General features: G+C 36.3%; 1 protein-coding gene across 1 annotated transcript; it reads right to left on the bottom strand.

The window, feature by feature from the left end:
• Positions 1-10,356: 10,356 nt before the first annotated feature.
• Positions 10,357-30,625, bottom strand: TYRP1 (tyrosinase related protein 1). Its single transcript, XM_066365694.1, has 8 exons — positions 30,463-30,625; positions 29,587-30,040; positions 28,165-28,487; positions 24,965-25,169; positions 20,850-21,017; positions 18,209-18,388; positions 12,154-12,300; positions 10,357-11,434 (listed from the first exon to the last, which is right to left on the bottom strand). Exons 2-8 carry the CDS (start codon positions 29,969-29,971, stop codon positions 11,229-11,231), a joined length of 1,614 nt encoding a protein of 537 aa, XP_066221791.1. The 5' UTR covers positions 29,972-30,040; positions 30,463-30,625; the 3' UTR covers positions 10,357-11,228.
• Positions 30,626-57,340: the final 26,715 nt, after the last annotated feature.

Raw genomic sequence — 57,340 nt, 5'->3', positions numbered from 1 at the left:
GTGTAAGGTAAGAAGCAAATGTGAAAAATATTGACAGCTGGTAAATTGTGCCTTGTATGTGGGAGTTCATTATATTCTTGCAGCTATTCTGTAAATTGGATTACTTTTAAAGTAAGGTAAATATGAGTTGTTACCTTTTTTAACCTTCTATTGGACCAGTTTTTCTTTGAAACTTTAGGTGTACATTCACAAAGTTAACCATGACTTTTATTATTTGTAGTCTCAATGGCACAATGGAACTGATTCGCACAGTTGGCTAGCCCCTTCACTGATGTCACAAGTTATCAGTGTCTCTGGTAAACTGGCATAATTATCTATTGTATGTGAAACCATTTGGGTGATAGGCTACTCATTCTTCATTTTGTAGTCCAGAGGGGCCTGATGATAACTGGTCATGATGACGAAGGATAGTGTATACAAGAGAGTTCTAGTTAATAAGAAGACACATTGTTTTTATTATTTGGTTGGGAATTTAAGAAGATTGCTAATCTCACAATCTATTTTTCCATGAAAATAAAAAATTGTATTTCTTCTGCTTTCAAAGATCACATGAACATTTTAAGACCAGCTGAGGGATAGCAGATGTCTTCACTGTTCATTTCAGGAGGTATTTGATGTTCATGATCAACATTTTGAAATATGTTTAAAGCTGCCATCTTGTGGTTGTATTCTATTCAATTCTTAGCAGATATATTGATAAAAGTCTGGCTGAATCTGAAGATTAGAAGGAAAGAATATTGCAGAAAAATACATCTTAGGACATGTCAAAAACCTGTATGTTGAAGCCTACATAAAAAGAATACAAGAGTGTATTTCCACATGTATTTTACTTAATCTAATTGATTAATAACTGGTCTTACTGTTTGAAAATCATACAGCTTTTTTTTTTCATTGTCCTTTATTTCCCTCATTCCAAAATTAAAAGCCTAAAGATTCTTATTTTACAGGTGAAAAAAGTAAGAATAAAATTTTGCTGCCTGACCAGTGGTGGCACAGTGGATAGAGTGTCGACCTGGGACACTAAGGTCCCAGGTTCAAAACTCAATGTCACCAGTTTGCTTGCGGACTCATCTGGCTTCAGTACAGGCTCACCAGCATAAGCACAGGGTCGCTGGCTTAAGCATGGAATCATTGACATAATTCCATGGTCACTGGCCATGTGACCCTGCTGGAGCCCCACCCCCACCCCAGTCAAGGCACATATGAGAAGCAATCAATAAACAATATAAAAAAAGTACCCAACTATAAGTTGATGTTTGTCTTCCCTCTTTCTTCCTGTCTACCTTTTTCTCTCTTGCAAATAATAAATAAATAAATAAATAAATAAAATTCTGCTTAGTTACCTAAATTTTGGTATCAATCATTTTATACTGAGATTTTCAGAAGTTACTTTTATCTTTAAAATTTCCTTTCAAAAAGTCAAAGTTCATGAAGAACAACAAAGGTGCTCTGCCCCGGTCCTCTCCTTATATTAAATACCACTTTCCAGCTACAAACATTTTCAGCTCTTTAAGTTGATTCTTCTGATTTGCCTCCTTATTTCTAAATTGTATATTTAAACATCTATTTCCTATCTTAAAAAATTAGAGGTAGTAGCATCCTTTAACATTCTGTGGTGGATAATGAGGACTTGGCTTTTATCATAGCCCTTTTTGGTTGATTATTCAGCTGTTTTCTCATCCTCTAACTTTCAGCTTAATTTCACATCTTCAGCTAATCTTCTGTAGTCACCGATCCAAATTAAATACTTTTCAAATATACATAGCACACTGTATTTCTTTCATATTGCTGTAATTAGTAAGTATCTTGATTGCATGGATAAGAAAACAGGACCTGTATATATGCTGTCTATAAGAAACTTACCTTAGACAAAAGATATACAGAGACTGAAAGTGAAGGAATGGAATAAGTATTTCATGCAAATGGAAATGAAAAAAAAAAGCTGGGGTAGCAATACTTGTATTTGGCAAAATAGCCTTTAAAACAAAGACTATAGTAAGGGACAAAGAAGAGCATTACATAATGATAAAGGGAGCAATCCAACAGGAGAATATAACCACTGTAAATATTTATGCACCTAACATAGTAGGACCTAAATACATAAAGCAGATTTTGATGGACATAAAAAGTGAGATTGACAGCAATACTATAATAATAGGGGATTTTAATACCCTCCTAACATCAATGGATAGATCCTCCAGACAGCATATTAACAAGAAAATAGCAGCTTAAATGACACACTGTTTCAACTGGATTTAATTGATATTTTCAGAATCTTTTACTACAAAGCAGAAAATAGATTCTTTTCAAGTGATCATGGTACATTTTCTAGGATAGACCACATGTTGTGATACAAAACAAGTCTCACAAAATTTAAGAAGACTGAAATCATATCAAGCATCTTCTCTGATCACAGTGGCATAAAACTAGAACTCAACTACAATAGGAAAACTTAAAAATATTCAAACACTTGAAGGTTAAATAGCATGTTATTAAATAACAAATGGGTTAACACTGAGATCATGGAAGAAATCAAAATTTTCCTTGAAACAAATGAAAATGAATATACAACAACCCCAAAACTATGAGACACAGCAAAAGCATTCCCGAGAGGGAAGTTCATAGCATGCAGGCATATCATAAGAAGCAAGAAAAAGCTCAAACAACCTAACCCTGCACCTAAGATAACTAGAAAAAGAACAAAAAATAAAGCCCAAAGGAAGTAGAAGAAAATAATAAACATCAGAGCAGAAATAAATGCCATAGAAGCTCAAAAATAATACAAACGATCAATAAAACCAAGAGCTGGTTCTTTGAAAAGGGAAACAAGATTGACAAAGCTTTGACCAGACTCATCAAGAAAATAAAAAAGAGGGAACCCAAATAAATAAAATCAGAAATGAAAGTGGAAAAGTAAAAATACACCACAGAAATACAGAGGATTGGTAAAAAAAAATCCTATGAAGATCTATACGCAAAAAAATTGGACAACCAAGGCAAAATGGATTCATTTCTAGAAATATACAATCTTCCAAAACTCAATCTGGAAGAATTGGAATACCTAAACAAATCATTGACATAATTCCATGGTCACTGGCCATGTGACCCTGCTGGAGCCCCACCCCCACCCCAGTCAAGGCACATATGAGAAGCAATCAATAAACAATATAAAAAAAGTACCCAACTATAAGTTGATATTTGTCTTCCCTCTTTCTTCCTGTCTACCTTTTTCTCTCTTGCAAATAATAAATAAATAAATAAATAAAATTCTGCTTAGTTACCTAAATTTTGGTATCAATCATTTTATACTGAGATTTTCAGAAGTTACTTTTATCTTTAAAATTTCCTTTCAAAAAGTCAAAGTTCATGAAGAACAACAAAGGTGCTCTGCCCCGGTCCTCTCCTTATATTAAATACCACTTTCCAGCTACAAACATTTTCAGCTCTTTAAGTTGATTCTTCTGATTTGCCTCCTTATTTCTAAATTGTATATTTAAACATCTATTTCCTATCTTAAAAAATTAGAGGTAGTAGCATCCTTTAACATTCTGTGGTGGATAATGAGGACTTGGCTTTTATCATAGCCCTTTTTGGTTGATTATTCAGCTGTTTTCTCATCCTCTAACTTTCAGCTTAATTTCACATCTTCAGCTAAACTTCTGTAGTCACCGATCCAAATTAAATACTTTTCAAATATACATAGCACACTGTATTTCTTTCATATTGCTGTAATTAGTAAGTATCTTGATTGCATGGATAAGAAAACAGGACCTGTATATATGCTGTCTATAAGAAACTTACCTTAGACAAAAGACAGGGAACATATCTCAACATAATAAAGGTCATATATGACAAACCGACAGCCAACATCATTCTCAATAGGCAAAAATTAAAAGCAGTCCCCTTAAGAACAAGATAGGGGTGCCTCCTTTACCACTCTTATTCAACATAGTTCTGGAAGTCCTAGCCACAGCAATCAGACAAGAAGAAGAAATAAAAGAAATCAAATTAGAAAAGAAACAGTAAAACTGTCATTATTTGCTGATGACATGATACTGTACATAGAAAACCCTAAAGTCTCAGCCAAAAAACTACTAGACCTGATAAATTATTTCATCAAGGTGGCAGAATAAAAAATTAAAATTCAGAAATCAGTAGCATTTTTATACACCAACAATAAATTGTCAGAAAAAGAAATTAAGGAAACAATTCACTTCAGTATTAACAACAACAACAACAAAATACCTAGGAATAAATTTAACCAAGGAGTTAAAAGACTTGTACTTGGAAAATTATAAGACATTGAAAAAAGAAATCAAGGAAGATACAAACAAGTGGAAGCACACAATGTGTTCATGGATAGAAAGAATTAACATTATTAAAATGTCCATACCATCCAAAGCAATCTATAGATTCACTGCAATTTCTATTAAAATAGCAATGGCATACTTCACCAATCTAGAACAAATATTCTAAAATTTTATATGGACCCCCCCAAAAAAAACCTCCCCAGAATAGCCTCAGCAATGTTGAAAAAGAAGAACTAAGTGGGAGGTATCACACTTCCTGATAATCAAGTTATAATATGAGGCCATTATAATCAAAACAGCTTGGTACTGGTATAAGAACAGGCATACAGATCAATGGAACAGAACAGAGAACCCAGAAATAAACCCATGCTTTTATGGTCAATTGATTTTTGACAAAGGAGGTCATAGAATACAATAAAGGCCATCTCTTTAATAAATGGTGTTGGGAAAATTGGACAGGTACATGTTAACACAATAAATTTAAAAAATTAAAAAGAAAGAATAAAAAGTATCTTGATTGCTTGTTTATGTGTTTTTGCAATCTCCAAGTTACCACAGCCCTAAATCCATTCTCTTATATTTCTTTTTATCCCTTTATTATTAATTTTAATGGGATGACATTGATAAATCAGGGTACATAGGTTCAGAGAAAACATCTCTAGGTTATTTTGACATTTGGTTATTTCCATACCCATCACCCAAAGTCAAATTGTCTTCCATCACCTTATATCTGGTTTTCTTTGTGCCCCCCCCCCAACCACCCAGTAACCACTATTATATTTCTTACTATTAGATTTTGGTTGTATTCAGGATAGTAACCAACAAACCAACCAACAAACAAGAAAACCTTTTCAATATTTTTTTATTCCCTTGCTGTGTACAAAGGCGATTTAACGGCAGTTGCACTGGGTGTGCACCCTGGGCCTGGACTTCTGAGGGCCCTGCAAAGCCCCAACTTTACACTTTTTTCTGATGACACCAAGTTTGGTTTTATATGTGCAATTTTAACATTAATAGTACATACTATTTTTTGTTTATTTAAAAATTTGGTTAACATGTATTTTTTTTTTTTTTTTTTTTTGGTATTTTTCTGAAGTTAGAGGTGGGGAAGCAGTCAGATAGACTCTTGCACGTGCCAGGCCAGGATCCACTAAGCATGCCCACCAGGGGGCGATGCTCTGCCAATCTGGGGCATCGCTCTGTTGTAAACAGAACCAGAGCCATTCTATCAATAGTGCCTGAGGCGGAGGCCATGGAGCCATCCTCAGCTCCTGGACCAGCTTTTCTCCAATGGAGCCTTGGCTATGGGAGAGGAAGAGAGAGATAGAGAGAAAAGAGAGGGGGAAGGGTGGAGAAGCAGATGGGTGCTTCTTCTGTATGCCCTGGCCAGGAATCGAACCCTGGACTTCCACACACCTGGCCGATGCTCTACCGCTGAGCCAATTGGCCAGGGCTAAAAATATGGTTAATATGTATTTTTATTTTCCCTATTTCTCTCTCTTTTTTTAAGGGGCCCAGTATTTTCTTCTGTGCCTGGGGCCTCAACCAGCCTTAATCTGCTTCTAGCCATGTGATACTCTTTTTTTTTTTTTTTTTTTTTTGGTACTTTTCTGAAGTTGGAAACGGGGAGGCAGTCAGACAGACTCTTGCATGTGTCCAGCCAGGATCCACTAAGCATGCCCACCAGGGGGCGATGCTCTGCCCATCTGGGGCATTGCTCTGTGCAACCAGAGTCATTCTAGAGCCTGAGGCAGAGGCCACAGAGCCATCCTCAGTGCCTGGGCCAACTTTGCTCCAATGGAGCCTTGGCTATGGGAGGGGAAGAGAGAGATAGAGAGAAAAGAGAGGGGGAAGGGTGGAGAAGCAGATGGGCGCTACTGCTGTGTGCCCTGGCCGGGAATCGAATCCAGGACTCCTGCACACGAGACCGACGTTCTACCACTGAGCCAACCGGCCAGGGCGTGATACTCTTTTAATAAGATATGGGTTGAATTCTTGGGAGAATATTTATTTCTGAATAAAAGGAAAATTTCTGCATGGCATAGATATAAATAGGGAGACGTAGCAGCTATTTTTATAGCCTTGAATGTATAAATAAAAAAGTAAACACATACTTCAGTGGTGGTAAGGAAAGGATGGAAAGAAACAGTCCTGAAGGCATCCTTGTGCTGTCTTACCTACCTTGGACTCTCTCCATTTCAAACTTTCTAGTTTGTGAGAAAATAATGCGTCTTTTATACAGTACATTGGTTTTTGTCATTCATCTCATTTGTTACTAACCTCTGTGAGGCCTTATGAAACTTGTTTATCCTTGTAGCATTATATCAGGTTTTCCTAAGCTCAGCATTATTGACATTTTTGATTGGATCACTTTTTGTTGGGGGTGGGCTATTTTGGTCCATTGTAAACTCTTTAGCAGCATCGCTGTTCTCTCCCCACTAGACGCCAATAGCAGCCCCACCATACTAATTCTCCTAGGGGTAGATTGTCCTTCAATTGAGAATCATTGCATTAAATAATTGGGTTTGGTGCTCAGATACGGTAATCAATATATATTGGTTATATTACAAAAATTATTTAGTTAGATATGAGGATTTAGAGAGATGGTAGGATTCAAAGGTGACTTCCAAGTTTCTCTCTTGGGCTGGTAATTGTATCATTGTATCACTTCAAAGATGAGGAGGTATGTTGCAATTTATCAACATTTCCCTTAAATTGTGGTCGTAAAGTTGAATAAATACTACACATATGACTCAAACACTATAGGTTTTGTTTCTGTATTAACAAAGCACAATATATTAGCATTTTCATAGTCCCCCCTTTTATAAAACATTGCATATCATTTCCCCCTATTATTGGTCTTGTTGCACTATCGGCTCATATTGAACTTGAAATAGATTAAAATCTCCTGATTGTTTTTTAAAAAGTTCTGCTGATTCTTGTATTCCTCTATCCTTTAATCTTGCAGTTGTGATTTTGAAGTGGCAGGTTTTACAATTTTTTTTCTTTGGAATTTCATCTCTTTTATATCAGGCTCTGTTATTTGTTAATATATTACAAAAAAACCTTTTTTTCTGTTTCACATTACCTCTCTGTTCAACCTGATGTTCCATTGAATGGTTGGTTGATGAAAATTTTGACTAGGAAATGACCAAGGACAAAATACATGACATTATTGAACATTCATGGAGTTAGTTCAGAACAAATGTCTCATAACCAACTCTTGGAACAGTTATTTTAATAGCCCAAATTTTCTTTTTCCCCACATTCAATTTTAAAGATTACATGCAACGATAAATGAGCACTATCTCTAAAATCTGCTTCTAGGAATGAAGACAGAATATAACTCCAGAGGGACCCAAAAGTAATAGCTTTTCATTCTTAATTGTGCAGGAAGGTGAATTCAGGCATTTTTACTCACTCTGTTTGGACTATTAAGCTTAGCTCCATTTGTGGCATTGGCAGGCAATGGGTGCTTATACAATAGAAAATAATGGATTTAAGTGGTATGGAATGTGCTTTCCAATGAGCGCTTAATAACTTCATTACTATATTTATAAGAGAACTGGAGCACTGAGAACAGTTGGAAGTATCCAAGATTGCAAATGAATATTATTTGCAATGACTAATGTAGTATATTATATAAAAAGTTATGGTCAACCTGATCAAGACAAGTCATAAGATCTAATAGAACTGTAAAATAAATAGAAAAATAAGGCCTTGAATAAAAGGAAAATAAAGCAACACATTTAGAAAGAAATTATCAAAGCTATATTTGTAAGATAATGGGTGTAGCTTTCTCTTGTAGTAAGGATTTCTTAGAATTAATGTTTATATTTTGAGACAAGGCCACCTTCTCTCATGAGCTATTTGATTTTAACTAGTCACTTAGCCTCTACTCTTACCATTAATCAACATTATTTACCAATATCACCACCACCATTCTCTTTATAAAACATACTTTAATTGTGACTTGCCCCTATTCCCTCTTGCCTATAAAATGAATTCTAAATTTCTTAGGATTGCATATAAGACACTGATTCTTTTCCTAATTTATTTTTCTACTCTCCTCTATGAAAAATGTACTCTAAGCTCACTGACCTACTTTATATTTTTAATGTTTCATGCTCTTTCAAACTTCTGTGACATTGCTGCCCTTTTCTGTTTTTTTTTTTTTTTTTTTTTTTTTCATTTTTCTGAAGCTGGAAACAGGGAGAGACAGTCAGACAGACTCCCGCATGCGCCCGACCGGGATCCACCCGGCACGCCCACCAGGGGCGACGCTCTGCCCACCAGGGGGCGATGCTCTGCCCATCCTGGGCGTCGCCATGTTGCGACGAGAGCCACTCTAGCGCCTGGGGCAGAGGCCACAGAGCCATCCCCAGCGCCCGGGCCATCTTTGCTCCAATGGAGCCTCGGCTGCGGGAGGGGAAGAGAGAGACAGAGAGGGAAAGCGCGGCGGAGGGGTGGAGAAGCAAATGGGCGCTTCTCCTGTGTGCCCTGGCCGGGAATCGAACCCAGGTCCTCCGCACGCTAGGCCGACGCTCTACCGCTGAGCCAACCGGCCAGGGCATCCCCTTTTCTAATCTTATATTTGGTAAACCCATTGGCATGCCTTGAGACCCAAGTCAGATGTGACCTTCTCAATTTTTTTTTTTTTTTTGTATTTTTCTGAAGCTGGAAACTGGGAGGCAGTCAGACAGACTCCTGCATGCACCCGACCGGGATCCACCCGGCACGCCCACCAGGGGGCGATGCTCTGCCTATCTGGGGTGCCGCTCTGCTGCAACCAGAGCCATTCTAGCACCTGAGGCACAGGCCACAGAGCCATCCTCAGTGCCCGGGCCAACTTTGCTCCAATGGAGCCTTGGCTGCGGGAGGGAAAGAGAGAGACAGAGAGGAATGAGAGGGGGAGGGGTGGAGAAGCAGATGGGCACTTCTCCTGTGTGCCCTGGCCAGGAATCGAACCTGGGACTCCTGCACACCAGGCCGACGCTCTACCACTGAGCCAACCGGCCAGGGCCTCAATTTTATATTTCTGACTTTCCCTTGCCCATATCAACATTACCTTGAACTATGTTTGAAATTGCTTAATAAATGTTTATGAAATGAAATTAGCCCTGGCCGATTGGCTCAGCAGTAGAGCGTCGACCTGGCATGCAGGAGTCCCGGCTTCGATTCCCGGCCAGGGCACACAGGAGAGGCGCCCATCTGCTTCTCCACCCCTCCCCCTCTCCTTCCTCTCTGTCTCTCTCTTCCCCTCTCGCAGGGAGGCTCCATTGGAGCAAAGATGGCCCGGGCGCTGGGGATGGCTCTGTGGCCTCTGCCTCAGGAGCTAGAATGGCTCTGGAAGCAACAGAGCGATGCCCCAGAGGGGCAAAGCATCGCCCCCTGGTGGGCATGCTGGGTGGATCCCAGTAGGGCTCATGCGGGAGTCTGACTGCCTCTCCGTTTCCAGCTTTGGAAAAATGAAAAAAAAATAAAAAATAAAAAATAAAAAAAATGGAATTAGTAAATTATTCCAAATCACTCCAAAAATATGAAGTGGGGAACTTAGTTTCATTGATGTTTATATATAAAAAAACCTTACACTATACAATAATTTATCTGAAAATCTATGAGGATGCAAATCAAAATGTATTCCAAGAGAATAAATTGAGTAATGCTATTTGAAAGATAAAAAAAAAACAAAAAACATGTTGCTATATGCACTCTATTTCATTAACACATTATGTCTATCTTATACACATAGCCTTAAGATTGCTTAATATAGGGTAACCAATCAAGTACACATAACTTTAATCTTGTTTTATTTATTGAGCTGGGAATATCAGTCTAGCCATTTTCTATAATGTATGATTACTATTGTTATTATTTCTTTTTTAAAATCAATTTCAATTAAAACATTTCTTCACTGTGACCAGCCTATAGAGTTCTTTATTGGGAATATTGTTTCAGTAGAAGATGAAAAAAAATTTATGATAGAAGATAGGAAGAAAAAGAATGACATTCTTGTAGAATTTCATAAAAAAGAGGACCAGTGAAATAACATTTTAATATTTTATTTGAAAGTACATGAAAGTCTGGTAAGTGATAAGGGAATGCTATTTGAATTAAACACAATTGACTAAAATATATTTGTAGAACACTGTGGTGCATGTTTTTCACCTGTATGCCTGTGCATCTCAGATATCAGAAGAGGAGTTGGGAGGTGAAAGGTATGGATCGGTAGCTCCTTTTTCAGTGTATTGAGAAGTAGGAGAAAACAGTAGAAAACAGGAAGTATCAATTCTCTTTAAACAAATGAAAGCTTTATCTCTTTAAAGTATGACAAAGATTGTGATTTTGTTGTGGTCTTGAACCTTAGACTAAATAATATATGCTTATCCCGATCCCCAAAGGAGAAGACCAGTTTGAAGAAGTTAATTGAGATTCCATTTATAATTCTATATAAAATTTTTAACTAATAAATGTGACTTTCTTTATATCTGTTGGTCAATGTCAATGAATAGAAATGTATTTACATTCTAACATTGTAGAAATGCCTGCTCATGGACTTTAATCATGGATTTTCTATTAAATATGATTTTTTTTCACACAGAAACAATGCAGAAGTAGCTTATTTATATTATCATACCACCTTTAAAACATGCCAAAAATCTTCACACTTTCTGCTTAAATACAATGGAGTTGGTGCAACCTGCCATTTTAAAAAGAGCTGAAAAATGAAGCGTGTTGAAAAGGTTGTGACTCTTCCCAATTCTGGAAAGTAACATTCAGAGCTTTAATTCCAACATGTGCATGCTCAAGGAAGAAAGTAACAGAGTAAAAGAAAATACAGTCAGTTAGTAACTCAATCTATTATTTTTTAACCAGGGATTTTATAATACTAATGTAGAGAGAATAAGTCTTTTATACTTAGACAACAGACTGATTAGGATTCTGGAATGTTTCATGTTCTTCATCGTAGTGTCGATACTGGTCAGTGAGGAGAGGCTGATTTGCTTCATCCATTTTGCTTCTGGCACGAATCAGACAAGAAGCACCCACGAAAATGACTGCAACCAGTAATAAAGCAGCAACTACTGCTATGGTAATTATCTCAGAAATACTAAAATCCCGACCTATTGAAAAATAAAAAGGGAGCAAAAAATTAATCATATAATAGTTGCCATCAAATATTGAATACCCTAAATTTACATAACGAGTAGACTTTACTGGGAAAGTTACTATTTTTATTCTAAACAGGAGGAAACGATGGTTCAGAGCCGAAAGTTATTTGGTTAGCAGGTAGTAGAGTTGGTTTTGGAGCTTAGGTCTTTCAGAATCCAAACCCTATGCTATTCCACTATATCTTGCTGCCCTTCTTGAGAAAGAGATTGAAAACTAAACAAGAAAGTTTTTAATTTCAAAATCTCAGCAAAAACAGCTCTGATTATATCAAGCCGTTTTAAATTATTTTTTAAAGGAACATTATAATGGAGAAAAATTAGGGGCCTAAGCTCACAACTCATTTTCTCTGCTTACTATAAATGTGATTTTTCATAGTCACCCTCTCTCAGCCTTGTCTTCCTTATTTGTAAAATCAGGATTGTAATACTTATACAGAGGGATGTAGGATTAAACGAGATAGTGTGCTATATGTTCAGCTCAATACCAGGTCAGAGTGGGCTCACAACAAATGTTAAATTCACTCTCTTTATGCCCAAATAGAAATCCAAAGGAAAGTTTCTAAACGCAAGTGGAAAAGGCAAGACTCAGAAATATGGTGATGATTTTACTTTGAAGGTTACAGATTTGCTTTTGGAAATTTCCACAGTAAAAATGTATTTTCAATACTCACTTGGCCATTGAACTTCATAAGTATATCCCAGGTTATCTGGAGCAGTAACAAACATTTCTGTGTTGGTGATGGGAGGCCAGAATGGCACCATGTTGTATTGTCTATTATGTCCAATAGGGGCATTTTCCAATGGAAATGTAGATATATCTAAAATATATCAAAACATTTTTTTAATATTAATATATTAGCATGTTCTGACATAAAAAGTTTTACTACTGCATGACAAGGAATTGCATAAAACAGATTTCAAGTGCTTTAAGTAAAGCACTCACATATTATTCAATAAAAAAAAGTTTCGAAGCAGAAATGTTTTCGTATTATATCATCTTAGATGATCATTAATTTTTTACTTTTAAATTACAGAAATTAATTTGAATAAAATTTGTTAAACTTATTTTTCAAAGCTAAAGGAAAGCTAAAACTGTAGTTTTCTATAGCATTATCTATCATTTAAATTTGAGAGACAATTTCTAATAAATGTCTCTTTTTGATTGGGAATGTTTCTCTTTGGTATTTTTCATTTTTTTCTGTTTACTTTTAGGGAAATAAATATCAACTTGTTTCTAAGGTTTTACTCTGTTGGCAAAAAATACTTAAAATTTTGAGTCAAAGTCCTGAATCCTATTTGCTTCCTGCAGTAGTCTCCCCAGATTCATGGTTTTGCTGTCGATGGTTTCAGTTACCTGTAGTTCTATGGTCTGAAATTATTAAATGAAAAATTCCAGAAATAAAAAAAAAAATTATAAGTTTTAAATTGTGCTCAGTGCTGAGTAGTGTGATGAAATCTTTTACCCTCCTGCTCTGTCTACCCTGGGAAGTGAATCATCCCTTGTCCAGCATATATACTACCTGCTCATTAGTCACTTAGTAGCCCTTTCAGTAATCAGATCAACGTTGTGATGTTGTAGTGCTTGTGTTTAAGTAATCCTTATTTTACTTAGTAATTGCCCCAAAGCCATTCATATAACTGTCATTAAAGTATATTGTTATAATTATTCTATATTACTAGTTATTTTTGTAAATCTATTAGTGAATGTAATTTATATATTAAACTTTACCAAAGGTATGTACCTACAGAAAAAAGCATAGTGCATAAAGTTACAGAATTGAGCACTATTTGCAGTTTCAAACATGCACTGGGGGGGTCTTAGAACATGTCTCCTTTGGAAAAGGGGAACTGTTTTATTTAAATACTAGTCAAAGGTATTCGTATTATTAGTGAGGTTTTTTTTTGTATGTGTGGCAGAGACAGAGAGAGAGAGAGTCAGAGAGAGGAACAGATAGACAGGAAGGGAGGGAGATGAGAAACATCAATTCCTGAATGTGGTTCCTTAGTTGTTAATTGACTGCTTTCTCATATGTGCCTTGACTGGAGGGGGTGGGGTACAGCAGATCGAGTGATCCCTTGCTCGAGCCAGCGACCTTGGGCTCAAACTGGTGAGCCTTGCTCAAACCAGATGAGCCTGTGCTCAAGCTGGCGACCTTGGGGTCTCGAACCTGGGTCCTCTACATCCCAGTCTGATGATCTATCCACTGTGCCACTGCCTGGTGAGGCATTAGTGAGTTTTTGTCATAAGGGATAAAAGTACTGAAATGTTTTTTTGTGGGAAGAATTTTTCTTTTTTGTTGTTATTCTGTATGTTGGTAGAATTAAGTACCAAATAGAACATTATAAAAACCAGAGCTGGAAGTGGTCTTGGGCACCACGTTAGTGGAAATAAATGTAGAAGAGCTGAAATATGTGAGAAAGCTAGTAAAATATTATATTTTGTTTTTAAGAAGTATATTACTTGGACAGTCACTGTGTTTCCATGAGCACAGAAGAATATTTTGGAATCTAGTTTAAACAACAATTGAGTATAAAAATGGCAGTTGTGTTTATATTTTTGTCACTTTAAATTTACTATGTATTAATGTTAATTAAGTATTTATCTGTTAACATTTATTGAGCTCCTTGTCTAGGCATCGGGCTGTAGCATTGAACAAAACAGACAAAATTCTTTTCACATTTTGGAACTCACATTTTGGAGTACTACTTTTTAATTACTTATTAAAGTTAATAACGTAGTTTTTTAAACTTCTCATTTCACCTTTACTGAATCCTGACTTGATGAGCCTTAACCCAGTTCAGCTTCAGTTGAGTGATAAAGTTATATCCATTAAAATAATGGAGGGATAATAGTAAAAATAGTTAACGTTTCTATGCAAGACCCTTTCAGGGGATCCCCCTCTCTCTTAGTGTTAAATGTAATGTGTTATCCCTCTGACTCGTTCTCTTTCTCCATTCTCTCTCCACTGTTCACTCAGCTTTAGCCACAGGGGCTTCTTTGTTCTTTTGTCCCTCCAGTCCTTTTTTATTTTATTTGTCTGCAGAGACTTTATTCCATGTAACATATTATGTATTTATTTATATTACTTGTCATTTCTACTAACAGATAGGAAAGTTCCAAGAAAACATTTATTTGTATGAGAAAGCAGTCAATGAACAACTAAGGAGCCACAGAGAAGACTTGATGCTTCTCATCTCTCTCCCTTCCTGTTGGTCTGTCCCTGTCTGTCCCTCTCTCTGTCTCTCCGTCTGTCACAAAAAACAAAAACAAAACACATATATTTGTGTGTTTTGTATACTACTGTATATATAATACCTAGAATACTGGCTAGAAAATATTAGATGCTCAAATAATATTTTTTAAAGATTTATTGAAGCATAATTGTCAAATAAAAGTCTATGTATTTAAGGTGGACATCATGATTGTGCACCTTAAATACATCAATTGGCCAACTGATATATGAAAAGGTGCTCAACACTACTAATCACTAGAAAATGCAGATCAGAACCACAATGAGCTGTCTCCTAAAAATGTTAGGAAAGCTGACATAAAAAAGACAAGAGATAAATGTTGGTGAGGTTAATGAGAAAAGGGAAGCATTTTACATTCTTGTTGGGAATGTAAACAGGCACAGCCATTATGGAAAACCATTTAGAGGTTCCTCAAAAAAATTAAAAATAAAACTGTCATATGATCCATCGCTTCTAGATATATTTTCACAGAAAATTAATCAGTCTTTTTCTGAGACAGTACACCCTCATGTTCATTGAAGTATTATTGAAGCATTATTCACAATAAACAAGATATGGAATAAAAATATTTGTTAAAGAATTTTAAGTGTGTGCATGATTACTTCATTTCTTTGGGGCTTATTAAGTAAAGTAGTAATTGGTCTAGGAAATGGACAAACTTCTTCTGAAAAATGCATTTAACTTCCAGGCTACTATATTTAAAACTTAATTTACATGATTCTTGAATGAAAATGGAATGAATTAAATGTATATATAAACACATAATTTAGTGATTATAAATGAACGTTAAATGAAATAGAGTTTGGATACTAGTCATCTCTTATGTCTAATGAGAGGATTCTTTAATATACATTACAACGCGAATGACTAATTTTCCTCACCAGTAAAATGTAATTCTTGTTCCATTCTGAAACAAATAATTCTATAATTCTATGATTTTTGAAGTGTATTCTATTTCTGTATAAACCTTTGGATACATTTTGAATCATAATACCATTTTCTAATTGTAGACTTGTTTTCCAAAAATATTTCTGCTATATGAATATTTTTAAAATTCTCCCAATCATTTTTTTCTTCCAAACATAGTTGTTCTGTGACTTTCTTCCTTTTTTCTTTTGAATTTAGCTTTAATGCAGCTTGTGTTTGTGTTGCTTTGTCCTCTAAATTTATGTTCACATTTTATTAAAATATGCTATAAGTCAGCTCTCCATTGTGTTTCTTTTTCTTTTTTTAAGCGAGGGGAGGAAGAGAGAGAGAGAGAGAAGAGAGGAGGAGCAGGAAGCATCAACTCTCAAACGTGCCTTCACCAGGCAAGCCTGGGGTTTTGAAGCAGCAACCTCAGCGTTCCAGGTCAACGCTTTAACCACTGCACCACCACAGGTCAGGCCAGCTCTCTGTTTTTAATTTACGGTACTTCTCCCTTCTTAAATATCAGGTCACTAGGAGATGTTATACTACAAGTTGTACAAACAGAGGAAGCAAAAGTAAAATAACTAAGGAACAGAAGTATTTTCTTGGTTCATCAATGACCCTTAGATTAAGATCCAGATAACTATTAACAAATTGATTTGAATGTGAAATAATGATGTTTTCATTCAAGATACATAAAGCAAAGGAATATATGTTTTCGTAGTTGAAAGAAAGCTCCACTCAAGAGACTTGCCAGTTCACCCAAGATTATTCATTTCTCCAGTAATGCTAGCATCCATTGCACTGTATGTGGTGGAATAGCTACAGCCTGTACACTGTTGTTTAGGTTCCAGAAGTGTATGAGTGTATGTTTAACAATTTTTTTTAATTTTTATTTTTTTACAGAGACAGAGAGAGAGTCAGAGAGAGGGATAGATAGACAGGAATAGAGAGATGAGAAGCATCAATCATTAGTTTTTTGTTGCGCATTGTGACACCTTAGTTGTTCATTGATTGCTTTCTCATATGTGCCTTGACCGTGGGCCTTCAGCAGACTGAGTAACCCCTTGCTCAAGCCAGCGACCTTGGGTCCAAGCTGGTGAGCTTTTGTTCAAACCAGATGAGCCTGCGCTCAAGCTGGCGACCTCGGGGTCTCGAACCTGGGTCCTTCCTCATCCCAGTCTGACGCTCTATCCACTGCGCCACCACCTGGTCAGGCAGTTTAACAAATTTTGTTTTGTTCATTCCTAAATGCATTCCAGCTTACTTGTTATTGTAATAAAAGTAATCTAGCTAAATATATATAAACATAAAGTGATGATTATGAATGAAAAAGAGAGAGATGTTGCTTTTATAATAAATAAAAGCTTTTGAAAGGTTTGTTAAAGATGAATGGCTAAAATTTTGCTATAAGATTAGGAGAGGGCAGTATGATTATAAAAGGTTAGGGGAGCATTGTGAAAATCTAGAATAATACTACACTGAGACTGCATCTGAAGGGTTGTTAATTTCATATTTTGCTTTAAGGAAACACTCTAAATTATAAGTAATTCATTATGGTTGTACGTATGTATGTAAATTCACGTGAAAAACAAGGTGGAACTCCAATTAATGAATTCATAGCAGATAGATAAGTGAACAAATTATATACATATACACATATTATATATATATACACACACACATATATACACATATATGTAAATTATTTGCTTGTTAAATAATTTTCTGACTGAACAAACTATTTTGACAAACTCATTAAATAATGGTCTTAATCAAGTTGAATTAAAGTCTACTGTATACACACAAAAATAAAAGGCTGAATTGGATAGATAGATGAATTGATAATCTCCAATATTATGTTTATGTATACATGATGAAATAAAGGCACAGAAGCTAATATTTAGAACCCTTTTAAAATATAAAAAATTCATGATGTTTTAACCAGAGGAACAACATTCTTTGTTTGAAAAGTAATGTGGAAAAATGAAAAAAATAAAAAGATAAAAGTAATGTGAGCTTCTCAGCTGAGTAGAAGGTAAAAGAAAGTAGCCTTGTAAATAATATTTTAAAGAATACATTAAAATAAACTTATTCTGTGGTGTGACATAAAATCAACATTAACTTTTCAAGTTGAGCAAAATATCCATTTGTTAGTTCATAAAGTAATAAAACTGTGGATTATGAATATAATACTTTTTATCTTTTGGGGTATCAATGAAGAGCTTTGTAAGGTTTTCCCATCCATATTAAAAAGCAATGAGGATGTTCATTGGAAGATATGAGGAAGAAGTTTGGGAAACTATAAAAACGAGAAGGGATTACTTGCTAAATCCTATTGAATGCTATAAATATCTTATAATAACAATTCTGAGAGAATTCTTCTCTGCATTTTCAAAGTGGTTCAGAATATTTGGAAATGGCTAGATATTATAGCTGTTTTATTCTTATTTCAAAATGTAGTCTATGTGTGTCATGTGCTTAGCCTTAAGCAAAAAGTATGCCATCCATCTGAACAATCTTTTTTTTTGCTGAGCCTGCAAAAAGCATGTAAAAGTGTCTCACCAGCATTGTATCTCCTCAGCCATTCATCAAAGACTGCATCAGTGAAAGTATGTAAGAGGATAAAAATAGGATCATTTGGAGATAAATGGGTTTGTCCCCCTGTTCCATTCAGGAATAGATGAGCCAAATTGTGAAGGCTTCGAACAGCAGGGTCATACCTTCCTGTGGGATCACTGTAACCTAGATATCAAAATAGAATGAGAAGAGGAAAAATCATTACACGTATATTACTTTTCAAGTCAACAGCAGTGATTATGCTGAGAAACAATTCTTTCCTAAGCTAGCTTGTCAGGACAATTTTTACCTCAGTATAATAGTACTGTTTCTGTCCTAATGGTTAGCAATATTTGCTATAACCAGAGCTAGGTTAGTTTTAAGCTTGTGGCATGGCATTCTAACTGTAGCCTCCAGGTTAAAAATAATGACCTGCAAAGGATACCAGTCAAAATATATAGAATACTCTATTTAGACAAGGCAAACATTGTGCTAAGTGATAGTGGAAACCTCCAGCTTCTACTAGAAACTGCTGATACTATTGAAAGACCACTCTGATGGTCCTGGAACTTAAATGGCCAGATGTTACTTCAGTTTCCTGTGTTATTCCCTTTGAATGACTGTCAGCATATTTATTTTTGGAAAGTTATTTTTGTGGAGAAGTTACAACTTCTCAGCGCTTTCTTAACACCTTTGTACTAGTTTTAAACATCTGGAAAGCCTGCTGTCATAATATTTATAGTACTTTTGATAATGATCTCTATTCCATATACATATTTTCATATTATATATGTAATTTCACATATCTATTTCCATATTATATATAATATACCTCATATAATATATTATATATTTTCCCACATATATTTCCATGCTATATATAAACACACACATATATATAATGTACATATATTAGAGAAAAGATGAGATTATATCACAAACAAAAATAAAGGGTCTATGATGTTGGATAAAGTTATATGTGTCTTTTGGCCTTGAAAGACAAGAAGTGGGAGATCTGGGAATGGTTATATTTTATAAAATCAAGTTATAATTTAAAATAAATAAACTTGTGTAATTATACTTATTCATTTTCATATATTTGTTTCATAGTTTTTTATTTAAAAAAGTTTGGAGATTGCTTGTAATGTATATGGCATGTATCTAGGTACCAGTCTTTTTATACAACTGTCCAAAAATCAATATATTTTGTCTTCCTTAAAAAAAATTTCCATTGATGTGGGAGAGAAAGAGAGAGAAAAGTATCAATTTTTTGTTTTACTTCATTGTTCCATTTAGTTGTGCACTCACTGAGTGCTTTTCGTATGTGTCCTGATTGTGGGTCAAACTGGTGACCTCTGGTGCTCTAGGTCAGTGCTTTATCCACTGAGACATTCGGCTAGGGCCGAATTTATTTTATATAATATACCTCATATCATATATTATATATTTTCCCTATTTATTTAGTCTTTCATTATTTTTATTTTTAAAAAATATTTTATTCATTAATTTTACAGAGAGGAGGGGGGAGGAATGAAAAGTATGAACTTATAGTTGCTTCACTTTTGTTGTTCATTGCTTGCTTATAATATGTGTCTTAACTGGGCAATCCCAGGGTTTTGAAACAGTGACCTCAGTGTTATAGGTTGATGCTCTACCCACTGTGCCACTACAGGCCAGGCAGGTTTTGTCTTTTAATTAAGTATTAATAAAACATGATCTGCATTCTTTTAGAAATCAGTACATATGACTTCACTTTATATATACAAGTTTAGTAAAAATACAGTGATTATTTATTGAATTATCTCCTAATAAGTGATTGACTTATAGTTATTAAAACGAACATAAAGAGACAGAACAGCATATAACTTTGATGATAAAAGGGGAAAGAATTGAAAATAATTATCAGATTTGTACATCAAACATCTCAGATCATGAGGACAAAGACAGCACTTCCCATCTGTGTGGGAGGTGCATGTCTAACATGCACAATGCCGTATTTAAGATAAATTTTGATAGTAACAAGTTTATAGTAAAGTTAAAAGTTTTCTATTCCTTTAACACTTTAAATATGTATCAAGCATGTTTTAGAGGTTTCAAAATTTATGTCTAAAGACACTGACTTAGAAAATTTGGATTTGAATCAATGCTGTTACTAAGTAGTTGAATAACTTAGGAACTTTCACTTATTTGGACCTCAGTTTCCTCAGCTTTAAAATACTTCGAATTAAATAAGAAAAACAAAACTAAATATCCAAGAGCTTCTCTACTGATTAAGAGATTGTTGTGGTCCTGGCTGGCTAGCTCGGTTGGTTAGAGCCTCGACCCGAAGCACAGAGGCTGCTGGTTCGATTTAGTCAGGGCACATACAGGAACAGATCTACGTTCCTGTCTCTCTCTTTCCCTTTCTCTTTCTTTGCTAAAATTAATAAGAAAAAAATTAAAAACAAAAGAGTTTTGTGGTTTGATACTTTTTCTTTAAGGAAGTTCTTTTCTGAGCAGAGAATTGAGACTACATCATCCTGGGAAGCACCCTTCAGATAAACGCTTTGGATCATTATGGCATTTTAAGATTTTTCAAAGCCATCAGGATTTAAGTGCTTTGCTCTGATAACTAGATCAAGTCAAAGCACCGATTCTGTTTACTTGCCTTCCACTGTGTTTCGGAAACTGTTTGTGGAATTGGAATAGAAGGGAGGCGTGTCAAATATACTGACTTCCAAGCACTGAGTGACGTCCTGTGGCTTGGGAAGACGTTGCACCATTGGTCTTGCCACATTTCCAGCTGGATTTCTCTTGATTGGCCCACCTTCTGTGCCTGGGAAAAAGATGGGGTAATCAAACATTATAGAATTTTAAAGATCTTATCATTGCTCTTTAAATATTCATGTATAGCATGGATACTCAGTGATAGGTTCTCCTTAATAAGAGAGAAATTAAAAAAAGATGCTTTTTAGTGTCATTGTAATGAAAAAAAATCTAAGTTACTGTGTCATCTTCTCTGAACAGAGTAGATAAGGGATACATAAAATCACCTGAAGGAAGAAGTGATCACAATAACAGAGAGCCTGGTACTTATTAAATCAACATATGCTGCTTTCATGAGAATGTATTAAAAAGAACATTCCATGGAAAATTGAATTTTGCCAAAATAATCTCAGAAACCTAAATTCTGCACTGACATCTATATTTCATATATATGTGGAGGTTTGTACTGAATGCTGTCTGTTTGCAGGCCTTCAGAGAAATAAAGAAAAACAATCTTCAGTTTTAATGAACACATTTTTCAGCGAGTAATTATTAGAAATAATCAAGTTTCTGAAGAGCACTAAGACTAACAGGTAAATCAAGAGCTGTGATACTAGGGATACTATGCTAGATGCTTCTTAAGGGAGGGAAGGAGATATCTTTCCCAGTTGGATGGATCCAGAAAGTGCCCTAAAGGACTGAGAAGAACTTCCATATATGAAATAGGTGATATTTTAGGCAGAAGTAGTAATAAGAGATGATAAGCTTTCTTCTACCTATAATATAAGCCACATCAAAGCAAGAACTTTCTCTGTGTGTGTGTGTGTGTTGTTTTTTTTTTTTTTTTTTACAGAGACAGAGAGAGAGTCGGACAGGGATAGACAGATAGGAACAGAGAGATGAGAAGCATCAATCATTAGTTTTTCGTTGCGCGTTGAGACACCTTAGTTCATTGATTACTTTCTCATATGTGCCTTGACCGCGGGCCTTCAGCAGACCGAGTAACCCCTTGCTCAAGCCAGTGACCTTGGGTCCAAGCTGGTGAGCTTTGCTCAAACCAGATGAGCCCACGCTCAAGCTGGCGACCTCAGGGTCTCGAACCTGGGTCCTCGGCATCCCAGTCCGACACTTTATCCACTGCACCAGTGTCAGGCACTTTCTCTGTTCTTGTTCACCAGTATATCCCCCAGTTTTGGTGCACTGCCTGGCATATAATAGTTACCAAGTAGTTGTTTGTACATGTTGTCATATGGGATAGATCGTGCTGGTTAAAGCAGAGGGCCTGTTTTGGGGATAGCTTGCTTGGGGTTTGTGGCCACGTAAGAGAGTATTACATAGTAGGTAAGATGGGATGCCAGACAAGAACCATAAAGTGAAGAAATATGAAAGCCAGATGAGAAAGTTATATTTAATTCAGGAAGTGGGAGAAGCCTTAGGCAGATGGGAGGAGAGGAGTTTGGTTAGGAGCGTTTGCATCAGTCTGTTTCTGGTCTCCAGAGTGCAGCATTTGTGCTTCAGAGGGGACACGCAGAGTAGAGGGGACATGCAGAGGAACTACTTCCTTGGGTGGGAGAGAATATTTCAGCATCTATCCATTTTCATTTTAACTTATTCATAAAAATCCTAATTGTATGTTTTATAATTAACATAATGATTAGTACCTGATGAATTAGCATAACTGACTTTAAATAATATAAAAATAAAACATATGCCTACATAGATACTGGAAAATGCAAGTGCATTATTAAAACTTACAGACTCTCATAGATAAACCATCAATTAAAGCTGATATTTTGGATAATGCTGTTCAGGGAGCTATCAATGTATCACCCCAAAAAAGTATTGACTACATTGGTTTTAAAAAGACTGTATCCTAATTTTCCCTCATGGAGTTTCATAGTGTAGAATTTTGATAGTAAAGAAGCTAGGTAAACCAATTTAATTTTAACCTAGTGATTTTAAAATTTGTTTGCACATGGATAACTTCTGTTATTGTACCTATTTTTTATTTTTAAACAAAAAATAAGAAATTACATTTGACAATCAATATTATCTTAGTTTCTAGTGGTTAGACATTTCTATAACTTACAAGGTGATCTTCCCGGTAAGTCTAGTACCTACCTGGTCCCATACATAGTTATTACAATATTTTAACTATGTTTTCTATGCTGTACTTTAAATCCCTTTCCATTACAACTATTAACATCTTATGGATTAGAGTCATGTAGAATTTCTGTGCATGAATGAATGAAAGGTTCAAAGTTCTGAAGGAGAAAGTAGATTTGAAAAGTATTGTGAAGAAATAACAATGTTTTTCATCTGTTAAATCAAAGGATATATGTTAGTGGCCGAAAGAGTATTAGGGGTCAGTAATTCATGCTTTCAATTTATATACTACGGTACATTAATGGGATATTTAAAAGATATTGTACAACAAGCATATGAAAACATAGGCATAGAAAGTCTAAAGACAATCCAATGTAAAGCTACGCATTACAGATGATTGCTGAAGTGACAGGAATGGACATTTCATTTAGGAGAAAAAACAGAAGGTGAAAAGAATTGCTATGAGGATTAAATAAGATATCATATTAAAGCATTTAACACAGTATCAGACACAGTATATTCAATTTTAGTTTTCTTTTTTGTCCACTGGCCTAATAAATTAATTGTTTGGTATTTATATCTTGAAAGAGTAATCTTAAAATTTATTTTACCTAATATACATTCAATTGGTGTGTGTCAGAATTATATGTTATTTTAAATGACAAGAAAAACTGTAATAAAAAAATCTCCTTCTATGTTATAATTTGATTTATCTATTTAAATTGTGCTGTATTTTGTTATTAAGTCAACAGGGTAATCAGAAAATGTCTTTAAAACTTCCAGACAAAATATAATAACTTGGTCAGAAAGAGATGAATGTTTTGGTACCTAAACAGATCTTGATTCTCAATTTTATTTTCCTAGCACAAGGTGTAACTGCTTATTAAACATGCCAAGCTAATAAAAATTTATTTTAATTATTAGCTTTTATGGAAGACATTTCATACATTTCACTCTTTTCTTGTTTGTTTTATTAATTTTTTTATACATATCACTCAGTTTTAAACACAGCTAAATAGTCTTTTGATGGCAAAAATTCACTTAATTCCTGTTTCATTTAGAATAGTCTCTCTTTACATTGAAGACAATAATTTAATATTATTGATGCTTTAAAGAATATATGCCAAATAAATGTTATGAATTTAATAATAGAATTTCCACAATTCTTGTTTTTGTATGGAAGAACAAATGTTCAAAATAGGCAGCCATGCCTAATGAGGAAAAATAAGATGGGATATGGAGACTTAAATGATTAAGACTTTGTGTTAGGAGGACAGGGCCAGATAATACTATCATCCAAGGAAGAGAAAAGGAAGCTCAGGAGCAGATCCATACGTAACAGAAATGACCTATGGCAGAAGTGGTGGTCAGAGCAATGGACAAGGGATGCTAGGACAACTAGGTAAGCATTCTGTCTATCACCTTTTGATTTTTAACTCTCTGACTAGGTTAATATCACAGTAACCTAATAATATAATTATTATAAATTTATTATTATTATTATCATCATCATTTTTTTTTTTTACTCCTAGGGCACTTCCAAGTCTTTCTGCATAGTTCAGATTTCCTAGGGAAGCCTTTTCTGTAAAATTCTAACACAAGACACATGATCATGTGCTGAGTGTACTTAGAGGATTGATTTATACCATTAGATGTTTCCAAAATAAGAAAATGAGCAATATACTTACCAAACTGCACTAGAAAAGCAACCTAAAAATGTATACGCACTTAGTACCCCCTGGCACACCTTATATAGTATCTTGAATATCTTAGTTCCATGAATATTTATACATTTATTATCTGTAATAACAATAGATTGTATTCTGAAATCCTTAGTAGAATGAAGGGCCTTTGGACAGCACGTTTACTCTAATAGGGAATACTGAATCCTAGATATCACTGGGAACTTACTGTTACAAAGGGTTCCTTGGGTATCATAATCTTCCAAGGATTCACAGACCACTCGCCATTGAGAAAAAACAGAGTTCGGGCTTATGAGACTGGAATCAAAGTTGCTTCTTGATCCCATCAAGTCATCAGTGCAGATGTCACAGACGTTTTTACCAGTCGCAAAATTCCAGTAAGGAAGAGAGAAAGAAGGATTCTGCAACATGTCCTAGGCGACAGAAAGTCTTGTTAGCATTCTCTGCTTTTGTTTAAAAGTCTCCCTCTTAGCTGGTTCACTCCCGGCAGTCAATTTCTATTAGTCCTTTTCAGCCACTTAGGAACCAGTTAGTGTGTCAGTGGTGTCTGAGGGGCGGGAGGACTTAAATACCTTATTAATAAAGCTGCTAATTTACTACAAGGAATTGCTTTAGGCACTAGATGGATTCAAAACTCCATTCATTATACAGAAGTTCTTGCAGATGATTTTTTTTAAAGGGGTGGGGGAAAGGGTCTTCTTTTTGTTTTTTAGACAGGTAATTATATTTCTATTAATTATAACAGGAATTATCAATAACTTCTACTCCCTGACATTTCCACTTCCTTCCATTTTCCTATCTCTATCTGAAGTACTGCTGGCTCTTGGTCTAGAGCCAGATAGAGCCTTTGACATATACATATATTTTGTGGAGCAATACCTTTTGTTTTGTTTGTTTGTTTAACTGGAATGTCTTTAGGTGTTTGGATACCAGTGTGGCCACAGGCTACACAGGCTCTTTCACAATTTATCTACCTGGCCCTTGACGATTTTATACTTAGAGACCTCTGCTTCAGATTCTGAACTATAAAACTCATATCTACAGGAAATGCTAAAAGGAAGCGAATATTTTTTTGTGTATACAGGTCTTTAGAGCAGAGACCTAGTTTCCACTTAGAGCTGATTGCAACACTTTTTAAAATGCTGGACTCTGGACTCAAGATCACATGCATCTTTTTATTGGGTTCCTTAAAACATATATTTATTGTACTTGTTATTTTTCATTCCTTTTGGTCCTTGGGGAGTTATATTTAAAGTATTGGATTAAATGGAATTGCCATTGTTTTATTCCACTTTGCATGCATTTGGTGCATTACTACTGTCTTACTTTAAATTCTTTTTAGGAAGCATTTCCTTGTCTTTGGAATGTTTTAGATGGCCAAAAGCTTTCCAAGGCATCTCTAGTTATTGATCTACAGGGATGTAGGGTCCTCATTTAGAAGCCATTGTTCTGATTCACAAATATTAGTGACAGTTCCCAGAGGATTATTAAGAGTCAGTTTGTGGTTCAGCAACTGACATTTGGGAGCTGGAGCATATTCATGGTGCATTACATATAGACTGTAATTTGTTGGATCCCTTGTGCTATTGGGTTTTAAAAATGTAAGTAGTCATAGATGTTGAAGTTTACACAAGCAAAATTGAAGCTTTTAGATACTTTCCATCTGCCCTTTCATTTTTGTGTGCTTGTGGGAAAATGACTTGAAGGCATAAAGATCTGGAGTCGATTACAAATGACAGATTTATCTACTCATAATCTACTAAATGTCTTAACTTGTAATCAGAGCTATAAACTAGGAAGTGCAGAGTATCAGATGAATTCATTTAATCACTCTCAAAGTGTATATGAATAGACTACTTTCATACAAATATTTTATTCTGTATTTTGGTGCATTAATTCTCTCTAACCGTTTATTTTCTTAGAATAATGCTAGACACCAGCATACTACAAATTGATAAGTGAACATCTTTTCGACCTTTAGATATTTTGGTTAATTTTTAGATTTTAACTTGGGAGGAGGAATTCATTGCTGTTATTTCCCATAAAACTGTCTTAATTTCTGAATTCTAATAAATTAATAAGATCTAATAATTTATTATTTATTTATTTATTTTAGGTAAGAGGAGGAGAGATAGTGAGGTAGACTCCTGTGTGTGCCCTGACCAGGATCCACTTGACAACCCCACCTTGGGCTCCAGTACTGAGTTATTTTTAGTGCCTGAGACTGACATGCTTGGATAAAATGACCAATCCTCAGCACCAGAGGCCACTCTCGAACCAATCAAGCCACTGGCTGCAAGAGAAGAGGGAGAGAAGGGGAAGAGGGAGAGGGAGAGAAGCAGATGGTTGCTTCTCCTGTGTCCCTGACCGGGAATTGAACAGAGGATGTCCATACACTGGGCTGATGCTCTATCCACTGAGCCACTGGCCAGGGCCTACAATTTCATTTTAAAATCACAATACTTTTTTAAAGAAACGGCAATTAGTAAAAGAAACAGTATATCTTTGTTAACAGATAATTTAATGTGCTTTGAGCTTATTTGTTTAAAAATATACAGGAAAGCCTGACCTGTGCTGAAGCAGTGGATAGATCATTGACCTGGAACATTGAAGTCACTAGTTCAAAACTCTGGGCTTGCCCGGTCAAGGCACATATGGGAGTTGATGCTCCCTGCTTCATCCCCTTCTTTCTCTCTCCCTTACTCTCCCCTCTCTAAAATAAATAAATAATGTTTTTTAAAAAGAAATAAACAGGAAATAACTGTGTTTGGGTTAAGGTTTACTTTATGCCAACGCCTTGTGAGTAAAAATGATATCTAACTGATTGGATGTTTTTAATAGATTTCTTTGTAAGCCTAAAAGTGGTAAGAGGCATTGGAAAAAAACAGTGTTTAATGAAACTATGACAATATAAATGCACAGGATCTATTTACATCATTTAAACTCTATACCACATTAGAATCACCCTCTGGTATGAGTTATCTACCTGGAACTTGGAAGACTGACAAATTCATACACACTTTGCTCATCCAAACCAATAAGGAGCATTGGCTTATGTTTGAGTAGAAAGACCTATCAAATGAGATTCTTTTGTTGCAAACTATATAAGTCTTTGTTTTAATTATGGAGCTGTAGAACATGTCCAATGCTTTCATTTATACCTACAAATGTCTTATTTGGCTTCTTCATCATTGAGATTACTTTCTGTTCACTTCACAAAAGACCAGGGTTAATTAATAAATAAACAATTAGTACAAGGAGAGACTTAGAATGCTTAAGACAGATTGACAACCTGAAATTGCTTTGTCATCGCACATTCTGTTCATTTGGAACACAGTGAATCAAATGACTTACAAACACGGCACCCTGTGTGTAAAGGATCTGAAAATCGAAATGTTTTATGCATACCTGCATGTCTCTCTCCAGCTGCAGAAGGTGGTACCTGTGCCATGTGAGAAAAGCTGGTCCTTCATGAGAGAAATCCACTTCACCAAAGCTTTCCTGTCCTGGTCCAAGGAAAGTCTTTTTGACTGAATAATAGTGTGTCCAAACAAAGTAGTTATATATGGAAGTATTCTCAAATTGTGGTGTGTTGCCATCTGGCCCCAATATTTCTTCTGATCTCCTGGTGGCTATGACAAACTGAGGGTGAGTTGTACGCTTTGCCATATTCAGGGCCTGGACAAAGTAGTTCTTTTCTTCTGTACTTAAGTCCAGAATGTTTCTCCTGACTTTAGAGATACAAAGTTATAACATGAAAACCTCTGCCTTGAAGGGAAGGGTAGAGAATCAGCATAATAATCTTCTAACACACCATGTCCCATTTGTCCATAATCATAGTATGCATAGATGCTTAAATAATTTTATACTTTTAAAAATACCCCTTGCTGTCTATCCCTCTCCCTACCTCCCTCCATACCTCTAAGCTATCCCTTTCCAACTTAATCTGGATTCCCAATAACTTTCTGTAGTCTTACCTGTGGACTTTACGACTGTATTCTATTTATTTCTGCTCAATACTGGCATGTTTCTTCAAATTTTATACATTTTAAATATCATGACTCTTGCAAAAACAGGGAGTGTGATACAGCACAGAGGTTAGGACCAGAGACTCATTCTGTGACTGCACACATTTCTCTAAGCCTCAGTTTTTCATCTGTGAAGTGTGTATAAAAATATCTCTTTGCAGAGTTGTAAAGATTAAAAGGTATACACATCAAAAGCAATTAGGCCACAGCCTGGCTCATAAGAAGGACTCAATGGGCACTCTGTTAAAGCCTTGGTCTGGCACATAGAAAACAATCAAGTTTTGCCGGCTGTTACTATTTAATGCTTTGTTATTTATTGCTATTTAGGCGGCAGGCTGGGTTCATCACCTAAAATGGCTAAATTGAATCATCACAGTGGAAAATTTTTTGGTGGGTTAGCACAGATAGTAGAAGAGGCTCATGTATTATATTATAGCTAGGCAGATCTCAGTATCAATTGCAGGTTTTCCAAGTACCAGCTGTGTAGATTTGTCCTTTCTGAACCACACCTATGCTAATTAACATAACTACCTTGAAGAATTACTGAAAGTAGAGTCGGAAACATCTAGCACAATTCCTATTATACAGTATACAGTGGTTGTTCAACAAATATTTTGGAAGGAAATATTAGTCAGGTGGCCTGAGCTTTAAGCTCATCCCCTTAAATTAATTTCTTAATCTCTGTAAGCCTCTTTCCTCAACTGTGAAGAGAGGATTGAGCTCTACGATTTCCAGGTGATCTTCCAGCTCACATGAGTTGGGGCTCATGCAGGACTGCCTATTCATTTATATCCCCACTTACCTGTGAGAACCCTCTGGTCACAGGCACTTCCTCTCCACCCATGACGGCAAGTCCCACAGTTGTGTCCTGAGAAGTTGCCATTGCAATGACACGTCCTATTGAAGAACCTTGTAGGCCAGCCCTCTCGATCATCTTGGCCATCATGAGGGTATTGGGGGCCATGGGGTCTGGAGTCTATAGTCACTGCCTCACACCTGCCCCTCCCTGATGAGGAGCCACAGCGGTCAGTCCCAGGCCCAGACAGCGGGAACAGGTCTGGGCAACACACACCGTTTCTCAAAGCCTCAATGGTGGCACACTCTCTTGGAAACTGAGCCCAAGCCTGTGGAATCAAAAGCAGGCGCAAGAAGATGTATCCGAGAGAGAGGAGTTTATAAACTTCCATTGTGTTTGCAGCCAGACTCTGGTTCCACAGCCCTCCGTGTGGAGACTGAGGCACATAGATAAATTCAAGCTGAAAAGGAGAAAGCAAAACTGAATTATGCAAGGTTTGTTTTGCACTGTTATAAATGGCATGAGCCCTTTCCAACCCTTCCAAATGCTTTTCAAATCTGTAACATGACAATTCAAGTAATAAAAATAGTAATTTACTTTTAAAATTTTGACATGTATAATATCTACATAATTAAATCCCTCGTTCTAGTCATTTAGTTTTCTTTGCTTTTAATTTCTATTTATAAAAATACTTATCCTGGACGTCATTTTATCAAAAGCATTCATTAGCAGGTCACCACCGTTAATTACATTTAACCATGGGGCTGAAAGAAGAATTGGGAGCAGATTTCCAGCAAGTTAATTTTCATGATTTAAAACCCCCCATCCTAATGGAGTTTTGGCTGGATTCCACCTACTTCCCATAGAGTTTCTCTCCAGTACCTTGAACTCCTGAGGGGATTCTTTGCTGAACCTCTCTTAGAGCCGAGTGTTTTATAGTTGCCAGTCCCCTGATGTCAGAGCTGTTAATTGCATGCAGGTTTCTGCCTGATAACTAATCACAAATCTGCTCACCCAAACCATGAGCGGCTGGTTTTCTCCGCCCTTTACTAATCCCCTTTCACTTCAGTGAGTTTTTCTGCCTTTTAAGTAGTTGGTTAGCACATGATTCCCTTCCCACTGATCTCCTTGTGATACTTAAAGTTTTAGGAAAAGGTCAGAGGCATTAATTTGGAATACAACAAATCAGAGAAATCAGAGAGCTTTTGTTTCCATTGTAGACAGTTTATTTTATATCGGAAATATATATATCTTTGTTGGTCAAATAAGTTTGTAAATATGATATATATGTTTGCTTGCTTATAGATTGCATTGGGTGTGGGGGACAGGCTGTAAGCAGGCTGGGTGGTTATAGCCTAAGGCTTAGTTTTAAAACTAAGCTTTTCCCCACACCCTTGAATGATTGGACTGATTGCATGTTGTGGGGTGGTGCACTCTTATGAGGAATCCCATTATGCCTCAGATAATCCCATTATGACTTTGTATCAGAGACTTCCTTATTTGTTTATTGAATTAAAGGTTTTGATTTCTACACTATAAAATGGGGCAGACCGGGAGCTTGCTCTCTCTCGGTTCCTGAGATTAGCATTAGAGGAGAGAGCAGAGAAAGGAGAGCAGAGAAAGGCCATGTTGAGGAGAGGAGAAGCAGCCAAGATGGCAGAGTGCTGAAAGAAAAGCCAGTTTGTGCAGAGAGAAGGAGATGGGGAACAGAGGTGAATAAGGCTGGTGAGTTAGTGTTGGGCAGATAAAATATATTATGCTCACTTTGTTAAAGATGATGCTGCCCACATGGAAGCCATCACCCAGGTGATATTAATGTGTGTTGGGGCAGGCTGTGGGCAGGCAGGATCCTTGTAGCCTGGGGCTTGGTTTTAGGACTAAGCCTTTCCCACCCTTTTTAATGTGGGGTGGTACAATCCTATCATGCCTCAATCCTATCATGCCTCAGAAAGTGACTTTGTATTAGAGACTTCCCTATTTTGTATATTGGATTAAAATTCTGGATTTCTACACTATAAAATGAGGGCAGAATGGGATCTTGCTCTCTTGGTTCCTGGGATGATTAGAGGAGAGAGCAGAGAAAGGCCACGTGGAGGAGGCCAGGAGAGGCAGCCAAGATGGCGGAGTGTTGAGTGAGAAGCCAGTTAGTGCAGAGTTTGTGCAGGGAGAAGGAAGGAGAAGGGGAACAGAGGTGAATAAGTCTGGTGAGCTAGAAACCTTTGATTCTAGGAAACTCGGATAAGTCAGTGGCTTTGTGAGCACTGAATGTGAGTGGGTTTTGGAGCCCAGTGTGTGTTTTTTACTTGCCCGCCAGGTGCAAGCTAGAATTAAAGATGGTGGCCCACCAGTTTTTGGCTCCGTTGTTTCTTTACCGACTGTCCAAATCCAATGCGAACCTGCATGGGCCAGGCTGCTGTGATAGTGGCCTTGGCTACTGGCTTTACAGGTAGGAAACTTTGATTCTAGGGAACTTGGATAAGTCAGTGGCTTTGGCAGCCCTGAATGGAAAGTGAAGTGTTTTCCCACTGTGTGTATTTCTTGCCCACTGAGTGCAAGCTAGGATTAAAGATGATGGCCCAGCAGTTCTTGGCTCCATTGTTTCATTACCGTCTGTCTGAATCCAGTGCGAACCTGCGTGGGCCAGGTGGCTGTGATGGTGGCTATGGCTACTGGCTTTACAGTCTTTAAAGGATGAAATCAGAACACTTGCTCTTCCTTAGTGATAGAGAGACAAGGATACTGCTTGTACCTGATGGTAGCTTTTGGTTATGTTTGTTCCTGAAAACAGATGCTGGCATTCTCATGACTTCTAGAGAGAATAGTTGTAGAGAAGGCATCAGGTATAATTACAACAAGTCACATGACAGTAACTCTCCTGGTGCCTTCTGGTGTTAACAGTTGGACACCCCAACTCCCTTTACCTCCATTGTGGTGGTGTCCTTTTCTGTGGCAAAGCATTTCATGGGTTTATTGCTGTTTTTGTGGTATAGAAGATGACCACTAAATGGCTTCTTGCCCACTCTCTCTTCAAGCTGTCTTAAGCCAATGGCACTAATTTTAAATTACTTAAAGGTCTTGCTAATTTTAATGGCTTTGTACAATCATTAACCAATATCTTAAGGTTTTGTATTCACTCAGAGTAAAGCTAATTGTGAAAAATAATGCATATAAAATGATATTTACATAACCTTTTTGGTTGTTTTGATATTTTTTTATTCCAAATTCTTGAATTAAGTTAGTAGCTATGTACCAAGGTTTGTTTCTTAGTTTTGACAAAAGTACTAAAATTATATATGTTAAGATTAGAGGAACTGGGTGAAGAGTCTATGGAAAATGCAGTATGTGTGTAACTTTTCCGTAATTATCTAAAATTATCCCAAAGTAATATGTTTATAGTAAAAAGCTATTTTAAAAATTAGGTAATCTATTCATATATATTTATGTGTGCAGATATAAATAAACTATAATATACATATTATGTTCAGGGCAAAACAGAAACAAAAGCAAAAGTGAGACTTTCCTCATCATATCTCTTTGTTGTATAATTCCCACAGTTACATCAGGACATCCTCAGTGTAGTTTGATACATGAATGACCCATATGAAGCATGCAAGAGCATTGGTACCAAATCACATAATAGTAATTAAGTGTAAGAATAAATATGAAATTATTTTCTGATACTTTTTTTTTTCTGGACTTTAATGGATTTGTGCACTCTCTACAACAGTGGTTTTCAACCTTTTTGCACTTGGGGAGTGGTGAAACTAGAATTACTTTGGGGACCACTAAAGCAGAAATTACTGTGAGAATAAACAGATTCGACTAAGATCATTGGGTCTATAATCTTAATACATCAGGGTAGTAAACTCTTTTGTGGACCAGCATGAAATTTCTGGCAGACTGTTCTGTGGACCAGTGGTTGTAAAACACTGCTGTAGGAGATTGTGGGATTGCCACCTTGGATATCACTATTATGAGTGGTCTTAATCACATGGAATTCGTCTATGAGTTGATGAGACCCATTAACAACTCTAAAAACAGTCTTTCCCCAGAGGCTCTGACTTACATACCTAACTTCCTATTTACTAAGTCCATTTAGATGTCAACAGGTCAGACTTTTATAAAACACATTCCTCAGTCTCTCCCATCTCAGTAAATGAAACTCTGTTTATCCCATTGATTGGGGGGAGGGCACCTGCTAAAGTCACTGTTTCTTCCTCTTCATTTCATGCAAACTGCATTTCTTTTTTGGTCTAACAGTCTAACTTTGAGCCATCGATATCTCTTACCTGGCCTATGACAACATCCTAATCTATCCCCTCACTTTCCATGCTTAACCACACAGGAATTAATTCTCCACATAAGAGATTATTCTTCATTCAGCTGTCTGAGGAAGCGTTTTTATTGCTGATACCCGATTACCACTGCTTTCAACAAACCCTTCCATGACTTTTGAACACCTGGAATAAATTCAAGTGCTTATTGATGACATCATGACCTGGCCTCTCCTGTCTCTGATAACCTCCTGTAATGCCCCCCCCCCCAAAGCCCTCCCTGTTACTCCTTTGTTTACTAGTAAGTTTATTACAGCTTCTGTGCCTTGTATTTACTATTCCCTCTGCCATTTTCCAGATCTTTTATGAGTTACTCTGTCACTGCATTCTGGTCTCTGTTCCAAGGTTACCTCTTCAGAGAGGTCTTGCCTAATAGCCTGACCTAAAATAAGCCTCTCCATCCCTAATATATACTATTGTTCATTACTTTCATTTTAAGACTTAACCCTTTTCATAATACTAAACGCTACTTGAAATGTTCATTACACATTCAGTTTTCACTTATTGTTTGTGTCACTTCTCAGACAAACTGTTGTCATTCTTTTTCAGTACTGACCTGAGCAATCCCTAGAGAGACATGGAACCATTTTTAAAAATGAGCTAAGAGTAAATATCTGATTTATTTGCTCCCAGTCTAATAGTAATCAGTACTTTCACAGAAAGAAATAGAGATATAGGCTAACTCCAGTATTTTTATTACCTACTATTAATGTACATCTAGTTATTTCCCTAAATGCTGCACCTACATTACCTCTTGTTCTTTCAAAATATTATTAAAATATTACTTTTATCTTGTTTTACAAATGAGAATACAGAGGTTTGTAGAGCTTAAAAACTTTTTAAAATTATGCAGTTTTGTATTTAGAAATTTCAGGTTTTGAAGCCAACTTAGTTTGGCTTCAAAATGTATGTGGTTTACGAGGACTGCTCACCTTCTAAAAGGAGAAGGCTATGGAAAGGGTGCTGTATGTCCAGTCATCAAACATACCAGCTCTGACTCACTGAGTCAGCACCTCTGTTTCCCTGAGTCTCTGCTGCTCGTCTGTAAAATATGTATAATAAATATATATTGTTGGGGCAAATAGGCTTAAATAAAAATAATCATATGCACATAATCAATCAATACTAATTTACTAAGTAAATGAATCAAAGGTAGAAATTTTGAAATAGATGAAAAATACCGAAATTAATACCTTATTTATAACTACCTTACTATATACTCAAATTTATTTTACACAATGATCTCATTTGACAAATGCACAATTGATGTTACAGATGGGAATTTCAAACATTGAGGAGAATGGAAAGCTGAAATAGCACTCTATATTAATTGTAAAAACCTAGAAATAGACCCTCAGTAGTGTATTACACAGACATCATTCCTCAGTTGATTGGTGTGTTCTAATGCAGGAAGCTGGTGAAAAGTGTACAAAGAAAATATTGTACTAATGTCTTTCTTCTTTGACTGAATGAACATTGCAAAATAGTTAAAATGCTAAAATCCTTCTAAATTATTCACAGCGTAGGCCAGAAATAAATGAATGTCAAAATACATGTGCAGCACTCCTTGGTCCTCTGCAGAAATTATCTGTAAGATTTCTTTGGTAGAAATTAAGTTTATACAGTAAATTTGCCTTATGAACAAGCTCAGTCTAAACCACGGCCTACATGTATCTGTCTACACATGAACCTAATAATACATGCATTTATAAAAAATAAGTAATTAATAAATTATTATTAGTAGTTAATAACAGCAAATGCTCAATGGCCCTTAGATAAATGATACTGCTGAATTACATAAATCATCTTTTAGTATCAAAGCATTATTAAACAAAAGAAATAGCTTTGAAGACATAGGGAGCCATGCACAGAAAAGAGAGAGAATTAAGAATTTTACTGTTCAGAAAAACACACGGCAGCATAATAAGACTTATTATTAAACACCATTAGTGTGTGTCATACATTTATAGCTGTCGCAAATAAAGATCAGAGCTCAGGAAAAGGGGACTGAGGCTCCCTCCCTATATTTTTCTTTGAAGTCTTATGATTGCCCTTCATAAAAGAAGTAAGAAAAAACTAATGATAAAAGACCAGGAATTTAGGTTAAGTCTAAAAGTTTCAGAGGCATCTTTATTTTTCTAGAAAAATTATTAATGAATAGTAATATCTTTAGTGATATTTGTGGCAAATGATATTGAATATATCCATTGTCCATTTGGATTACATGTTACTGAGTTACATACTTAGTGTTACTAAGCTTAGATTAATGGTGGTTTGAATTCCAGAGGCATTAAGGCAACTCAGTCACCTGTTAGGCCAGTCATGTGTCTTTACCGCATGAAGAAGCTTAAATTCAGTCAAAGCAAAGAGGAAGAATGTTAGGCCAACACAGGGCCTAATGTTGTGTCACCGAGCAGAGAGTCAGTCAAACATACCCTTGTTATTTTAGGGCAGAATATTTGAAGTTGAGGTTTCACCTAATATGATCTCCAATAAAATGTGCCATTAATTTCTTAACAGAGTATTTGAAACTCAACAAATATTGTATATACTGGAGCAGAGCCTGCTAACAATAATTTGATTTCTGTTCAGTGAAATTCTCTCTTAATAAGTTAATATTAAAGCATTTAAAGTATTTTTACTGATGATTGATATTCTACTTGTTTTAACAAATGACCTTGTAAGATTTCCCTATAGAGAAATTTCTAAGTACATGTGTATTAGGCATTAAATTTAAAATAATCAAAGATCCTTGTTTTTGGAGTGGAATAAATAGTGCATTTGTTGTGCACTATACTTATATCCAAAGCTTGTGTTTGAGCTATTATAATGGTAAAAAATAAAGTTTCTATTTCTATTATTTTGACATTTCTAAATATATATCTGTGGTCATTATTATGGTCTCATCGTCCTCACATTCTTCTACTGTGTGTTGGGGGCTGCAACAGGGCTGATGCTCTGCAAATGACAGATCGTATGGTCATTATATCCCCAGTGCTTAAAATATTGTTAAATATACCTATATAAAAATATATGTATACATACATAGAAAATATGTGTATATATTATACATAATGTGAATATTATATACTTAATGAGCAGATTGGCTTATTTTACTTCTTAACCATACTTTGAAAGTATATGAAAAACAAATTATCAAGCCTGTATAATCTATATTAATACTATTGATACTGTTTCTGTTTTAACTTTTATTATAATATTCACAATATAAAGTATAGGGAGTAATAGATTTTGCTAGTAAAAAAATATTGAAGAAGGCACAAGCATTCTAAGTAAAAAATATGTCAATGTATACCAAATGAATATGTACACAGAATAAATATTAAGCCATTTGTTCTTATTAACTACTTTAAAAATCTATGTAGAGAATATAATTTTAATTTATATAGAATTTATAATACAGCGGTACCTTAAGATATGAACAGACCAACATAAGAATTTTTTTAAGATACGAGCTACGCCTCGGTTTGTATTTTTGTTTGAGATCTGAGCAAAATTTCGAGATACGAGTCGTGATTTGAGAAGCTGCTGCTAACTGGCGCGTTGGTGCATGGGTCCAGTATCAGCAGTTTGATATACAAGTTGACTGACTTATAAGCTCGGTTACAGAATGAATTAAATTCGTATCTCAAGGTACCACTGTAGTTATATATACAGGTATATGCCATAAACATATGGTAGTTATATATTCTATATTCTATAATATAAAATATATATCTTTATCTTTAATAGAACATCTAATAGTTTATACATATAGCCCTATATATCTATGTGTGTATACATATATCTACATATAAATAATATAATTTGTGAAAGTGACTGCTTTATTAGTTTTTAAAATTATAATCTGGAATTTAGTCTTTGTATATAATTTGATGTGCATGCAAAATGGACATTGAGGCTCATTTCTGAGATGTACTTTACTATAGACTTGAGAGAACCTTATAACTTCTGTGATATACTCACAATCTAGTATTATGGGTGATGTAAGATTGGAGGAGGAATAGCAATATTTCTTCCTTCTCTTCTTTCAACATAATACCTTGTGAAAAAAGGAAGCATGCCTCACTACATATTTTTATAACTTTAGTTGTAGTTATGGACATATATCAGACAGTAGCTTATCATATTGTTAATTTTCTCCTTATGTGAATTGTTAAATAGATGTTCCCAACCAGTGGTTTTCCTTTAAGTGAGAGAACTTATATTCCTTTTATTTTGTGAATCTTGTATCTTCAATACATAGCTTCAAAAGTCATCATACATATTTGCATCAATATAATAAAAAGGAAAGGGGTATGGAGTACTGTCATGGGGAAGATTATTCTTTTATAGGCCAGACCTGAAAATAGATTTCATCTCTTCCTACAAAGTTCCCTAGGCTGGTATTAATCATTTGGCTCTACCTTACTACACACGAGGGTTTGGGTAATATTGTCTAGCTATATGCCAAGGAAAAGAAGAGATAGGTTTGGTGATCAGCTTATAGTCTCTATTTCAATGACCAACCATTAGCTATTTTGAAGCCTCCAAAATAGCCAACATAAAATTACAAACATATATATATATAATTTATATATATATCAATATATATAATATATATGTATTTAATGTTGCAGAAGGAGGATTCATTATATTTTAGAGATGTAGATGTCATTAGTGATTCTGTTCTCACTTTATTCTTTTTCCTCTGCCCCATGCTCAGGCCACTCATAGAAGTGGTCTGACAAAATTTCTAAATAGTTATATATATGATATACAAGTTAATGTCTTGTATATCTTTCCATATACAAGTTAATGCCTCAACCATAAAAGAAGAATAGGAACTGGCCTTCTTCCTCAATTAACTTACATCTAAACGGAGAGACAAAATTGTGAACTCCCCACAATATGTTTATTGAAATGCCTGATAAACAATACAAAGAAAATTGAAATTGGTAAAGAAATTATTCTAGAATGATGCATGATCAGAGTTCTTTTTCAATCTACAGTACAAAGACAATGCAGTATTGATGCTTGGGGGTTGTAGTGCTTCTATGGTACCAAGACAATATTCTGTACTTATTTTGTGCTACTTAATTGCAGTGAATATCCTGTTTGTAATATCATTAAGGGCAAGATAGCACACTGCACTGATGGTATCATAACGGTTGCCTCCACTGAGAAAGAAATACCGGAGGAAGTGGGACCTCAATGACCCAGCTAACAAATAGAAAAACACAGTAAAATTAAAATCCCTGCATAGTTTATAAAATTTGGGGAATTACGTGGACTAGAGAAACCAGGGACATTGCCAACCATTAGAAATCAGTTCTTATTTCTTACTAACTTACTACTAAACAGGAAAGTCAGAGATTGATGAGACTTCTCAAAGTTGGCAAAATCATACTTTCTATTTAGGAACATTTGTGGCCCCTGTTCACAGGTGATGCTGTGAAAAGCATCAGAAGATTTACAAAGAGTTGTGTTGTCCCATTGGGACCATTAACCAGAATGCTGTGTTGATATTTAAAAGTGTCTTCACTAAAATAAAATGGATGCTACAAGAAATGAAAGACTGCTAACAAAAGGATGGCCTGAGTTTTGGATATAACTCCTCCTCCTTATTGGCTATGTGCAGGACAATTGCTAATTAATTTACTGAGCATTTCCAGAAACTTCCCTCACTACTAAAGAACATTAGATAATTCTGAGACCAGAAAAAAATATTAGTCTTGAGTAATGTTCAGGCTATTGAAAATAAAGATGTGATTAGCTTAATCATTTATTATGAAATGTTTTGTCTCTGGACATAGAAAGTGTAGGAAATTCACACTCTAAGGCAGATGTCCCCAAACTACGGCCTGCGGGCCACATACGGCCCCCTGAGGCCATTTATCCGGCCCCCACCACACTTCCGGAAGGGGCACCTCTTTCATTGGTGGTCAGTGAGAGGAGCCTAGTTCCCATTGAAATACTGGTCAGTTTGTTGATTTAAATTTACTTGTTCTTTATTTTAAATATTGTATTTGTTCCCGTTTTGTTTTTTTACTTTAAAATAAGATATGTGCAGTGTGCATAGGGATTTGTTCATAGTTTTTTTTTTATAGTCCGGCCCTCCAACGGTCTGAGGGACAATGAACTGGCCCCCTGGGTAAAAAGTTTGGGGACCCCTGCTCTAAGGAGTACTTACAATATTGAGAAAAATAATTTAAGTTAAAAATTTGCAATGTTTTTCATTTAATCCTCACGCTAACTGTATAGGGTAGATATCATTACTTATAGAGGTTTCTAAAACTACAATGATTTACTAAAGTTTGTGTACCAGTAAATATGCAATTGTTTTTGTAGTCCCATTCCTAGCAATATTTCCAGAACATTATAGATGATTGTGATTATGTTATTATAGATTTGGAACAAACAGGACAATTGTAAGCAGAGTATAGAGATGGAGGGAACAGAGATGGAATTATAATAAGCTGTCAACCGATGTCTGAGAGACTGAGAAATTGGTTAATAGAAGATATGTTTCATTTATGAGCTGTGTTAATATCATGCCTTAGCAATTATAACCTATATAACCTTTTCATATTGAGCTCCATGTCTAATCCTGGTGTAATTCCAGGTGCCATTTGGGTCCCCTTTTAGTCAGAGGTCGTTATTTAATATTTTTCTATAATTTGGAATGAGCTTCTACCAATAGGCTATTTTCTTATGCAGAATTAAAAGTAGGTCCAATAGAAATAGACCTCTATATTTTTTTTCTAAAATGCTTAATGATTTTTCTCCAACACACATGAAAGGTTTAAACAAACAAAATCGGAACCTGATGAGAAAGAAAATTAAGCCCAGGTACTAATCAGTAGGAAAAATCAGTTGGAATGCGAATGTAACTTTCTTGTGAATAGATGAAGCATAGTAATACAGTTTAAAAATAATTCATGTTCTCTAGTCATTGAATGTATATATTAGATTTGTATTTCTATCATTATTTTCATCCATTAATTAAAAAAGTCAGATCCTTAAATCATTAGGCACTGCCATCACTGTACTTACTATTATTTTTACCATAAGTGGCACACTAAGTACTTTTACCTGGCTGATAGATTTAAAAGCTTAGCCTAAAATTGGCCAAATCAATTAAGCTTTCTTTTTTTGCAGTTATACACTTTCCACCTAAAATTATTCTTTTATAATAAAAGTAGAACATACACACTATAGCCAGAACAAAAAAGCAAAAAGAAAGGCAATAAACACCCCCCTGCACTACACCTTTATTCCCACCTTCTGAACAGTAACTTCTAAGAAATTGAAAGGAAACTGTAATTGACTGATTATATATTGTAATTTTAATTAAGCATTCTTAGCCTTTAAAAGTGATCTAGTCTTTTTTCAAGTATTTGTTTATTCTTTATTCTTAAAGTAATCATACCTTCCTTTGCCTGAACAGGCTGTAGCACAGTGGATAGAGCATTGATCTGGCATGCTGAGGACCCAGGTTCAAAACCTGGAGTGTGCTGGCTTGAACGGGAGCTCATCCAGCTTGGGTGCGGGGTTGCTGGCTTGAGTGTGGGATCATAGACATGACCCATGGTCGCTGTCTTGAGCCCAAGGTCTCTGGACCCCCCCCCCCCCAGTCAAGGCACATAGGAGAAAGCAATCAATGAACAACTAAGGTGCCACAACTATGAGTTGATGCTTCTCATCTTTTTTTCCTTCTTGTCTGTCTCTGTCTCTGTCTCTCTAAAAAAAAAACAAAACAAAAAAACATAGCTTTTCAGTTTTTACCTTATTGCCTATTCTGGGTTTTTTGTTTGTTTGTTTGTTTGTTTTGATAAAGTGCAAACACTGGCAGTGACAGCCACAGAGTGGAGCAAATTTTAGGAATTGTAAGGAAGTAGACTTTAGCTTAACAAGTTCAACAAAGAAGAAAATGTTTGATGAGCTAAGAGTCCCATGTCATTGGAGGCATTCAAGCAAAAGGTAAATGAAGACCTAGTGATATCCTGGAAAAGATTTTCACATTAGGAACAAGTGTGGACAACTAAGTGCTTATCTCAGTTTCCAATTCTATTATTGCTTCTAATGTTATGATAAATATTGTGGTAAAGACTTCTAGTATTCACCCAACTGGCTTATTTCTTCTTCCAGGCCTGTGTGGATTATATTTTGCTGCCCATTTAGATGTAGGCAGGCCTATGTGATGTGTTTGTTTATGAACTGAGTGCAAAAGTGAAGCATTTCACTTCTAGGTTGAAGCATATAATTGCTGGCACACGTTTTATGTCTTTCTCGCTTCTGCCTGGCAGTTACAGAGCTGCACTGAAATGGAGGAGCTACCAGGTCCAGGCAGAGACAGGCTACATGGATTCCAGCATGCATGAGAAATAAGCTTTTTATGTTAGGAGACTGAGATTTGGGTATTGGTAGCACAATATATAGTTAACTTTATCTTGACTATTATGCTGAAAGGTATATACTTAAGTTTATTTCTGATTTGGCATTTATACTAGGAAACACAAAAATGTCTCATTGATTATCTCAAAAATCATTCAAGATAGATATATTCACTTTAATTTTCCAAATAAGGAAGACTCAGAAAGGTTAAATAACTAACAAAAAAATGGTAGAAAAATTGAAATTTCAAGTTAGGGTGGGGATGCCTGATAAAATACAGGACTCCCGCATAAATCTGAATTTTAGATAAACAACAAGTAATTTTTTAGTGGAAGTATGTTGCATGGAACATAATTTTACTAACAAAAATAAACTGCTGTTTACTGATATACAAATTTACCTGGAAATCTAGTAATTTTATTTGCTTAATCTGACAATCTTAAATTAAGAGTCTTCAAGGCATACAATGTCTCTATGATTCCATAATCACAGCATATTCTATATGAGAGGCAATGCAAATTTTTTAAAGTTGTAAGGTGAAAAAAGCATTGTTTATTATCCTTCTAGTTTATTCTCAAAGAATGTGGATAATTTGATATGAATAAAACTGATATGCTCTCTGCTCCTCACTTGAAGTGCAGAGAACCCACGGCCACCTCTTGGTCTAAGCCAGCGTGTGATGGAGCAGTAGACAGACCACAGGGTCCCCTCCCCCACCAGCACTCATCTCAAGGAGAGACTTTCACCAATTCATCACGTCCATTCTTGTGGATACTGTGTGGTGTCAAATTATTTGAAAAATTAATATAATTCTCTCATGTGTCCCAAATGTCAAGCCTCGATGGAGAAAGTCACGTTTCATTTTGGTTCTCTGAGGGTGGAGGAAGATTTAAGCTATTTGTAATATCCTCAGATTAATCGGTTACTCAGCTTTCCAAAAGTTGGAAGAGATACCAGAATTAGGGCATGTTATTATTTCTTTGTTTCCTAATACATTTGAAATATATAATTAGGAAAACTTCTACAGCAATGTTTGTAATTTGTCAGTGACTTGCTGCTGGTTTTTCATATGACTTTTAGTGAACATGCTTTCAGGCAGAAATAGTTGGCATTCCTTTCTTCTTTTTTCATTGCAACTCATATGATCCTGGAAGAAACCCAATATTTTGAGATTGAGATCCAGCCTTTGAGTAATTAAGGATCTCAAAGTCTAGCCAAATAAGTACATCTTTGTTGCAGGAAAGTAACAGAAGCAGCTTTCTCTGTCTTCCATTTTCATTTCAGCTACCATTTAATAACCATCTATGGGCTTGGCACTGAATGATGGGATGCATACCAAGACAAGTCAGATGTTCCCCCTGTTCTTATAGAGCTTATATCATTAAAAAAAAGGCACACAATATTAATTTCTAAAATGGTGGTAAACAACCAATGACATGGGAATATATACCATGAAGTGATTAATTTTTGTTAATGATGTAGGATTATTATTATTATTATTATTTTGTGTGTGTGACAGAGACAGAGAGAGACAGAGAGAGGGACAGATAGGGACAGACAAACAAGAAGGGAGAGAGATGAGGATCATCAATTCTTTATTACGGCATCTTAGTTGTTCATTGATTGCTTTCTCATATGTGCCTTGACCGGGAGGCTACAGCAGACCGAGTGACCCCTTGCTCAAGCTAGTGACCTTGGGCTCAAGCTGATGAGCCTAGCTCAAACCAGATAAGCCCGTGCTCAAGCTGTCGACCTCAGGGTTTTGAACCTGGGTCCTCCATGTTCCAGTCCAATGCTCCATTCACTGTGCCAGTGCCTAGTCAGGCTAGGATTATTATTTTATGCAACAAATTATTGATCATCTATATACTAGGCACTGTGAATTCAAAGGGATTTCAGATATATTCAGTGCAAAAGTGATCCCAGTCTCATGAAGCTTACATTCTAGTTGAAGAACCTGGGTAAACACACACACACACACACACACACACATGCACACACACACAAATAAAAAAATAAATTTCAAACTCTGATGTTTAAACAAATGCATATTTAAATTAAAAAAAAGAACCAACACTGCAAGTCATCATATATGATGAAAACAGACCCAGGGATGTGAAAGAGGCATGGGAGAGTTAGAAACCACTTTATTTTTAATGAGGAAGGCAAAGAGGTTTCTTGAAAATATGACATTGAATGTAAAAAGTATCAAAATACTGCAAAGATAATATGCACATTTACCTTGTATTTAAAATTATATTCTTTGTATATCATCTGTAACATAGGTAACTAATTCTGTTGTTTTCATTTCTACTACATAGAGAAGAAATCATTAATTATATATAATTGAAGCCCCTTAGCTCCCAGAATGTTATTTACATGGTTACATACAGGGCTAAGCCTCAGCATCTACACAGCTGTAGGTTATTATTAGTTGCTAAAACAATGAAACACTTTGCCATCAGTGAACAAATAGTTTCCCAGAGCCCATTTCTACAGTGTGTCCGTAAAGTTATGATGTAATATTGACTGGTCACAGGAAAGCAACAAAAGATGATAGAAATGTGAAATCTGCACCAAACAAAAGGAAAACTCTCCCAGTTTCATACCTATTCAGTGCAGTTCAATGTGGGCTCATGCACAGATATTTTAGGGCTCCTTAGGTAGCTATCCTGTATAGCCTCTACAGACTCATCACTGACTGATGGCCTACCAGAACAGGGTTTCTCCACCAAACTGCCGGTTTCCTTCAACTGCTTATCCCACCGAGTAATGTTATTCCTATGTGGTGGTGCTTTGTTATAAACGCACCGATATTCACATTGCACTTTGGTCACGGATTTGAATTTAGCGAGCCACAGACACACTGAATTTTCCTCTGTACCGTCCACATCTCGACTGGCATGGCCGTGGGCTGCTCTGCTGTATACACGGTGTTCTGTGATCATCTGCACATGCGCACATGCTGCCACATCATCCTACAGAAACTGGGAGGGTTTTCCTTTTATTTGGTGCAGATTTCACATTTCTACCATCTTTTGTTGCTTTCCTGTGACTGGTCAAAAGTGCACCATGACTTTTCGGACTCACTGTATAAAAGCTTCTTTTTCAGGACCCTTTGTACATTCTCAGGGTCCAATGACTGCAGGGTTAAAACCAGGTGTTACCAGGGGCTTGCAGGACTCCACTCATATCTATCCAAGTAGTCATCTTTCTTACTGCTGTTAATAATTTTGAATATTACCTTTGGTTTCATCTAATGGTTATAAAAATAATCTATAATGAGATACTGTGATTGATCTATTTAGTGAAGGTTCCAAAATGTAAAATATTCAAAGAGCCACAGATATAGGTTATATATAATAAAATAAATATATAATCAGAGACTGAATGCAGAAGTTGCAGAGTTCCAGTTAATTTCCTCCAAAGCCCATGAAAATCAAGATTTTACATTTACTACTTTACTTATTAATAGTTTTATTCCTTTAGCTACAGGGTCCTAAAAACAGTCTGTATCCTTTTGACCTTCTTCATGAATTTGCCATAATAAGTATTTTTACAAATGTTTTACCCTTTTTCTTAACTAAATGACATTTTTCATGAAAATTAATTTGATATTAAGAAAATTCAGAAAGTAATATTTGTGATTTGTTAGTGACTTGCTGCCAGAATTTTCATATGACTTTTAGAATAACACTATACTTTCGGACAGAAATATAGTAGTTTGTACAAGATATAATAGGTTATTGAATAGTATTTATTCATTACTTATGTCTTTCTTTCTTCTCATTTGTGTCAGCCAGACTTTGGAAATCTTTGTCTGAATAGTCAGAGTAACGTGAAAAAGACTGTTTCGGTCAGTCAAAAGCAACTGAAGAGATTCCATTTGGTTCACTGGCAAGAGAGGAAAGGGAGGATGTCTACACAAAACTAATGGAGGAGCTTTATCAAGTAAAGGAGTAAGGTAAGTGGGGATGAGTCAGCGTATATTGATGGGATTGTCTAGGTAAAAATGGGAATTTAGGAAGAAATCCCGGGCAGAGAAACAAGGAAGTAGTCAGTCCTCTCTGTGGTTAGGAGAATGGTACACCTAGAGAGGCTGAGCTTGACTCACAGGATTCAAACCAAAGGAAGATTACTATCCCCAATGTGTGGTATGAAGAGGAGAACCACTGGATTTTGAGTCCTCACTTTTAGCCTTAAAAATTGAGGATGCTAAGAGTGACCAGAAGCTCTTGAAAATTAGCATTTCTTCCCATAGTTTCTTGCCATCATTTAAAGTTTTATATTCTTATATTTTGAGATAGTGACAGACTCCCATTCCTCATCGGAATTTCTCATAGCTCAGTGGGGAAAGGGCTGACTTAAAGAAAATAAGATAGTGTTTCTCTCACACCTTCGTTTGTAGATCAAGATCTCCAACAGGCATCATGGACAGCACCGAATTCTGAGAGGTAACTGTCTCATTTAGCCAGCACAGTCTTAGGAAAAATATAATGTATTAATATATACTATATATCTTCAAGCCAAACTTGCACTTCCCATATTCCCTCGCCCTCTGTCCTCAGTGGTCTCACACTCTTCTGTCCAGCCTGACATTCTGTTTGACCCACCCTCTCCTACTGACAAAAACATTATAAATCCTTAGAATCTCAGACTTGATAGAGCTTTTATAGATCAAACTTGCGTGTTTGAAATTAATCCTTGCCAAAAATGCCCTCAACGTCATAATTCATTTAATTCTTCAATTTATAATTCCCATTTTTATAAGATTTTAATCAGCTTCTGAGCATATGTATATGTTACTGGAACAGGCCAGGATTTGTGTTGTCTGTCATTCTTTTTTTGCCAATTTCATGAGCATCAACAATCAAGTAGGTAGAAGAGAGTCTTTAATTCAGATGAGATTGGGTGCGTTCAGGGTGGTATGGCCGTAGACCAGTGTCTTTAATTCAAATTGCAGCAATTTGAGAAGGCAGGGGACTCCTGTCCCAAAGAACTGCCTTACAATCTTCTGGTGCTGTTTTTATAGGGTTCAGGGCCTATAAGTGATGGTGGTTTAAGGGGCTAGAAAAGGTTTGTGCAGCCTGACCAGGCAGTGGCGCAGTGGACAGAGCATCGGACTGGGACCCAGAGGACCCCGTTTCAACACCCTGAGATCGCAGGCTTGAATGTGGGCTCGCCAGGTTTGAGCACAGCTCACCAGCTTGAATCTAGGGTCTCTGGCTTGAGCAAGGGATCACTCTGTCTGCTGTAGTCCCCCAGTCAAGGCACATATGAGAAAGCAATCAATAAATAACTAAGGTGCCACAATGAAGAATGGATGCTTCTCATTGCTCTCTTTCTGTTTGTCTATCCCTATCTGTCCCTCTCTCTGTCTCTGTCACACACAAAAAAGTTTGTAAAATTAGTCATGTAACAATATGCAGGATGAGGGTGTTCGGTTGCAGGAATATCTTCTCTGCAACTTCTACTGATGTAGCACGGGGCTAATCAGCATGATCCTGATTTCTTGGTAAATCTTCAAAGCAGCTGGAGGCAGGTGATTCTCAGGAACAATCAGTACTGGTGCTTCTATGACCATCTGCCTCTGAAAATTTTCTGTGAAAAGACTCCCTGTTTTATTAGGATACAAAGTAAAGATTTTATTTTTTATTTTTTTAAAAAATTAAAAAATTAATTTAAATTGTCTAAATCAATTTTAATGCCTTGACATTGATCAATTAGAGTACATAAACTCAGAGAAAACATCTCCAGATTATTTTGTCATTTGATTATGTTGTATACCCATCATCTAAAGTCAAAATGTCCTCTGTCACCTTTTATTTGGTTTTCTTTATGCTCCTCCCCTAACCCCTCCCACTTCTCCCTTCCCCTCCCTCTGATAACCACTGCACTCTAATCCATGTTTATGAGTCTCAATTTTGTGTCCCACCTATGTATGGAATTATACAGTTATTAGTTTTTTTCTGATTTACTCATTTCATTCAGCATAATGTTATAAAGGTCCATCCATGTTGTTGTAAATAATCCGATGTCATCATTTCTTATGGCTGAGTAGTATTCCATAGTGTATATGTAGCACATCTTCTTTATCCAGTCATCTATTGAAGGAATTTTTGATTGTTTCCATGTCTTGGCCACTGTGAACAATGCTGCGATGAACCTGGAGCTACATATGTCTTTATGTACCAATGTTTTGAGTTTTAGGGGTATATACCCAGTAGAGAGATTGCTGGATCATATGGTAGTTCTATTCATAATTTTTTGAGGAGCCACCATACTTTCTTCCATAATGGTTGTACTATTTTACATTCCCACCAGCAGTGAATGAGGGTTCCTTTTTCTCCACAGCCTCTCCAACACTTGTTATTACCTGTCTTATTTTTTTTTTTTTTTTTAAATAAATTTTTATTAATGGTAATGGGATGACATTAATAAATCAGGGTACATATATTCAAAGAAAACATGTCTAGGTTATTTTGTCATTAAATTATGTTGCATACCCCTCGCCCAAAGTCAGATTGTCCTTCGCCACCCTCTATCTAGTTCTCTGTGCCCCTCCCCCTCCCCCTAACTCTCCCCCTGTTCTCCCTCCCCCCACCCCTGGTAACCACCACACTCTTGTCCATGTCTCTTAGTCTCATTTTTATGTTCCACCAATGTATGGAATCATGTAGTTCTTGTTTTTTTCTGATTTACTTATTTCACTCCTTATAATGTTATCAAGATCCCACCATTTTGCTGTAAATGATCTGATGTCATCGTTTCTTATGGCTGAGTAGTATTCCATAGTGTATATGTGCCACATCTTCTTTATCCAGTCTTCTATTGAAGGGCTTTTTGGTTGTTTCCATGTCTTGGCCACTGTGAACAGTGCTGCAATGAACATGGGGCTACATGTGTCTTCACGTATCAATGTTTCTGAGGTTTTGGGGTATATACCCAGTAGAGGGATTGCTGGGTCATAAGGTAGTTCTATTTGCAGTTTTTTGAGGAACCACCATACTTTCCTCCATAATGGTTGTACTACTTTACAGTCCCACCAACAGTGAATGAGGGTTCCTTTTTCTCCACAGCCTCTCCAACATTTGCTATTACCCGTCTTGTTGATCATAGCTAATCTAACAGGGGTGAGGTGGTATCTCATTGTAGTTTTGATTTGCATTTCCCTAATAACTAATGAAGCTGAGCATTTTTTCATATATCTGTTGGCCATTTGTATCTCTTCCTGGGAGAAGTGTCTATTCATGTCTTCTTCCCATTTTTTTATTGGATTGTTTGTTTGTTTGTTGTTGAGTTTTATGAGTTCTTTGTAAATTTTGGAAATTAGGCCCTTATCTGAGCTGTTGTTTGAAAATATCATTTCCCATTTAGTTGGCTGTCTGTTTATTTTTATATCAGTTTCTCTTGCTGAGCAAAAACTTTTTATTCTGATGTAGTCCCATTCATTTATCTTTGCCTTCACTTCTCTTGCCATTGGAGTCAAGTTCATAAAATGTTCTTTAAAACCCAGGTCCATGAGTTTAGTACCTATGTCTTCTTCTATGTACTTTATTGTTTCAGGTCTTATATTTAGGTCTTTGATCCATTTTGAATTAATTTTAGTACACGGGGACAGGCTGTAGTCGAGTTTCATTCTTTTGCATGTGGCTTTCCAGTTTTCCCAACACCATTTGTTGAAGAGGCTTTCTTTTCTCCATTGTGTGTTGTTGGCCCCTTTATCAAAGATTATTTGACCATATATATGTGGTTTTATTTCTGGGCTTTCTATTCTGTTCCATTGGTCTGAGTGTCTATTTTTCTGCCAATACCATGCTGTTTTGATTATTATGGCCCTATAATATAGTTTAAAGTCAGGTATTGTAATGCCCCCAGCTTCATTCTTTTTCCTTAGGATTGTTTTGGCTATTCGGGGTTTTTTATAGTTCCATATAAATCTGATGATTTTTTGTTCCATTTCTTTAAAAAATCCCATAGGGATTTTGATGGGAATTGCATTAAATTTGTATATTGCTTTGGGTAATATGGCCATTTTGATTATATTTATTCTTCCTATCCAAGAACAAGGAATATTTTTCCATCTCATTGTATCTTTTTCGATTTCTCTTAACAATGCTTTGTAATTTTCATTATATAGGTCCTTTACATTCTTTGTTATGTTTATTCCTAGGTATTTTATTTTTTTTGTTGCAATCGTGAAGGGGATTATTTTTTTGAGTTCGTTTTCTAATATTTCATTGTTGGCATAGAGAAAGGCTATGGACTTCTGTATGTTAATTTTGTATCCTGCGACCTTACTGTATTGGTTTATTGTTTCTAATAATCTTTTTGTGGAGTCCTTCGGGTTTTCGATGTATAGGATCATATCATCAGCAAAAAGTGATACCTTTACTTCTTCTTTTCCAATATGGATGCCTTTTATTTCTTTGTCTTGTCTGATTGCTCTGGCCAGAACTTCTAGCACCACATTAAATAAGAGTGGAGAGAGTGGACAACCCTGTCTTGTTCCTGATTTAAGGTAGAAAGTCCTCAGTTTTATGCCATTTAAAATGATGTTGGCTGATGGTTTATCATATATGGCCTTTATCATGTTGAGATATTTTCCTTCTATACCCATTTTGTTGAGAGTCTTAAACATAAAATTGTGTTGTATTTTATCAAAAGCCTTTTCTGCATCTATTGATAAGATCATATGGTTTTTGTTCTTTGTTTTGTTGATATGGTGTATTACGTTAACCGTTTTGCGTATGTTGAACCATCCTTGAGATTCTGGGATGAATCCCACTTGATCATGATGTATTATTTTTTTAATATGTTGTTGTATTCGGTTTGCCAGTATTTTGTTTAGAATTTTAGCATCTGTATTCATTAGAGATATTGGTCTGTAGTTTTCTTTCTTTGTGCCATCCTTGCCAGGTTTTGGTATGAGGGTTATGTTGGCCTCATAAAATGTGTTTGGAAGTATTGCTTCTTCTTCAATTTTTTGGAAGACTTTGAGTAGAATAGGAACCAAGTCTTCTTTGAATGTTTGATAGAATTCACTAGTATACCCGTCTGGGCCTGGACTTTTATTTTTGGGGAGGTTTTTAATAGTTTTTTCTATTTCCTCCCTGCTGATTGGTCTGTTTAGGCTTTCTGCTTCTTCATGACTCAGTCTAGGAAGGTTGTATTGTTCTAGGAATTTATCCATTTCTTCTAGATTGTTGTATTTGGTGGCATATAATTTTTCATAGTATTCTACAATAATTCTTTGTATATCTATGATGTCTGTGGTGATCTCTCCTCTTTCATTTTGGATTTTATTTATTTGAGTCCTGTGCCTTTTTTCCTTGGTGAGTCTTGCCAAGGGTTTGTCAATTTTGTTGATCTTTTCAAAGAACCAGCTCCTTGTTTTATTGATTTTTTCTATAGTTTTTCTGTTCTCTATTTCATTTATTTCTGCTCTGATTTTTATTATCTCCTTTCTTCGGCTGGTTTTGGGTTGTCTTTGTTCTTCTTTTTCTAGTTCCTTAAGGTGTGAAGTTAAGTGGTTTACTTCGGCTCTCTCTTGTTTGTTCATATAGGCCTGAAGTGATATGAACTTTCCTCTTATTACTGCTTTTGCAGCATCCCAGAGATTCTGATATGTCGTATTTTCATTTTCATTTGTCTGTATGTATCTGTTGATCTCTGCGCTTATTTCTTCTTTGACCCATTCATTTTTTAGAAGTATGTTGTTTAGTTTCCACATTTTTGTGGTTTTTTCCCCCTCTTTTTTGCAGTTGAATTCTAGTTTCAAGGCTTTATGATCAGAAAATATGCTTGGTACAATTTCAATTTTTCTAAATTTGCTGATATTGTCTTTGTGGCCCAACATATGGTCAATTCTTGAGAATGTTCCATGTACACTAGAGAAAAATGTATACTCTGTCGCTTTGGGATGAAGTGTCCTGTAGATGTCTATCATATCCAGGTGTTCTAGTATTTCGTTCAAGGCCACTATATCTTTATTGATTCTCTGTTTGGATGACCGATCTAGAGCCGTCAGCGGAGTATTGAGGTCTCCAAGTATGATTGTATTTTTGTTAGTTTTTGTTTTAAGGTCAGTAAGTAGCTGTCTTATATATTTTGGTGCTCCTTGGTTTGGTGCATATATATTAAGGATTGTTATGTCTTCTTGATTCAGTGTCCCCTTAATCATTATGAAGTGACCATTTTTGTCTCTGAGTACTTTTTCTGTCTTGTAGTCAGCATTATCAGATATGAGTATTGCTACACCTGCTTTTTTTTGGGTGTTGTTTGCTTGTAGTATTGTTTTCCAGCCTTTCACTTTGAATTTGTTTTTATCCTTGTTGCTTAGATGTGTTTCTTGTAGGCAGCATATAGTTGGATTTTCTTTTTTAATCCATTCTGCTACTCTGTGTCTTTTTATTGGTAAGTTTAATCCATTTACATTTAGTGTAATTATTGACACTTGTGGGTTCCCTACTGCCATTTTATAAATTGCTTTCTGTTAGTTTTGTATCTAGTTTGATTCTTCTCTTTTGTTTTTCTATCATTTGTTTCTGTTTGTTTGTGTTCCATACTTCTTTCCTCTGTTGCTACCTTTTTTAAGTCATGTGTTTTTGTGGTGGCTTTTTCTAGGGTGGTTACCATTAAGTAATGAAAAGGGTACCTACCATATTCATTGTAGTACCCTATCTTATAAGTATTTCTGCACTTCATCGTCCTTTGCTACTGTTAATCTCCATTCTCTCCCCCCCTTTTTTTTTTCCTTTGTTGTCACAGTTTAAGTTTGGTTTTATTGTGTTCTTGGTGGAGCTGTTACTTGTGGTGTTGTTTTCTTTTGTTCTTTGAATCTGGTTGGAAAACCCCCTTTAGTATTTCCTGGAGTGGGGGCTTTCTCGTGATAAATTCTCTCATCTTTTCTGTATTTGTGAATGTTTTTATATCTCCTTCATACTTGAAGGATAGCTTTGATGGGTATAGTATTCTTGGCTGAAAGTTCCTCTCTTTCAGGGCTTTAAATATTGGGGTCCACTCTCTTCTAGCTTGTAGAGTTTCTGCTGAGAAATCTGATGATAATCTAATAGGCCTTCCTTTATATGTTGTACTCTTCTTTTCCCTGGCTGCCTTGAGAATTTTTTCTTTGTCATTGGTTTGTGTCATCTTTATTATGATGTGCCTTGGAGTGGGTTTGTTGGGGTTAAGAAAACTCGGTGTTCTGTTTGCTTCTTGAATTTGAGGCTTTAGTTCTTTCCACAGGCTTGGGAAGTTCTCGTCTATTATTTGTTTGAGTATATTCTCCATTCCATTTTCTTTCTCTTCTCCCTCTGATATACCTATTATTCTTATGTTATTCTTTCTGATGGAGTCAGATAATTCCTGTAGGGCTTTCTCGTTTTTTATTATTTTTGAGTCTCTTTCTTCTTCTCTCTGTTGTGCCTCAAGTTGTTTGTCTTCTATTTCACTAATCCTATCTTCAATCTGGGTTGTTCTGCTAGCTAAGCTTGTTACCTCGTTTTTCAGCTCGTGAATTGAGTTTTTCATTTCTGTTTGATTTGTTTTTATAGTTTCAATTTCCTTGGTAATATATTCTTTGTGTTCATTGAGTTGTTTTCTGATCTCCCTATATTGCCTTTCCGTGATTTCTTGTATATCTCTGAGTATTTTTAAGATTTCTATTTTAAATTCTCTGTCATTTAGCTCCAAGGCTTCCAATATGTTAAGTCTTTTCTCCATAGATTTTTCCACATCTATTTGTGTTACCTCTCTTTCTTTTGTATCCATAATATTCGATTTCCTCTTTCTTATTGGCATCTGGGGGTGGTCTTGTTGATAGCACTAATTAGAATTAATAAAGAGTAAAAAGTAAAAAACAAAAAAAAAAACACAAAAAAAACAAAAAAAAAACCAAAAAAACAAACAAACAAAAAAAAAACCAGAGGGTAAAACACCCCACAAAAAAAGCAGTAATAATTTATTGTTTCCCCCTTTTTTTTTCCTTTGTTCCCCTTCCCTCCTCTCCCCTCCTCAGGGAAATATCGTGCCTATAATGGAGGGCCTGGTTTGCGGTGAAGAGTTCAAGGGGGCAAAAAAAAAAAAATAAAAATAAAAATAAAAAAATAAAATAAAAAAAAAATTAAAAATAAAAAAAGGAAGAAAATCTTAGACAAGCATAAGTTGATCTGCCTGCGGGTGACGGTCAACCAAGAGATATAATGAGAGGGAGAAGAGGGAACCAGAAAAAAGGACAAAAAAAGGAATAATAAAGAAGAAAAAATAAAAATAATAAGTAAAAATACGTTGTATTAAGTGGAGCAAAGACCAAATACAATGGAGACCTTGGGTTGGGAGGACCCAAAATGCCACAAAAACAAACCAACCAGAAAAAAACAAAAACAAAACCGAAAAACAAAAACAAAGCCAAAAAAAAAACCTTGAGTCCCAAATTAACTAATTTGTTCGTGATTGAGGATTAAATGGGAGGAAAGTAAAACGAGAAAAGAAAAAACGAATAGAAAGGGAAAAATAAGAAAAAGAGAAAAACGAAGGAAGAAATAAGAAAGCAAGAGAAAAAAACAAAATAAGGCAAAAAAAAACAAAAGAGGAGAGAGTGAGAATTAAGTGTCCTGGAGTATAACCCCAAAGGGGGGTGAGGATGAAGAAGAGAAATAAAATGTAACACTTATGGGTAGTGTAGTTCAAGAAAAGGGAAGCATAAGATGGGCAGAGAATAGAAGGACTGAGGTGGAGGAAATAAAGACAATAAGATAGAAGGAACAAACAACAAAAAAAACCCCAAAAAAAACAGTGGAACAAGCTGCAAAGTCTGTGGATTTTTCCTGATTTTGAGATGTCAACCTCTTCCTCCTTCTCCTCTCTCCCTCTTCCCGGTCGGCGACTCTGCACCCCAGGCCCTGCCCCTGCGCCACACCCAGGCAGGGACTTGCAGTTGATGGGGTTCTACGGCAATGTCACACAATTGGCTTTAGTCTTGCTGGTAATCAAGGCCTGCCGGCGTCTGCAGGGTCTAACGACGAGAGAGTTCGCCTTCGTGGATTCTCTCTTCCAGTCCCCCCCTCCCGAACCAGCAGCCTGGCGATCCAGCCACAAGGCTGCCACTGCTTCTGCCTGGGGAGTAAGAGGCTCAAAGAGCTGGGAAATCCCCACTCTATCCCCACTCAGTGCAAGGCTCTGGGAAGGGCTCTGACAGTCAGGGCCTCCAGTGTAATCAGGCGGGGGTGGGAGTCAATTGTTGTCAAGGTGATTGTTCAGCGCCTAGCATTCCGTTGGACCTCTCAACCCAGGCTTTCCACACTTTGTAGCCTGTTTTGGCCGGTAAGAAGAGGCACTAGTCTCTGCTTGCGACTAGTTTGGTATAGATCTTATTATCTGCCAAGTCCTTCTTGTTAGCGTTTATCCCTGAATATGGAGGCTCTATCAATCAGAAGTTGCCCCCGCCCCTTTAGCGAGAGGCACCAAAAAATATCACGCCTCTTGTCTTGGGTCGGTGAACTGAGAGAGATCTTATCAATTAGAACCGAGGGTGCGCAGATTTCACGGGTTAAGTTAATTTTAGTAATTGGGTCGCAGCTGTGCTCCCGAAGGTATTTCAGGCTGCCTGCGCGCGCCCCTCCCCCAACGCTTGATTGTTAGCTTGAATGGCTGGGTGAGGTGCCCCGCCCTCGGAGAGAATCTCCCAAGTAGGGAATACCGCCCTGGGGCCTCTCCCGCTCCCCGTGCGCGGGCCGCTGGGAACGTTAGCGGTGCTCGGTCTGCAATGCTCGGTCTGCAACCAGACCGGGAGCGCGCCAGCAGCTGCTTGCCGCTCGTTCTGCAACCGACCCGGGCACTGTCCGCGGCCGCTGGTGGCGGCGGCGGCGGCGGCGGCGGCTGGCGGTGGCGGCGGCGGCGGCTGGCGGCGGCTTCCGAGTGCGGGATGACTTACCGCAGGCGAACTTTCTCGCGGCTTGAATGAACGTCCCTGCGGTAGCTTCCTCCACACCCTCGTCTCTCAGATTCGAGCGATAACAGTCCTTTTGCTTTCAGTTTGCTCCGAAGATAAATTTTCCTGTTTCTAGTTGATAAATTTGTTGTGATTTTGGGGAGATCTGTCGGACGCGCTTCTCACGGCGCCATTTCCGTGACGTCCTGTCTTATTGATAATAGCTAGTCTAACAGTGTGAGGTGGTATCTCATTGTAGTTTTGATTTGCATTATTCTAGTAGCTATTGAAGATGAGCATCTTTTCATATATCTATTGGTCATTTGTATTTCTTCCTGGGAGAGGTGTCTGTTCATGTCCTCTTCCCATTTTTTAATTGGATTGTTTGCTTGTTTGTTGTTGAGTTTTGTGAGTTCTTTGTATATTTTGGATATTAGGCTTTTATCTGAGCTGTTGTTTGAAAATATCATCTCCCATTTAGTTGGCTGTTTGTTTTGTCGACAGTTTCTTTTGCTGTGCAAAAGCTTCTTAGTGTGATGTAGTCCAATTCATTTATTTTTGTCTTCACTTCCCTTGCCTTTGGAGTCAAATTCATAAAATGTTCTTGATGGCCAAGGTCCATGAGTTTAGTGCCTATGGTTTCTTCTATGTAATTTATTGTTTCAGATCTTATATTTAGGTCTTTGATCCATTTTAAATTAATTTTGGTACAAGGAGACAAACTGTAGTCGAGTTTCATTCTTTTTCACATGGCTCTCCAGTTTTCCCAGCACCATTTATTGAAGAGGTTTTCTTTTCTTTATTGTGTATTGTTGGCTCCTTAATCAAAGATGATTTGACCATATATGTGTTTTTATTTCTGGGCTCTCTATTCTGTTCCATTGGTCTGAGTGTCTATTTTTCTGCCAATACCATGCTGTTGTTTTTTTTTTTTTCTCTCTTTTTTTTTCTTCTCTATTTTTCTGAAGCTGGAAACGGGGAGAGACAGTCAGACAGACTCCTGCATGCGCCCGAGCGGGATCCACCTGGCACGCCCACCAGGGGCCGACGCTCTGCCCCTCCGGGGCGTCGCCCTGCCGCGACCAGAGCCACTCCAGTG

This window comes from Saccopteryx leptura, chromosome 2, assembly GCF_036850995.1.
Source record: "Saccopteryx leptura isolate mSacLep1 chromosome 2, mSacLep1_pri_phased_curated, whole genome shotgun sequence".
Lineage (NCBI taxonomy): Eukaryota > Metazoa > Chordata > Mammalia > Chiroptera > Emballonuridae > Saccopteryx > Saccopteryx leptura.
Note: the sequence above shows the minus strand (reverse complement) of the source record. Positions and strands in the feature narration are given on the sequence as shown.

What these genes read in the sequence shown, in the direction of transcription:
- TYRP1 (XM_066365694.1), bottom strand. Translation starts at nt 29,971, where the DNA reads ATGGAAGTTTATAAACTCCTCTCTCTCGGATACATCTTCTTGCGCCTG. An exon ending in AGCTGGAGAGAGACATGCAG is followed by an intron (nt 25,170 to 28,164) that starts GTATGCATAAAA and finishes TCTGTCGCCTAG; the next exon opens with GACATGTTGCAGAATCCTTC. An exon ending in CCAAGGAACCCTTTGTAACA is followed by an intron (nt 21,018 to 24,964) that starts GTAAGTTCCCAG and finishes TCTTTTTCCCAG; the next exon opens with GCACAGAAGGTGGGCCAATC.